Below are 69,096 nucleotides of genomic sequence, written 5' to 3'. Positions count from 1 at the left end.
CTTTTTTTTTTTTTTGCTTTTTGGGTCACACCCAGCAATGCACGGGGCTTCCTCCCAGCTCTGCACTCAGGAACCACTCCTGGCGGTGCTCAGGGGACCATATGGGATGCTGGGAATCGAACCCGGGCCGGCCGCGTGCAAGGCAAACGCCCTCCCCGCTGTGCTATTGCACCAGCCCCCGGGACCAATATGTTTATACCTCCAACCTTACACATAGATGCTGCTTGCCACCAGCCTTGGGACCCCCAGGGCACACCCCACCCCCAACTCACTGGGGTTCTTTAAGGAGGAGCTGCGTCTCTCTGCAGTGGGAATTTGAATTTGATGGGTGAGACCCCAGACTTCCGGGTGGGTGGCTGGCATTTTTAGTTTGCATAGGGGCTCGGGGGTAGCCCTGAGGCTTAGAGCGGTGTGCCAAGAAATAAACGAAAATAAAGGCCACTGTCTGTCGCTGCCTGTCCTGCTTTCTTCCTTCTCTTCCCGCTGGCCCAGGAGAACGCACCAGCTTCAAACTACTCCCACCTCTAATTGACCCCAACTGCCAAGGTCCACCTCTGTGCAGATTTCTGGGGGTTTGGGTGTGGTGGGTTGGGGTCAACATCCGGCCGTGCTCAGGGGGTCCCTCCTGGCAGTGCTTGGGGGACCCTCTGTAGTGCTCAGGATCAATCCGGGATCTGCCACATGCAAGGCGAGTGTCTTAAGCCCTGCGCTATCTGCCTGGCCCCCTGCCAGTTTCCTGTACACAATTATAGTCTGGATAAACACGGCCCCGGCCCGTGAATGCGTTCTCTCTTCCTGGGGATTTTCCTAATAACATTTTCTTTCCTCTTGCTGCCCTGATGGCCAAGAATACAGCGTGCGATCCCTGTACCAAGCAGAGCCTGCGTCCACTGACTATGTTTTGGTCAGACTTCCGGTCATTTCCTGTCCACCGCAGGCTGTGTGTAACATTTTTTGGTGGTGGAGGATTAAGAAAAAAAAAAAGATTTGGTTACCCTCAGATTTGGTTGGTTGGTTTTTTTTTTTATCTTGGGGGACCACGCCTGGCTGTACTCAGCGCTTACTTCTGGGCTCTGTCTGTGCTCAGGAGCACTCCTGGTGGTACTGGGAAATCTTATGGGATGCCGGGGATCGAACCCAAGTCAGCTGTGTGCAAGGCAAGCGCTTTGCCCACTGTCCTATGGCTCCAGCCCCAAGGTCAGATTTTTTTGGATTTAGGCTGGGGGGGGGGTCGGCGTCTGCCTTCACTTTGCCAGAGAGACAACTAGAGATAAACTGAGGCAACTCTCATTCCCTGGGCCTCTTCAATCCGGAGAAGAGTCAAGGATGATAAAGTGAGGGGCTGGAGCGATAGCACAGCGGGGAGGGCGTTTGCCTTGCACACGGCCGACCCGGGTTTGATTCCCAGCATCCCATAGGGTCCCCCAAGCACTGCCAGGAGCAATTCCTGAGTGCAAAGCCAGGAGTAACCCCTGTGCATCGCCAGGTGTGACCCAAAAAGCAAAAAAAAAAAAAAAAAAGGATGATAAAGCGAATCTGTCCTTTGAGCCAGGACTAGGGGGCAGGGAGTGGGGGCCATGAGGAAGCCAAGTTGAAGAGGCATGAAAAAAAAAAGGTCAAGGGGCCAGAGCGATAGCATGGCGGGTAGGGCGTTTGCGTTGCACGCGGCCGACCCGGGTTCGATCCCCGGCATCCCATATGGTCCCCCAAGCACTGCCAGGAGCAATTCCTGAGTGCAAAGCCAGGAGTAACCCCTGAGCATCGCTGGGTATGACCCAAAAAGCAAAAAAAAAAAAAAAAAAAAAGGTCAAGTTGAAGTGACCGAAGAAGTCAATATCGACCCTTGATGTTCCCTGGTTCACACCCAAATATGCAGGGTGCTTGGGTTCTCCAAAGAAGGGTGTGGACCGTGGGCCCGGGCCCACCCCTGGGTCACCCCTGGGCCAGCCCTGGGCTAGGCCATCTCTCCTGACTTCTCCCGGTGAATCCAGCGCAAACTCGGTGTGAATCTTTATTGTTTGGGGCATAATGATGAGAACGTTGAATCTGCAGGAGTTCACTGGGGAGGGAGCCGGGGCTCCCCGGATGGGTTTCCCATCTGTGTGGGTGGGCCCCCCGCAGGGAGGGGGTGGGCTGAGCTGGGCACACAAAGGGAGCCCTGCTGGGAGAGGGAGGAAGGAAGTTTTGGCAGGAGCTGCTGCACGGAAGGAAGGAAGCTCGGAGACAGACCAGCACCCAGGGACAGCCCGCCAGGGGTGACACAGGCCCGCGAAGACGCAGAGGCAGAAATGAGGGGCAGCAGGCAGGGGGGAGGGGACAGATTTAATGGGGACAGATCTGTGTGTGTGTGTGTGTGTGTGTAAGAGAGAGAGAGAGAGAGAGAGAGGAGACAGACCCAGCAATGCTCAGGGGTTACTGTGTGTGTGTGTGTGTGTGTGTGTGTGTGTGTGTGTGTGTGTGTGTAAGAGAGAGAGAGAGAGAGAGAGAGAGAGAGAGAGAGAGAGAGAGAGAGGAGACAGACCCGGCAATGCTCAGGGGTTACTGTGTGTGTGTGTGTGTGTGTAAAAGAGAGAGAGAGAGAGAGAGAGAGAGAGAGAGAGGAGACAGACCCGGCAATGCTCAGGGGTTACTCCGGACTCTGCACTCAGGGGTCACTCCTGGCAGAGCTGGGGGACCGTGTGGGGTACAGGGATCAAACCCAGGTCAGTCATGTGCAAGGCAAACAAATACCCTGCCCACTGTGCTATCTCTCCGCTCCCCCCTCCTTTTTTTTAAATTTTTTTTTTTGGGTCGCACCCAGCGATGCTCAGGGGTTCCTCCTGGCTCTGCACTCAGGAATCACTCCTGGCGGTGCTCGGGGGACTATATAGGATGCTGGGAATTGAACCTGGGTCAGCTGCGTGCAAGGCAAACGCCCTACCCGCTGTACTATCACTTCAGCCTGACCCCCCTCCTTTTATTCCTTTTTGGATCACACCCGGTGATGCACAGGGGTTACTCCTGGCTACACACTCAGGAATCACTCCTGGCGGTGCTTGGGGGACCCTATGGGACGCCGGGAATTGAACTCAGAACGTCCGCATGCAAGGCAAACGCCCTACCCGCTGTACTATCAATCCAGCCCTGGCTCCTTTAAAAAAAAAATTATATATATATATATATATATATATATATATATATATATATATATATTAGACACTGTGGTGTATAATACTGATAAGGGCGGGGTTTCATGTAAGGAAATAAACCATAAAACAGTTCAGCACCTCCCCAGCATCAGACTTTCTGTTCTTTTATTTTCGCCTGCAGCCGTCCTGTCTGATGAGACTCAGCCGGGAGTGGCGGTCTGCAGGGCTGGAGCCAGGGGCGCGTCCTGAGCGACCTCCCTCTCTCTCTCCTTCCAACGCGGGCCCCGGTCTCCGGGGCAGGCACAGACTCGAGGGGACAGCAGCAACACATCCTTCTCCCCTGCGCGCATGTCCAGGTGATTTTTGTCTATTTATTTTACCCGGCGATGCTCAGGGGTCACTCCTGGCTCTGCACTCAGGAATCACCCCTGGCCGTGCTCAGGGGACCCTATGGGATGCTGGGAATCGAACCTGGGTCGGCCGAGTGCAAGGCAAACGCCCTGCCCGCTGTGCTATCGCTCCAGCCCCCATGATTTTTGTCTATTTGTTTTGGTCTCAAGCCACGCCCAGCAGTGCTCCAAGCTTGCTCCCGGCTCTGTGCTCAGGAATCACTCCTGGCGGTGCTCAGAGGGGCCATGTGTGGTGCCCGGGATTGAACCCGGGTCGGCGACACGCCAGGCCAGCACCTTAACTCCTGTGCTCTCTCAGGGCCCCAGACGGACGCTTGGCTAGGGTCTGTCCCACGGCCAAGCCCGGGGTCCACTGTGGGGGCGAGGGGCCCATTCCTGCCTGGGCACCCACACAGACCCAGCTCGGCTGCCGCTGGCTGGCCCGAAGCCCGGGGTGCAGCAGCAGGAGGCTGGTGGTCCCCCGTCCATGCCAGGCTATGCCAAGACCCCCGCCAGGCTGCCTGCCCTGCTGACTCGAACCCGGCCTGAACTCAGCGCCTGCGTGTGCCAGGGCTGGGCAGCGGCCGGCGTGAGGCTGGGGGAGAACAGACCCTCCTGGGACCCCCCTGGGACGCTGAAGCCTCTGGTGGGGGTGCTGGGGGCGGGCGGGAGGAGGCTGCTCCCGGCAGGGCGAGGGCGTGGGAGGGGCGGGTGGACATGAGCCCGTGGACGTCCATGGGGTGACCACAAGTGTGAAGGCGCCTGGGCTGGGAGCAGGGGGTGCAGGGAGCTCGGATCTCGGGGGTCCTGCGTGGCCGGGGGCCAGGGTGCAGGGACATAGTCCCAGCCCCCCCTGGAGGGCGGCGAGCTAAAGCAGAGGGCGCTGGGGACCCCCGGGCAGCCTCCCCAGCCCCCACACCGGCTCTCACCGCACCCGCATGGCCGGGGCTCTGTGGCCGGGGCTCTGTGCCCGGGCCCAGGTCAGGGGCTGGGGGTGCCCTGCCAGGGGCCGGTAAGGGGATCCTGCTCCGGGTGGCTGGACAGACACCAGAGGCAACCCTGCAGGGGACCCGATGTAGAGGCCACTGGCCAGGAGGTGGCTGGGGCCGAGGGCGGAGGGAGGCAGGGGCTGGCAGGGAGGGGCTGGGGCACCCGGTGGGAAGGCTGGGGAGGCATCAGGAGCCCAAGGCCGGGGTGGGGCCACCCCGGAGCTGGAGGGGGCGGGGGACCTTCCTGATCTGAAGGCCCAGGGAGATGTGAGTGCAGCTGTGTGTGTGTCCGCCCACTTCCATGGTGGGGTGCAGTGGGATTGGAGGGTTTATGCCGTGCACAGCTGTCTGTGGGCGCACTTCATGTGTGCACATGTGTGTGAGAATATGTGCGAGTGTGAATGCATGTATCCGTATGCACATGCTTGTATGAGTGTGTATGTGTGTTAGTGTGTGTGTGAATCTGTCTGTGTGCGAATGTGTATGGTTGAGTGTACGAGTGAGTGGATGTGTGTATGCGGGTAGGTTGTGAGTTATGTATGTGTGTGAGAACACATGTGTGTGTGTGTCTGTGTTTGGGTGTTTCTTTGTATGTGTGAGTGTGTGTGTGTGTGCGAGTGGGTATGGTGGGAGTGTGTGTGTGTGTGCATGGTGTTTGCATGTGTTTGTGTATATATGATGTTTGTGAGCGTGTGTGTGTGGTATGTGTGTACTTGCATGTGTGGTGTGTCTATATGCCGTGTGTGTATCATGTGAGTTTGTGTGTATTTGTGTGAATGCTGTGAGTTTGTGTGAATGCTGTGAGTTTGTGTGTGTATGTTTGTGTGCATGGTGTGTGGTGTGTATGTATGTGTGCTGTGAGTGTGTTTATATGGCATGTGCATGTTTGTATAGTATGAGTGAGTGTATGTTTGGTGTGTATGTTTGTGTGTATGATGTGTGTTTGTGTGTTTATGGGGTGTGTGTGTATGCTATGAGTGTGTTTGTATGGCATGTGCATGTTTGTGTGTATAGTATGAGTGAGTGTATGTCTGGTGTGTATGTTTGTGTGTATGATGTGTGTTTGTGTGTTTATGGGGTGTGTGTGTGTGTATGCTATGAGTGTGTTTGTATGGCATGTGCATGTTTGTGTGTATGGTATGAGTGAGTGTATGTGTGGTGTGTATGTTTGTGTGTATGATGTGTGTTTGTGTGTTTATGGGGTGTGTGTGTATGCTATGAGTGTGTTTGTATGGCATGTGCATGTTTGTGTGTATGGTATGAGTGAGTGTATGTGTGGTGTGTATGTTTGTGTGTATGATGTGTGTTTGTGTGTTTATGGGGTGTGTGTGTATGCTGTGAGTGTGTTTGTATGGCATGTGCATGTTTGTGTGTATGGTATGAGTGAGTGTATGTGTGGTGTGTATGTTTGTGTGTATGACGTGTGTTTGTGTGTTTATGGGGTGTGTGTGTATGCTATGAGTGTGTTTGTATGGCATGTGCATGTTTGTGTGTATAGTATGAGTGTATGTGTAGTGTGTATGTTTGTGTGTATGATGTGTGTTTGTGTGTTTATGGGGTGTGTGTGTATGCTGTGAGTGTGTTTGTATGGCATGTGCATGTTTGTGTGTATGGTATGAGTGAGTGTATGTGTGGTGTGTATGTTTGTGTGTATGATGTGTTTGTGTGTTTATGGGGTGTGTGTGTATGCTATGAGTGTGTTTGTATGGCATGTGCATGTTTGTGTGTATAGTATGAGTGTATGTGTGGTGTGTATGTTTGTGTGTATGATGTGTGTTTGTGTGTTTATGGGGTGTGTGCATGCTGTGAGTGTGTTTGCATGTGCATGTTTGTGTGTGTGGTGTGAGTGTGAGTGTGTGTGTGGCGGAGACAGGGAGAGTCTTGGCTCTGCGGAAAGAGGGGGTGGCGTGGGCCGAGGCCGTCTCCCCGGGGTGCAGAGGGGCGCCCCTCGAGCGGGGGGCGGTTTCCCGGGCGACTGCGCCAAGCGGCTTCCCGTGACAGATGCAGGAATGTTTCTGCTAATCAAGGCGGAAGCCGGGGCATGGGGACCGCTGAGGCCCCCCACCTCCGCCGCCACCTGTCCCCCGGGAAGCGGCGGGACCCTGCCCCCGCCCCCGGGCCGAAGCTTCCAGACCCTGCGCCCACAGCGCCTGCCGCTCGCTGGTGGAGCCACGGGTGGGCGAGGTGGGGGCTGGGCCTCAGCCTCAGGGAGCCGCGCTGGACACCTTCCCGGCCGCGTCCACCGCCCCAGAGCCCTCCTGGGAGCCCTGTCCTGCCGAGGGCAGCCGGGGCGCCTGCTTCCTCTGGGTGTGTCTGTGTCTGTGTGTCTGTGGGTGTCTGTGTGTCTGTCTGTGGGTGCCTGTGTGTCTGTGTGTCTGTGGGTGTCTGTGTGTGTCTATGTGTCTGTGGGTGCCTGTGTGTCTGTGGGTGTCTGTGTGTCTGTGTGTCTGTGGATATCTGTGTATTTGTGTGTCTGTGTGTCTGGGTGTCTGTGGGTGTCTGTGTGTCTGTGGGTATCTGTGTGTCTGTGTGTCTGTGGGTATCTGTGTCAGTGTGTCTGTGGGTATCTGTGTATCTGTGTGTCTGTGTTTCTGTGGGTGTCTATGTGTCTCTGTGTGTGTGTCTGTGGGTGCCTGTGTGAATGTGGGGTGTTTGTGTGAATGTGGAGTGTCTGTGTGTCTGTGTCTGTATGTCTGTGGGTGTCTGTGTGTGTGTTTGTCTGTGTCTGTGTGTCTGTGTGTGTGTCTCTGTGTGTCTGTGTATCTGTGTGTCTGTGTGTTTGTGGGTGTCTGTGTGTCTATGTGTCTGTGGGTATCTGTGTGTCTGTGTGTCTGTGGGTATCTATGTATCTGTGTGTCTGTGTGTTTGTGGGTGTCTGTGAGTGTGTGTCTGTGTGTGCCTTGTGAATGTTGGGTGTTTGTGTGAATGTGTGAATGTGGGGTGTCTGTGTGTCTGTGGGTGTCTGTGTGTCTGTGGGTGTCTGTGTGTCTGTGGTGTGTGTGTCTCTGTGTCTGTGGGTGTCTGTGTATCTGTGTGTCTGTGTGTCTGTGTGTCTGTGGGTGTCTGTGTGTCTGAGAGTGTCTGTGTGTCTGAGAGTGTCTGTGTGTCTGTGTGTCTGTGTGTCTGTGTCTGTGGGTGTCTGTGTGACTGTGGGGTGCTCCTGACTGCCCCCCGTTTCTCCTTTGGGTTCCGCACCCTTGGTCTGGGGCTCCCCGAGGCCAGCGGGGTCAGAGTTGTTTTCTTGTGTCTGACCGAGGCTGCCTCCCTCTTCCCTGGGTCCCCTTAAAGGTCAGGGATGTCCCGTGTGAGTCACCCAATGACTCATGGGCCGTCGAGTGGCCGGCAGAGTGCGTGCACAGGCCAGCGTGTACATGTGGGCACTGGTCAGTGTGTGTTCATGTGTGAGGGAGACAGTGCTGGTCAGTGTGAGTGCTGTGTGTGCCCATGTGCGCCTGTGTGTGCCTGTGTGTGCCCATGTGTCTCCATGTGAGCCTGTGTGTGCCCGTGTGTGCCCATGTGTGTCTGTGTGTGCCCATGTGTGCCTGTGTGTGTCCATGTGTGCCTGTGTATGCCTGTGTGTGCTCGTGTGTGCCCATGTGTCTCCATGTGAGCCCGTGTGTGCCCATGTGTGCCCGTGTGTGCCCATTTGTGTCCGTGTGTGTCCATGTGTGCCTGTGTGTGCCCATGTGTGTCTGTGTGTGTCCATGTGTGCCATGTGTGTCTGTGTGTGTCCATGTGTGCCTGTGTGTGCCCGTGTGTGCCCATGTGTGCTCGTGTGTGCCCATGTGTGCCTGTGTATGCCTGTGTGTGCCTATGTGTGCTCGTGTGTGCCTGTGTGTGCTCGTGTGTGCCCATGTGTCTCCATGTGAGCCTGTGTGTGCCCATGTGTGCCCGTGTGTGCCCATGTGTGTCTGTGTGTGTCCGTGTGTGCCTGTGTGTGCCCACTGGGGAGGGTGCTGAGCTGTGTGGGGTTGAGGTGACCCTCCTTGGCTGTCACCCTGACAGTGACTGAAACTGCCCCCACGAGGGCCTGGCACTGCCCCAGCCCGACTGTCCTGTCCCGCTCTGGTGCCCACACAGACGCCTGACACGTTTGCCCCCCCACCGCCCGCACCCCGCCTCCTCCCGCATTCGCCCACCGATGCCTCTACAGACACCCACATGGGCCAGGGAGCCGCCTGGGGGCCCCGCAATCCTCACACTGCCTCACCCCGGCAGCCTCGGGAGGAGACTGTCCCTCTACCCGACACGGAAGCCACATTCGCGGCCGTGCGCGTGGCTCCAGGCCCTCGGTGTCGCCCGGGCACCGGCAGCGGCCTTGGCGTCGGGCCCACCTGGTGGCACCAGCCCGGCCCTCAGGATGGCGCTGGCTGGAGGCCTCCGTTCGGTGAGAGCTGGTCTGAGATCCTCCCTCGCCGTGTCCACACGGGGCTGAGGCTGGCCAGGGGCACAGCGGCAGAGCACGGACACGTGTGGGGGCCGGGGTTCAATTCCCAACACCACGAGGCAGAAGGTGAGGGAGAAAAACATACAGAGGACACGAGCACTGCTCAGCTGGTGTCCCCTGAGCTCCACACCCAAGCGGAAGCGTGTGACACGCCCCTCTCCCCCACACACGTACGCGCGTGCGCACACACACGTGTACATACACACATGGGCACACACGTGGGTACACATGCACACACGCGTACATGCACACACACATGTGCGCACGCACACACACACACACCAGCCACCTCTATTGCAGAAACTCCCACAGAATGCAGAGGAATCCCACATCCTTCCCTCACTGTGCCCGCCCGAGTCTTCCTGGGTTCAACCATCCCAGCCCGGAGCCCCAGGGAGCGGCTCAAAGGGCTGGCATGAGGCCTGGGGCGTGGGTCTCTGCGCTTCACACTGGGCACTGCCCGGGGGCCAGGACCGCCATTCAAGAAGTGAAAAAAGGGGTCCGGAGCGATAGCACAGCAGGTAGGGCATTTGCCTTGCACGAGGCCAACCTGGGTTCGATCCCTGGCATCTCAAATGGTCCCCCAAGCACCGAAAGGAGTAATTCCTGAGTGCAGAGCCAGGAGTAACCCCTAAGCATCACTGGGTGTGACCCAAAAAGAAAAAAAAAAGAAGTAAAAAAAAGGAGGCGCTAAACAATAGGACAGCAAGGAGAGCATTTGCCTTGTACACAGCCAACCCGGGTTTGACCCCCACCATCCCCGAGGGTCCCCCAAGCACCACCAGGAGTGATTCCTGAGTGCAGAGCCAGGAGATCCCTGAGCATCGCCGGGTGTGACCTCAATCCATCCACCCCCCAATGAAAGGCAAACAGAGATCTGTGTCTTTGTCCACAAGGGGTCACCCCTCTGCCTCTCCTTGGCCATGCCCCTGCCCACCGCTGCCACCTACGGCCCCCAGCCCCTGCCCCCTTAGTGCCCAGCAAGCCCTTATCTGGTTCCCAGCGTTGCTGCGTTGCTGGGACATGTCAAGAAGGCTCTAGAGTGTGTCGAGGAGGGCTGGAGACATAGCACAGCGGAGAGGGCATTTGCCTTGCACGCGGCCGACCCGGGTTCGAGTCCCGGCATCCCATAGGGTCCCCAGAGCCAGGAGTAATTCCTGAGTGCAGAGACGGGAGGAAACTTGACCCGATAAGCAAAAAAAGAAAGAAAGAAAGAAAGAAAGAAAGAAAGAAAGGAAGGAAGGAAGGAAGGAAGGAAGGAAGGAAGGAAGGAAGGAAGGAAGGAAGGAAGGAAGGAAGGAAGGAAGGAAGAAAGAAAAGAAAGTGTCCCGGAGGGGCTGGAGCGATAGCACAGCGGGTAGGGCTTTGCCTTGCACACGGCCGACCCCGGTTCTAATCCCAGCATCCCATATGGTCCCCTGAGCACCGCCAGGGGTAATTCCTGAGTCAGGAGCCGGGAGTAACCCCTGTGCATCGCTGGGTGTGACCCAAAAACCAAAAAAGAAAAAAAAGAAAGTGTCCCAGAGTTCCCGAGACCCTCTCCCACTCAGCCCGGTGCAGGCGTCAGCCCTGAGCTACTCGGGTGTGGCCGGAAAGAACAAAAAGGAGAAAAGGAGAAAGAAAGGAAATGCTGAGGAGAAGGAGATGCTGGCTTTACGCTTTCTCCTTGCTTTCACTGGGGCAGGAAGGCACTTCGTTCCCTGCCCCTGCCCCTGCAGTGGGGGGGGGGGGGGTGACGGTCATTTCCCTGCATATTCGCTGCTGTCCCCGTTTCCTTGCTGATTTCCGCTGTTCCGAGCACTGTGTGGGGCTCGCTCCCGCGGCTTTGTCGGCATTTCCCTGATGGTTAATGAGCCGGAGCGTCGTTTCTCCTGCTTACCTGCCATCTGGGGACCCTCGTTAGTCAGATTGTCTCTGCAGGGCTGGAGAGAGCTCGGCGGGCTGGCGGCATGGTTTGCGTGCCGGGGACTCTGGTGGAAACCCCAGCATGACTGGAGGGGACCCCGGAGCAAAAAGCCAGAGTAGCCCCTCAGCATGTCTGGGGGTGACCAAAATGAAGTGGACCGGACAATCCCTGCAGATGTTTTGCCCACTTTTTTTTTTTTTTTTTTTTTTGCATCACACCCGGTGATGCTCAGGGGTTCTGCCTGGCTCTGAACTCAGGAATTACCCCTGGCAGTGCTCGGGGGACCCTATGGGATGCTGGGAATCGAACCCGGATCGGCTGCATGCAAGGCAAACGCCCTCCCCGCTGTGCTATCACTCCGGCCCCTGAAGTAACTGCCAAACCTTGGTTGTTCCCCGTCCTTCCCTTCCCCTCTCTTGCTACTGTGACGCTCGGAGGCGGCACCCACTGATCTGTGGTGCTGGCAGTCACCTGCTTACAGGTGTGGGGGGGTGCACACGTGGTGGGGAGGGGCCGCACGGGGCAGCACCTCTGGGCTTGCACTCGGCACACAGCGGGAGGCGCTGGGGCTCAGACTCTCCTGCAGGGCCATTACTTCTGCCTCTGGGCCATCCCTGGACCCATGGGTTGAGTTTCTGTTTGTTTGTTCTGTCCCCGGATGCTCAATTGCCCCAACAACATTTGTTCCCAAGTCTGTCTTCACTGCGCGGAGTTGCTTTGGCGAGCGCGTCCAAAACCAGGCCGGCGCATCTGCGAGGTGGGTTCTGGGCCCCTACCCGGCCCCCGGGGTCTGTGCGTCTCCGGCTCTGTCCCTCCAACACGGCCCAGGGTGCCGTGATGACATCACAAGTCTCGGGGTGTCTCTCAGGGGCAGAGGCCTCTGCTTCTCACGTGTGATGCCGGGGTTTGAATTCTGGCACAGACCCCTGCCCGGAGCCTTCTCTGTCCTATGCAGATGAATTAGGTTTGTAGCAAATCAAGTGGACCAAATCTTCTTATTTTGTTCTTTCTTCCTTTTGCTGACCCAGGATTTCTTTTTTTTCTTTTTTCTTTTTTTAATGTTCGGTTTTTGGGTCACACCTGGCAATGCTCAGGGGTTCCTCCTGACTCTGCACTTAGGAATTACACTTAGCAGTGCTCAAGGGACCATACGGGATGCTGGGGATCGTACCCAGGTCAGCTGCATGAAAGGCTATTACTCCAACCCCCTGATGTTCTTCTTTTTTAAAATATGCTTTCAGGGGGGCTGCAGCGATAGCACAGTGGGTAGGGCATTTGCCTTGCACTCGGCCAACCCGGGTTCGGTTCCCAGCATCCCATAGGGTCCCCCGAGCACTGCCAGGGGGGTAATTCTTGAGTGCAGAGCCAGGAGGAACCCCTGTGCACCGCTGGGTATGACCCAAAAGGCAAAAAGCAAAAAAAAATGCTTTCACTAAGAGCAGAGCAATAGTAAAAAAATTAAGGCACAAGGCTGGAGCGATAGCACAGAGGTTAAGGTGTTTGCCTTGCACGTGGCAGATCTGAGTTTGATCTCTGGCATCCCATATGGTCCCCTGAGCCCCATCAGGAGTGATTCCTGAATGCAGAGCCAGGAGTAAGCCCTGAACAACCCCGGGTGTGACCCAAAAAGAAAAAAAATAATAAAATAAAACAATAAAAAATGAAGGTGCTTGCTTTGTCTTGAGTCTGAAACTAGGAATAACTCTGAGTACTGCCAATGTGACCCCAGGCCCTCTCCCCTCAAACTGTCATGATGAGTTTAGCTCTCTTGCTATTCCACACAGATTGAAGGATAATCTTGTCTACATCTACGAGGAAATCTCACTAGAGTTGTTGTTAAGAATTTCTTTAAATGGGTCCCTCTGGGAGAATTGCCACTCTCGGACAGAGCTGTCTATCCGTCGTCTCTCCTTGATTCCTCATGTCAGTCCCCTTCCATTTTGTTGGACAGACACCTCCTGACCCCCCTCCACCCCCATCGATGTGGTGGTTGTACAGGAGCTTGGGGGTGGCGCTCACAATGGTCACAGTGTTTGCTGGGGTCACACACCTGGCTGTGGGCTCACTCACTTTGTTAGTTGGGGTTCTCACGGGGTCACCTCCTTCAGCTGCAGTGACTGTGCTTCGTGGGCGGCTGTGTGGCTATAAAGCACTTGTAGTGCTGGGAACCAGGACAGTGAAAATTCAGGCTACTGAGTGGGTATATGAGCTGCACAGGGTTCGAACTCACAGCCTCATGCTTGCAAGAGGTGCTTTAGCTACCAGGCTGTCTCCTGGTCTCCTAAGCATTTGCTGATTTTTTTCTTTGGATTTTTCTTTCCTTTTTGGGTCACACCCAGCAATGCACAGGGGTTATTCCTGGCTCTGCACTCAGGAATTACTCCTGGCAGTATTCAGGGGACCCTATGGGATGCTGGGAATCGAACCCGGGTTGGCCGCGTGCAAGGTAAATGCCCTCCCCGCTGTGCTATAGCTCCAGCCCCTGGATTTTTTTTTTTTTTGATGGGGGGTTGTTACACAGAGCAGAGCAGTGTTCAGAATTTATTCCTTTTTTTTTTCTTTTTTAGGTCACACCCGGTGATGCTTAGGGGTTAGTCCTGGCTCTGCACTCAGGAATTACTCCTGGTGATGCTCAGAAGACCATATGGGATGCTGGGGATTGAAACCAGATCGGCCGCACGCAAGGCAAATGCCCTCCCCGCTGTCCTATCACCTGGCCCCTCAGGGTTTACTCCTGCCTGCACTCAGGGATCACTCCCCTAGGGGCTCAGGGGATCATATAGGGTGCGGGGGATTGAACAGGCACCTGTGACGCAAATGCTCTATCCTTTGGACTATTACTCCGGTCCCCAAAGCATTTTTCTTTTGATAATTGTAAACGGCATTTAAAATTTTTGGTGACCACAAGCTCATCTCTGTTTTGTATCCTATCACCCTGATAAAACCACTTGCTGCTCTAGGAGGGTTTTGTTTGTTCATTATTTACATAGAATTCTTGGTTTTCTGTGTAGACAACCATGTCATCTGTAAATAGAAACAATTTTTCTTTCTTTCCAGTTTGTATGTTTCATTTCTTTTTCCTGCCTTATTGCTTAGGTCTAGGGCGTTTGCCTGCATGCAGCTGACTCAGGTTTAATTCCTCCATCCCTCTCAAAGAGCCCGGTAAGCTACCAAGAGTATCCCGCCCACACAGCAGAGCCTGGCAAGCTACCTGTGGCATATCTGGTATGCCCAAAACAGTAACAAGTCTCACAATGGAGACATTACTGGTGCCTGCTCAAACACATCGATGAACAACGGGACGACGGTGCTACAGTGCTATTGCTTAGGTTAGAATTATTTTGGCTAGGGAGGGGGGCACGTCCTGGCTGTGCTCAGGGCTGACTCCTGACTCTGAGCTCAGAGATCACTCCTGGTGGGAGGCAGAGGACCCTCTAGGGTGCTGGGGATCGGGCCCGGGACAGCAGCATTCGAGGCAAACACCCTCTCCACCATACAGCTGCTCAGGACTTGGGTTGAAATTTTCAACTCTTTGTTGCATAAGATTCTCGAGGGGACAGTCTTTTTATTTATTATTTTAATGAATCACTATAAAATACAGTTACAGACTTACAAACTTTCATGATTGCATTTCAGTCAAACAACGTTCAAGTACCCATCCCTCCACCAGTGCCCATTCTCAGCACATTCCCTCTTACTCCCTCTCTCCTTTTGGGTGTGATGGTTTGCAATACAGGTATCAAGCAGCCATCATGTTTGGTCCATAGTCTACTTTTAGCACGCATCTCCCATCCCGTGCGAGCCCTCCAATCATCACTGACTTAGTGCTCCTTTCTCCATCCCAGCTATCATTTTCCCCAGTGCATGAGATCGGCTTCCAAGCCGTGGGGCAGTTCTCCTGACCCTTATTTCTACTGCGAGTGGACAGTCTTGCTTCGTTCCCGGTCTCAGTAAGTTAATCTCTGTCTTTTGGAAGTTCTCTGGTTCTGTCGAGGATCCTATGAGCTGTAACATCTTTGGTGATACTCCATCATCTACTAGAATTTCCCCTCCCGGTTCTACTGGTTTCTGAGAATTATCATTAATTGGATTTTGTCAGTGTTTTTTTTTTCTCCCCATCAATTGACATAATCATGCGTTTTTCTTGTTTAGCCTATTAGTACAGTGGATTACATTGATTGCTTTTCAGATATTGAGGCTTGAATCCCTGGACTAAACCTTCTTAGTCATGATATATAATCCTGGTCATCTGTTGCCTAATTATTCTCTGGCGTTTTATTCAGGATTTTTACACCTATGTTCATAAAGAGAATTCACTTATGCTTTTTTTTTCTTTCTGTCTTTCTTTGCACTGCTTTTGTCTGGTTTTAATATCAAGATAATAATAGCTTTATAAAATGCACTGGGAAGTGTTTCCTCCCTTTCTGTTTCCTGGAAGAGAATATGTAGAGTTGATATTCATTCTCTTTTAAACATTTGGCAGAATAATCTGGTAAAACCATCTGGGCCTGGAGACTTCTTCTGGGGGAGTTTTAAAAATTAAACAAATTCAGTTCCCTCCAGGGATGTGGCTTAGTGGTCAAGTGCAGGCCTCAAGAGTAGGACAATCTGGGCTCAACCCTTGGCACCACACACATGAACCCCAGACCGGAGAGAATAGCACAGAGTGCAGGGTGCTTGCTTTTCACACGGCAGTCCTGGGTTCAATCTCCATAGGGTCTCCTGAGCCCCACCGGGAGTGATCTCTGAGCATAGAACCACAAGCAGAACCATAAGTAAACTCTGGGCATCAATGAGTGTGGCTGAAAATAAAAACCAAAACCAAATTCATTTCCCGGGCTGGAGTGATATCACAGCAGGGAGGGTGTTTGCCTTGCATGTGGCCAACCCGGGTTCGATTCTCAGCATCCCATATGTTTCCCCCAGCACCGCCAGAAGTAATTCCTGAGTGCAGAGCCAGGAGTAACCCTTGTGCATTGCTGGGTGTGACCCAAAACGAAAAAAATAAATTCATTTCCTTGACTGTGATAGGACTATTTAAATTACCTAGTCAATTTTGTTTTTTTTGTGTTTTTTTTTTTTTTTTTTTTTTTTTTTTGCTTTTTGGGTCACACCCAGCAATGCACAGGGGTCACTCCTGGCTCATGCACTCAGGAATCACCCCTGGCGGTGCTCAGGGGACCATATGGGATGCTGGGAATAGAACCCGGGTCGGCCGAGTGCAAGGCAAACGCCCTACCCGCTGTGCTATCGCTCCAGCCCCCCTAGTCAATTTTGAGTGAGAGGTAGTGGCTTGTGTTTTTACAGTTGTCATCTAACTTGCTCATTTGTTTTGTTTGTTTGTTGGGGGGGCCACACCTGTCTGCACTCAGGGCTTACTCCTGGCTCTGTGCTCAGGAATCTCTCTGGACTGTACCAAAAAGCAAAAATAAAAGAAAATCAAAAGTAGCACACATTTGTTTGGTTTTAACATACTTACTTCTCTTCTCAAAGAGCTCCAGAATGAAATACAACCTTCACACACTTCCCTCTTATTGTGGTGGGAAGGCGCTCGGTGGTGGGATTGGTGTTTGAATATCATATGTAATGAACTATTGTGAACTACTTTTATGAAAATAAAATATATATGTATATATATATTTAAAAAACCAAGCGCCTTACCTGTTGTACCATCTCTCTGGCCACTATGGTCCCTTGAGTACTACCCAGAGTGACCCCCAAACTCAGACCCTGGGATAGCCTCCCCGCACTGGGGGCTGTGGCCCCAACCGCTGTCTCCCCAAAGAAGCATGTGCAGGTTTGCTTATACAATCTCAGCTTGTCCCGAATCAGCACTTGCCTCCCTCTTCCCAAGGGCTTCCCCTCCCTGGGCTCCACACCCCCATAGGCCTGCCTCTGTCCCCTCCCTGGGCTCCGCACCCCCCTGCCTCTGTCCCCTCCCTGGACTGGATTACTGTTGCATCCACATCGGTCCTACCCTATCAGCACCAATTCTTTTCTTTCCCTTTTACCCAAACAAGGCTGTGTGGGTCTGCTCCCGGCTCTTCTTGGCATGGGTGGATAAACCCATGTCACCCTCCCACCTTGGGGGCACCCCCGGGCCCCTGGGAGGCTGCCACTTGTTCTCAGCCAGGAGCACTGGAGGGGGCTCGGAGGATCGGGACGCTGAGCCTCAACCCGTGCAGGGGCTGCTCTCCGAAGACTCTTCCGAGCCTCTGGCTTGAGGAAGGCCCCTCTCGGTGCCCCTGCGGGCCTGGGAAGTCCTGGGGAGGAGAAGGCTGATTAGAACAGTGCCGGGAATCCTTCGCTCTGGCAGGAGTTACTTGGCCCAAGTGAACACCAGGCTGTTGGCGTCAAGCTTGGGCTTGTCAATAATGAGGCAGAAAGACCCCAGGGTCCCCCGCCTTTCCCTTGGACGAGCAGAAGGGAGTCCCTGCCGGCTCCAACAGAGGGGACAGGAGGATGGGGGTGCGGAGAGACACCCCAAAGAGTCCAAAAGTTGAATGAATGGGAGGCTGAGGGGAGGGCCTTGAGCCAGACGTCTGTAAACTCAGTTAATAGTTATCAGCCGGGGTGCGGGGGGGTGGGGAGGGAAGAAGAAAGAATTGGCCGGATGGGCTGGAGTGATAGCACAGCGGGTAGGGCGTTTGCCTTGCACGAGGCCGACCCGGGTTCAAGTCCCAGCATCCCATATGGTTCCCCCAGCACCGCCAGGAGTAATTCCTGAGTGCATGAACCAGGAGCAACCACTGTGCATCGCCGGGTGTGACCCAAAAAGAAAAAAAACAAAACAAAAAAAAAACGAATTGGCCGGTGCCTCTGCCTCCTTACTGTGGGTCTGTACCGCAGGGTCCCCAACCCTTAATCCTCCCAGCCCCCACAGTGTTCTCCACCTGATTGTCTGAACTTCCCTCCCTTCGACTGGTTGCAAATAATCAATCTATTTAATTTCTGCAACTACTAAAAATGTCTGAATTGCGATAGCACAGCGGGTAGGGCGTTTGCCTTGCACGCAGCCGACCCGGGTTCGATTCCTCCATCCCTCTCGAACAGTCAGGCAAGCTACCGAGAGTATCCCGCCCGCATGGCAGAGCCTGGCAAGCTACCCGTGGCATATTCAATATGCCAAAAACAGGAACAAGAAGTCTCACCATGGAGACGTTACTGGTGCTCGCTTGAATAAATCGATGAGCAACGGGATGACAGTGCAACAGTTCGATATACTTTGTGAGTATGCACAGAAAGATGGAAACGGGGACGGATCTGGTGGAACCGAGTTTCTGGAAACTTCCCCCAGCTGTGGTTGCCGGGCAGAGCGGGAGGAGTGCGAGATGCAGGCGGGGGGGAGGGGACAGCGGGACTCACAGGGGCAGAATTGAAAGCAACATGTGTCCTGTCAACTCAGGACACAAACAAGACGTGCATGGGGACAGGGACGGGGTGACGAGCCGAGCCCCGGGTCCCCGTAAGGCTTAGGGGCTGACGCACTCTGCCCACCCAGCTGCCCTCGGCCAAAGGCGGCTTTGTCCAGCCGGGCCCCACCCAGGCCGGCTGGTGCAGATGCCCCGGGGTCGCCGTCAGGACACCGCGGAGCGCCTGGTACACAATCTGCTCTCCCTGGCAACTGGGAACAACTGTCCCCAACCCCGTAGCGGGGTCTGTCCCAGGAGACCCTGTGCCCAGATGGGCCGGCAGGGGAGGGACACGGGCTGGCCTTTCGGGTGGACAATGACCCCCTGTCTGCAGCATCCCCCCAAACACTGCACTGGAGTGGGCCCAGCCCCTCCCTGAATACAGGGACCCCCACCCTAGTAGGCCTGGCCAGCTCCTTGGCCCAAATGAGGAGCCCCCTCCTACCCTGCATCTGGAACAGGGGGGGCCGGTTCTGCCTCGCAGAGCTTTTACGACGATGTGACATGCTGACATGCGTCGCTTTGCGCCCACACCCCATCCTGGCTCCCTGGAATGCGGCCCAGGGCTGAGTCCAATAGCGGGTAGCAGAGGCAGGATTCGAACCATAGGGTTCCTGAGCCCCACAGAGCCAGGGTAGCCCCCGAGCATTGGGCATGGCCAACGCCCTGGAGAGCAATAAATAAATAAATAAATAAATAAATAAATATATATATATATATATATATATATATATATATTGCTTTTTGGGTCACACCAGGCGATGCACAGGGGTGACTCCTGGCTCATGCACTCAGGAATTACTCCTGGTGGTGCTCGGGGACCATATGGGATGCTGTGAATCGAACCCAGGTCGGCCGCGTGCAAGGCAAACGCCCTCCCTGCTGTGCTATCACTCCAGCCCCAGGAGAACAATAAGTAAACCCATCGATAAGGCCGCCTTGAGCTCTCCCTGCCTCTCTGGCCAGCGGGACAGGCCACAGGTCCTGCCCAGCGTCCATGCTGACAGCTGCCATGAGTGCAAATGTGACCCAATAGGCCAGTGCCACGCTCGCCCCAGAACCACAAGCCCGGGCCCCCCCCAGAGTATCTCAGTGCGAGTGTGGGGTCCACCTTCCTTCCCCTTTGGGCTGCGTGGCTAAGATGAGAAGTGTGTGAGGATCCAGCCGTGCCCAGGCCCCCCAGGAGAAGCCCCCTAACTCCCCCCACCCCAACACACACACACACACACACACACACACACACACACACACACACGGTCCGTCTCTGGTTGTTCTCTGGGCTGCGTGTGGAATGTAAATCACTCTCACTGGGACATGCACAGGGCCAAGTTCAAACACTTTATTTTTATTTATTTATTTTGCTTTTTTTGGGGTCATACCTGGCAATGCACAGGGGTCACTCCTGGCTCTGTACTCAGGAATCACTCCTGGCCGTGCTCGGGGGACCCTATGGGATGCTGGGAATCGAACCCGGGTTGGCCGCGTGCAAGGCAAACACTCTCCCCACTGTGCTATCGCTCTGGGCCTAAGTTCAAACACTTTGATGATACCCCAGCCCCAGCCTAGTGTCCCCCAGGCAGGGAGGAAAGCGGCAGGAGGGTCCCCGCTCCCTCCACAAAGGGCTGGGGCTGGTTAAAGCGCTGGGTCCCATGGGGCTGGAGTGATAGCACAGCGGGTAGGGCGTTTGCCTTGCACGCGGCCGACCCGGGTTCGATTCCCAGCATCCCATATGGTCCCCTGAGCACAGCCAGGGGTGATTTCTGAGTACAGAGCCAGGAATAACCCCTGTGCATCGCCAGGTGTGACCCAAAAAATAAAAAAAAAAAGCGCTGGGTCCCTTTAAGTCCAAGGAGAGGGTGGGGCAGCTGGGCACCCCCTCTCACTGCCTGGCCCTGCTGCCCCCCACCCCGGCACATACATGCACATGGACACATGCACTCAGATGTGTACATGTACACACACACCACACATAGACACTCACAGAGACACACATATACTCACACACATGCACGCACACACATGCAACACGCACACATGCACGCACATGTGCACGCACACATACCACAGACACACAGACACATAGACACACACACTCAACACATGCATGTACACACACCACATACACAGAGACACACATTCACACATACACTCATAGAGACACACACATATACACATACACTCACACATGCACGCACACGTGCATGCACACACACCACACAGAGACACATAGACACTCACACACAGAGACTCACACATATACACATACACTCACACATGCACGCACACATGCATGCACACACACACCACACATGCACACAGAGACACATTCACACATACACTCATACACAGACACACACATATACACATACACTCACACATGCATGCACACGTGAGCACACGCACATGCTGTCACACACTCAGCACATAGATACACACACACACACACCCCAGCACTCTGTCGAGGCTTTTGGGGTTCCCAGGGCAAGGCCCCTCCCAGCGCTGAAGGTCCTGTCACTGGTGAGGAGGGCGCCGTGGCCCCGAGACGGCTGGTGACGGGACGAGCTCACACCTGGTTCTGCGCTGGGGGGGAGATCACTCCTGCTGGGGCGTGGGGACTCCTGGGGGGCAGGGGTGGAGCCTGGCTCAGCCGCGCCAGGCCAAGGCCCTGCTGGATGCCCAGTCTCTCGGTCGCCCTCTCTCGCCTCTGCTCTCGCGGGCAGCGTCAGGCGCCCCGGGGCCAGTGTGGATGGACGCTGCCATCCGGGCCCTAAGGATGCCGCGAGATGTGTACCCGCGGCGCAGGGTGGGGGGCTCAGGGGAGCCACGGGCCAGACTCGGACCTTGCGCATGTCCCCCCACCCCGGGCGCCCGGGCTGCCCCGCGCCTGCGCACTAAACGCCCCCGTCCCCGACCAGCCGCCCTCACAGGGACGCCTCGGCCAGCTCTGCCCTGCCCTAGAGCTAAGGTCGGGGCAGGTCCAAAGGGCAGGTCCTCTCCCCGTCCGCCGCTCCCCCGCGCCCCAGTCTGGCATCCTCCTGACTCTCCTCCCTGCCCCTGGTGACCCCCCCACCCCGCCCCCCTCCTCGAGACAGTTTCCCACTGGTGAGGGGGGCGGGGGTCTGCATCTGGGGTGTTTCTGTCCCGGACACTCACTCTGGTCATTAGCTAGACCCGGCGTGCACCCGGCAGGCGTCCAGACTGGGACCCCCAGGCAGGCAGATTGGGGTTGGGGGTGGGCAGGACAGGCAAAGGAGCGGCTCTGGGGCTGTCCGCCTTCCCAGGGGGTCCCTAAGGGGCAGGCTGGGGGCTGGGCCCTGCTTGGTTCTGAGCGGTGAACACCCCCCTCCAGACCAGGGCAGAAGGAGATGATGGTCACAGAACCGGAACCTCAGACTCCTGGCCAGAGTGGGGGGCACTGGGGATCCCCGCCTCGTGACTGCCCTCAAATCCCCAAGTTTGGTGGGCGGTGGGCGGGGGGCGGGTCCCTGAGGCAGAAGCAGCACAGCTGTGTTCCAGGCGTCCAGGGGGACAGGGCTGCAGCGTGGGGTCCCAGTTAGGCTGCCCGTGACCTTCACCCCATCATTTCCCTCCCGGGACCCCCAGGCAGGAGACGGCTCCCCCTCCCCCGCCCACCCCGCCCTGGCACCGCAGTTTCCAAGAGAGCCCGAGGCGCCAACAGGGGCTGGATAAACCGGACCCCACCGCGGCCTCTAGCTCCCGGGAAGTCGAGTGGGGGTTTCTGGCACTTGGCGCAGGGAAGAGACTGCCACCAGCGGTGCCGTGACCCTGGGTACTGCCGAGCTGCCCAGAGAGGACTTGAAGGAGAAACTGAGACCCGGACAGGCAAATGCACTGTCCCTGGCACGGGGGGCACCCCGGAGCACGCTAAGCAGACCCCCTCCCCCACGGGCCGCCCCCCCAGACCCTCCCAGCCGCCCTCTCCGGGGTGGGCTGCTGCTCCGCTGGCGTCCCAGGACCACCTGAAGGGCCCTCTGCTCCCTGGCACGGGGACAGTGTGGCACAGGGCCAGTGCCCCCTGCGGCAGCAACAGAGGCAGCTGGACAGGGCGGCCGCGCCAAGAATGCCAGGAATGCGAGCCTCGTCGTTCCCGCTCCTCTTCCTCCCGCTCGGAAACAGGATCTGCCCCTGCGGGAACCCTGACCCGGGCCCTCTCCAGGGGAGAGGCGCCGGGGTCTGAGGGGTGCCCCCCCCACCCCGCCGGCCCCGGGCACATCCTGGCTGAGCACTGTCAGGCCTGCAGAGAAGAGAGCCTGAGAGGCTCAGAGCGGCCGACGAGGAACTCTCCAGGGTTCCCGCCGGCAGGGCAGGGCGTGGACACAGGCCAGACCCACTGTGACTGCAAGGGGGTGGGGGGCAGCTTCGGGTCCCTCCCGCCTCTGGCACCTGCTGAGGGTCGGGGTGCCAGGGAGACCCCGCCTGCTGGCCGCCGGCCTGAGTGCAGTGACCGATTCTCACGGACTCCTTAGCTGTTTCCCACCAGCTCCCAGCCCCGGGGAAGCCCAGAATCCGATGGCGGGCTGGACGAGGTGCAAGATGGATTCCCAGAGCCACAAGCTCCCCCGAGCACTGAGATGGGAGTACCCCTTGAGCACGGGGTGGGGAGTGGTGAGAAAGGAGGGCGCCCGCTGGACTGTGGGGGCTGGGCACGGAGGCTATTCCCCAGACGAGGTCAGAGCTGGGGGGCAGATGGGCAACACCCAGACTACCCCTCTAATTCTAGAAGCTTCTTCTCCGCCTCCCAGCTCAGGCCTGGGGCTTCACCCTGCGTGTCCCCGTACCCACAGCATCGAGAGGGTCCAGACCCCAGTCGACGGAGACAGAGGCCGGCGAGTGAGTGGGAAAGGAGGGCCACCTCGCTGTCCCCGCGTGTCTGGGGCTCCGGGTGAACACGACCCGGGTCCCCTCCTGCCCTCCCACTTCCCCGCCAACTCTGTCCGGCGCTGCAGCTCGGCCCTGGGCGGCCACTGGGGTCCCCCGGGGGTCCCAGGCAGGTAAACAGGAGCCCAGCTGCGCCTTGTTTAGCTCCCCAAGAATGCGGGGCGCATTCCTGCCCGCGGTGACTCAGCCCTCAGCAATGCGCTCCCCGCCGCGGCTGCCCGCCCGGCCGTGACGTCACTCGCGCCCCCTCCCCACCCCCACGGAGCCCACCGGCCTCGTCGCCATGGCAACGCGCACAACAGGAAGCCGGGCCCCAGCGGCTGCCGGAGCCTGGCCTGGGAGACTCAGGAAGCCTTGTCAGCCCCGTAAAAAACAAAACAGGACAAAAAGATTTAAGGAGAACAATTAGCCCAAAGAAAAAGGAAAAAAAAAAAAAACAGGGCCCCAAAACAAACAAAGCCCACGGCCTGGCGCGGCTGGAGGGGCGCCAAGAACCCCGTGTTTCCCTCCAACACAATGTCGGTTAAATAATACTTCCTTCTGGGAAGGACTGGGGGGCAGGGGGTCCTGCACAGGCCACCTCTGCCGGGCACCCCTGCTTCAGGGCACCCCCTTCTCGGGGCGCGAAGGCTCCTCTGGCCAGGTGGGCCCGTGCTCCCCGCAGCCCCCCAGTTCTGGTTGTTCCCCAGGTCCTGCAGGGCGCCCTCTGGCTCAGGGGAAGCGTGTGGGGCGCAGGTGGAAACCCCCCCTCGCACCCCTTTGCACCCCGCTTGGCCTAGGACTGGTGCTCTGCCTCAGTTTGCTCTCTGCCTTGTGTGGGGGGGGCGGGCCCCACTCGTGGTCAGGAAGGGGTGAAAGAATGATGGAGGCGGGTTTGTGCCAGGGGTGAGCCTGGCCTGAGCACGTGCTGATGGTCCTCGAGGCCGCCCTGGCCCTCTGCCCCCCCCCCCCCCCCCCCCCCCCCGGGCTGGCGGGGAAGTCGGTTGGGGCCAGGGAATCCCGCCCAGGCCGGGCCAGAAGTGCAGGGAGCGGAGGGGGCGGGGGGGGGGGGCGGCAGAAGTGCAGGGGGCGGAGGGGGCGGAGGGGGCGAGGATGCCCGGGACCATGGCACTGTGAAGAGGCGGGGAAGGGGGCCCGGAGCAACCCAAACACCCACCACCAAGTCGTGAGCAGTCACTGGGCTGGGGCCCCTGTGGAGTGTGATGGTTCGGGGCGTGCTCTGGACAGACTAGGATTGGGGGGACCCCACCCCCGCAGGGGAGGCAGGGGCACTGGCCGTCATGGGACTCCCATGAGGAGCCTCCCCCGCTCAGCAAGCCTAGGGAGGGAGAAGGGTGGGAGCAGTGGAGGAGGAGGGACTAAGAGGTAAACTGAGTCAAGGTCAGCCTTGATTGTGGATTTGACACTTGTGGGGTCAACAGTGGGTGTGGGGTGGCTGGAGAGAAAGGACGGGGGTGGTGGGGGGCACGGCCTTGCAGGGGGCTAATCTGGGTTCAAACCCTGGTACCTCCTATGATCCCCCTGCCGGGAGTCATCCCTGAGCACTGCCGGGTGCTCCCCCCACGCCTCTCCCTCCAAATAAAACCAAGCTTAGTTCCGCCCCCGCCTCCTCCCCGGATGGACACTTGCTGAGGTTCAGGGTGGGGGTGGGCCCACAAGGGGGGCTGGGTGGGAACTGCTGAGGGGGGGGTGTTTGGGGAGGGGTGCACCAGCTTTCCTGGCTTCTGAAGGGGTGCCAGTGCAGTGGACCCCGACAGTCCCCCCCATCCAGAGGGCACCCCAGGAGATAAACCCCCTCCGTCGGGGTCCCCCAGAGCCTGGACTCACCCTCCATGTCCTCACGCCCGCGGCTCCTGCCCTGGCCCCCCTCCCTCCCCAGCTTTGGCTCCCAGGGACCCCCTGTGCTCCCGGGGTCCTGGCGTGTCTTCCTGTCCTGTCCTTGTCATCTCTTCCTGCTGGCCTGCACACCTGCCCCCTGCAGAAGCTGGGGGGGGGGGCGGGCAGGACGCCCTCAGTGCAACCTCAGTTCAGACCGCTCTGTGCCTCAGTGCCCTCAGCTGTCAAACTAAGGGCCATGCTGACTCCTGGGGGGGGGGTCACCGTCTCACTGGACGTGGCTGCCCGGCCCAGGGGCGGTGGGGAGCACGGCGCCCCAGCCTGGGTGCCCAGCCTGCTTTCTCCTGATACAGGTGGCACCCAGCCCGCTTCTCCGGCGGCTGGGCCGTGGGCAGGCCAGTTCCCCTGAGTGCCGCTGCCCGGACGCCCGCGTGTGACCCTGACCCTGGCCCTGGCCTCCAGGAGCGGTGTAGGAGCTGAGCGGCAGGACGCTGGGAACCAGGCGCCACCTGGTGGCCAGAGCAAGCCCCGCGGTACTTTGGGGCTCAAGACTGTCCAGGTGCTGGGAGTGGGTACCCCGCAACTGGCCTTATAGCGTGGGAGGGGAGCCGAGACAGGGCCAAGAGGGAGATCTTAGTGTGCACTTCATCCACCAGGCAATGAACTCAATCCTGGTGCTCTACCCGGAGGTGGTGTGGGATCCCACAGGCTAGAGGACCACAACTGAATAGGACCACAACTGCCACCCATCCCTACTTGCTATTTTCTTTTTTGGGGGGGAGGATGGGGCCACAGCAGTGGCAGTCAGGACTTACTCCTGGCTCTGCACGCAGGGATCACTCCTGGCGGGCTTGGGGGACCGTACATGCTGCGAGGGATTAAAGCTGGGTTGGTAAGGCGCTGACCCCTCATTCGTGGGGGTGACTGGACTATACCCAGGGGTGCCCAGGGGCTTGGGAGGGCTCCCCAGCAGGGCTGGAGTAGAAGCCGGGTTAGCAGTGTGCAAGGCAGGCACCTTTTAACCCCTGCACTATTGCTCTGGCCCTAATGAGAGCTCTGAAATCAACGTTTCCTCTTTTTAAATCCTCAATGTTGAGGGGCTGGAGCAATAGCACAGCAGGGAGGGCGTTTGCCTTGCACGCAGCCGACCCGGGTTCGATTCCCAGCATCCCATAGGGTCCCCCGAGCACCATCAGGAGTGATTCCTGAGTGCATGAGCCAGGAGTAACCCCTGTGCATCGCCGGGTGTGATCCAAAAAGCAAAAAAATAAATAACAAAAATAACAAAACCAAATAAATCCTCAATGTTGAGGGTTTTTTTTTCTTTTTTTCTTTTTGGGTCACACCTGGCGATGCACAGGGGTTACTCCTGGCTCTGCACTCAGGAATTACCCCTGGCCGTGCTCAGGGGACCATATGGGATGCTGGGGTTTGAACCCGGGTCGGCCGCGTGCAAGGCAAAACGCCCTACCCGCTGTGCTATCTCTCCAGCCCCCACTGTTGAGGGTTTTTTTTTTTTTTTTTTTTGCTTTTTGGGTCACACCCAGCAATGCACAGGGGTCACTCCTGATTCATACACTCAGGAATCACCCCTGGTGGTGCTCAGGGGACCATATGGGATGCTGGGATTTGAACTTGGGTCGGCCGCGTGCAAGGCAAATGCCCTACCCACTGTGCTATCACTCCAGCCCCCTGTTGAGGTGTTTTTTAATGTGTATCTGTATCCATCTTACAAACCAACCAACCAACCTCACCCACTCATTGCTGAGAATCGAACTCCTATTCTCGTGGATTAAGCAGGCCCGTTCCCACTGAACCTTCTTTTTAATGATTTATTTATTGGCTTTTGGGCCCACACCCGGCGATGCTCAGGGGTTACTCCTGCACTCAGGAATTACTCCTGGCGGTGCTCAGGGGACCACATGAGGTGCTGGGGCTCGAACCCAGGCTGGCCAGGTGCAAGGCAGACGCCCTCCCCGCTGAACTATTGCTCCGGCCCCATCCCACTGAACCTCCTACCGCCAATATACCACCAAACATATATCACCAATTTAGCTTTGGTTTTGCATTGTCACACGAAGCCTACATCCGTGAGTGTCTAGAGCATAAGAACACGCACAGAGAAATAGAGAAGCTCACAACTATGGGAACCGCTTTCCAGTTGGGGGGGGGGCAGCAGAGAGCTGAGTCTCCCCCCTCCCCGGAGCGGCATGTCATGTAGGCACCCCTGTAGAGAATGCTCTAGAAAGATGCTAGGAGGGAGGACCGCTGGAGCAATAGCACAGTGGGGAGGGCGTTTGCCTTGCATGCGGCCAACTCGGGTTCCATCCCCGGCATCCTATATGGTTCCGCTGGGTGTGACTCAAAGAGAGGAAGGAAGGAAGGAAGGAAGGAAGGAAGGAAGGAAGGAAGGAAGGAAGGAAGGAAGGAAGGAAGGAAGGAAGGAAGGAAGGAAGGAAGGAAGGAAGGAAGGAAGGAAGGAAGGAAGGAAGGAAGGAAGGAAGGAAGGAAGGAAGGAAGGAAGGAAGGAAGGAGTGCTTTGGCTAGAGACGCTCTATCAGAGCTCCTGGAGTGTAGGTTGATCACTTCAGGGCTGGGGGAGGGATAATCTCGTCTGTGAAGAGCTGGGCTTGGTGGCTCTTTCGTGGCTGTGTCCAGTTTCCTGGCAGGGGTGGGGGGACACCCCATGATGATCGGGCTTCCTCCTGGAGGTGCTCAGGGAACCGTATAGGATGCCAACCCAGGCGGGCCCAGTGCAAGGCAAGCGCCTTCCCCGCTGGGCTAATGCTTGGCCCCCAGTTTCCGGTCTCTGATTTCGAGCCGAAGCTGTGACTCAGAGGATTTGGGTAGGTTTCCGGGACACCTGGGCCAGAGTGGCTCTGAGCTGTGTGCCTGCAGATGACTTGAGGGTTCACAGGTGAGGCGCGGTGGGAAGTGATCTCCGTGGCGATGAACAGACGGACAAAGGGTCAACCCGCTCACATCCTCCCAGCAACGCTCGGGCCCACGTGCTCGCCAGGACTTGCAAAGGCCAGTCTGTTTGTTAATCAGGGTGTCCGTGTATGTATGTATGTGTATGTGCATGTGTGAGTTTGAGTATGTATATCTGTGTGGTTTGTGTATGTAGGTGGATATGTGTATCTCTGTGTGAGTATGTGTATGTATGTGAGTGTACGTCTGTGTATATGTGTCTGTGTGTATATCTGAGTGTGTGTTGTGTATATGTATATTGTTGACTGTGTGTGTGAGTATATGTATGTATGCGAGTGTATGCCTATGTGTGTCTGTGTGTATGTCTACAAATGTGTCGCGTATATGTATATTGCTTGTGAGTGTGTATATTTTTGTGTGAGAATATGTATGCATGTGAGTATATGTCTGTGAGTATATGTATGTATGTAAGTGTATGTCTATGTGTGTCTGTGTGTATGTCTACAGATATGTGTCGTGTATATGTATACTGCTCGTGAGTGTGTATATTTGTGTGTGAGTATATGTATGCATGTGAGTGTATGTCTGTGAATATATGTATGTATGTGAGTATGTCTGCATATGTCTGTGTGTATGTCTGTGTGTGTTGTACGTGTATCTGTATTGTGTGTATGCATGTATGTGTGGATATGTATGTATGTGTATGAGTATATGTCTGTGTAGTGTGCATATCTCTATTGTGAGTGTGTGTAACTGTGTGTGAATAGGTGTATGGATGCGTGTATGTCTGTGAGTGTGTGTTGTATGTGCATCTGTATTGTGTGTGTATCTGTGTGTGAGTATATGTATGTATGTGTATGAGTATAGGTCTGTGTCTGTAGTGTATATATGTCTATTGTGAGTGTGTGTATCTGTGTGTGAGTAGGTGTATGCATGCGTGTATGTCTGTGAGTGTGTGTGTGTATGTGTGACTTACCCTCTGGGCCACACCTGGGGTGTCCAGGCTACACCAGCAGGAGCTCTGCGGTTACTCTCAGAAGTGCTCCAGGACCCCTCAGCACCCGGCTTAAACCTCGGCCTTCAAAGCCTGTGCTCGGCCTATGGAGTTTGTATTTTTTTTGGGGGGGGGGCACCAACTGTGCTCAGGGTTTACACCCGGCTTTGCACTCAGGCCTCACTCCTGGGCTCCTGGCAGGGCCCCCGGGAACGTCTGGGGCCCGGGGGTGGAACCAGGCTGACTGCGAGCACGGCAGGCGCCTCCTACTGTCCGTCTGTCGGCGCTCTCCCCATCTCTCACGCCTGCTCCGCTCAGTATCTGCCACACTCTTGGTCTTGTCTTTTCTTTTGTTTTTCCTTAGAGGAAAGAGTGTGAAGAGTGTTGTATTTCACCCAGGGGCCATCAAGCCCTTCTATAAGAGATCACTAACATGTTGCTAAAGGTTGAGCCTTGTGTGCTTATATGTGTGTGTGTGTGTGTGTGTACCTGTAAAAAAATATTTCCGTCTAAGATTGGTTGCCTCCTATTTTAAGCCCCGTCACATGTGGTGCAGCACTCTTGGGGTATGGGTCGTGGCCGCACAGTCTGGGAATGGGTTTGTTTGTGGGTGAGGCTGGGCCCAGGCATGTGGAGAGAGGCCACGAGCGGCGCTTGAGGTGGCGCTTGAGTTCTGGAGGTTTCCGCTGCCGGGGCTGCTGGGTCCCTCGGGGTGGGGAGGGCCTCACTCGCCCCCCCCCACCCGGGGTGCCCCGAATGAGACAACCTGCACAGGGCCCCGCAGCATGGATATGGCGTGTGTCGTATTATGCTCTCTAACGGGAGGGAAGGGCATGTGCCACTCTTTGTCTTTTCAGTGAGAAAATATTCCCTACCTCCTGATCATAAAGATATCTTAAAATATCATCTCTTAAGTTTATCTTTTACACTGAACAAAATTATTTTGATGTAGATCAAAAAACTGAAAATCCCAGAACCGCTTAATGAAAAATGACAGCAAACTCAATCTCTATCTTTTTTTTTTCCTTTCTGGGTCACACCCAGCAATACTCAGGGGTTACTCCTGGCTCTGCACTCAGGAATTACTCCTGGCGGTGCTCAGGAGACCATATGGGACGTTGGGAATTGAACCTGGGTTGGCCGCGTGCCAGGCAAACTTACTACCCGCTAAACTATCGCTCCAGCCCCTCAATCTCTATCTTTATCCCTGCCCCTTCCCATAAATTACATATAAATATGACTGCTCATGGAACAATTTCATGCATTTGTATAATAATTTTACATGCATCTGAAGATTGCACATTTGATTAGATTTAGTTCTCTCTCTCTTTTTTTAATTGGCTTTTTGGGCCACACCCAGCAATGCTCAGGGAATACTCCTGTCGCTGCACTCAGGAATAACTCCTGGCGGTGCTGGGGACCATATAAGGTGCTGGGGATTGAACCCAGGTCGGCTGCATGCAAAGCAAACTCCTTACTGGCTGTACTATCTCTCTGGCCCCAGATTTAGTTCTCATTATCTTACTTCACTGTCACTGTCACTGTCATCCCGTTGCTCATCAATTTGCTCGAGTGGGCACCAGTAATGTCTCCATTATGAGACTTGTTACTGTTTTTGGCATATTGAATACTCCACGGGTAGCTTGCCAGGCTCTGCCGTGCGGCCAGGATACTCTTGGTAGCTTGCCAGGTTCTCCGAGAGGAAGGAGGAATTGAACCCGGGTTGGACATGTGCAAGGCAAACACCCTGCCACTGTGCTATTGCTCCAGTCCATAATCAAACTTATTGTAAATAATACTTTTTTTGGAGGAGGGGGGGTCTTGACCTTACCCATCTGTGCTTAGGGCTTACTCCTGGCTCTACGCTCAGGGATCACTCCTGGCGGTGCTTGAGGGACCATACGTAGCGCCAGGGATAGAATCTGGGTCAGCGGCTTGCAAGATAAGCACCTCGCCCGCTGTCCTATCACTGGTCCCACAGTGAGACATTGTATGGAGTTTGAAGGCTACTGTGTCCTTAAAACCCATTGTGTGCTTAATGTTACTGTGATCTCCATCCCGAGTTATTACAGTTTCAAATTCCCAATCTTTGCAGGAGGCTGGAGGCTATCAGGGAGCACTGCAGGGTGAGGAGTCAGGAACGCAGGGTTGGCTGGAAGCAGTGAGACCCTTGGGCCTCCCCAGGGGAGCCCTTTCACCATTTCATCCCGTTTTAGGATGCTTGCTGTAGGTTTTCAAAGGTATCTTTCCCAGGGCTCAGATATTCCCTTGCATCTCTGATGAACTACAAGCTTGAAGACGAACAGACGTTCAACTTTGCTTGCATCCGTGAGATGCCCACATCTCTTCTCCTTGAACTTGCTTTTGGTGGGGGCCGTCCCTGCTGGTGCTCAGGGCAAGGGCCCTGCGTGCAGCCTCCGCGTGCCCAACCCCTGAGTCTCAACCCTCCCTCCCCCTTCTGAGTGGTGACCACCACGAAGCCGTTTTCAAATGTCAAACCACTGAAGCGTTATCTGTACAAGACCCCATTTTGCCACGTCTTACAATTCTTTTAATAGACTGCTAGATTCAGTTTGCTAATTTTTTTATTTTGGGCTTTTTTTGGCTCAAGGGTTACTCCTCACTCTGCACTCAGGAATTACTCCTGGCGTTGTTTGGGGGATCATACGGGATACTGGGGATCGAACCCAAGTCGACCATGTGCAAGGCAAACGCCCTCCCCACTGTGCTATCATTCCGGCCCCAGTCAGCTTGCTAATATGTTTGTTTAGGATTTTTGTGCCTATACTAATGAGTGATGTTGGCCCATAATTTTCTTCTCCTGACCTTGTTATAAAAAGAATTAGAGGAGGGGATGGGGCCAGCGTGATAGCATATTGGGTAGGGCGCTTGCCTTGCATGCTGCTGACTTGGGTTTGATCCCCGGCACCCTGCGCCCTGTCAGGAATGATCCCTGAGCATAAGCCACGAGTAAGCTCTGAGCACCACTGAATGTTCCCCCAAAAAATAATCAGGAGGGGGCGGAGAGATAGTACAGTGGATAAGGTGCTTGCCTTGCATGCAACTGATGCAAATTAAATCCCTGGCACCACATAGAGTCCCCCAAGCGCTGCCAGGGGTGATCCATGAGGACAGAGCCAGAGTGAGTCCTGAGTACCACTGGGTATGATGCACACCCCCCTCAAAAAAAAAAGAACTGCAAAAAAGAATAACAAGAATTGAAAAACAATTTCCTTTCTTCCTCTTATGTGGGATAAGACTGGAATTACACCTTCTTTATTTTATTTGGTTTTGGGGTAACACCTAGGGGTGCCTGGGGACTCTTCTGCTCAGTGTTCACTCCCAGGGCTCTCCAGTCCTTGCAAGCAGCTCCCCTGCACCCGAGCCCCCATATTTTAATAGGTCAGTGAAGCTGCCCACAGACTCTGAGTGGGAAGATGGCTGGGGTTGGATTCAGACGCTTTAATGGCAAGGGGATTGTGCTTTCTTTTTTTAATTAATTTTTTTTCTTTTTGGGTCACACCCGGCGATGCACAGGGGTCACTCCTTGATCATGCACTCAAGAATTGCTTCTGGTGGTGCTCAGGGGACCATACAGGATGCTGGGATTCGAACTTGGGTCGGCTGCGTGCAAGGCAAACGCCCTACCCGAGTGCTATTGCTCCAGTCCCGGGATTGTGCTTTCTTGCTCTTGATCAACTTCGGTGATTCTCTGTTTTTTGGTTTTTGGTTTTTGGTTTTTGGGTCACACGTGGCGATGCACAGGGGTTACTCCTGGCTCATGAACTCAGGGATTACTCCTGGCGGTCCTCGGGGACCATATGGGATGCTGGGGATCGAACCCGGGTCAGCCGTGTGCAAGGCAAACGGCCTACCTGCTGTGCTATTGCTCCAGCCCCTCAGTGATTCTCTGTTCCAAGTCTTTTCATGGAAATAGTTTGTCTCCCATGATCCTATTCCATTCTTTTCTACTGTGACCTTTCCTCTATTCTTCCTTCCGTTTCCTTTGGTTTAGTTTACTGTTCTTTGTTTTATGTTCCTGAGTGAACGCTGAATTATTCTTCGACCATTTTACCCTACTACAAACATTCCACTATCATTAGCCTCCATGTAAGTCAAGCTTTAGCTGAATCCTGAAGTGTTATTTCCCTGGTCATTCAAAACATCGCATCATTTGAAAATGATATAGTAGACAGCTAAAAAATTTAAAAGTTTAATTATGATTTTTTTCCCCTTAAAAAAATTTTTTCCCCATCACCTATTTAGAGACTCACTTCTTAACTTCCAAACACACTGAGCTTTTGAAGTTGTCTTTTTGTGATTGTTCTGTGATTTCTAACCCCCTGCCCCCGGCTGTTCCAGTCTATATGACTTCAGGCTTTTGAAATTTCTTGAGATTTCCTGTTTTGGTCAAGATTCCATGGCTCCAAAAGGTGAGTCGTCTGCAGCTGCGGGCGCGGAGATCTGTAAACATCCATTAGTCACGTTTCTTAATCATATCCTTTTAAAATAGATTTCTGCTTGTTTTAATTTTATTTATATACTTTATTATCTTTTTTCTTTTTCTTTTCTTTTCTTTTCTTTTTGAGTCACCCGGAAGTGCTCAGGGTTTGTTCCTAGCTCTGTGCTCCTGGGTCATTCCTGGCAGCACTGGGGGTTCATACGTGATGCCAAGTATTAGAGCCTGGTCAGTTAGTGCCCCGTAAGTGCTTAACCGGCTATATCATCTCCCTGGCCCCCAGGGAAGTGTGGTGTTTTTTTTTTTTTCTTTTTGGGTCACACCCGGCGATGCTCAGGGGTTACTCCTGGCTCTACACTCCGGAATTACTCCTGGTGGTGCTCGGGGGACCCTATGGGATGCTGGGAATCGAACCCGGGTTGGCCAAGTGCAAGGCAAACGCCCTACCCACTGTACTATTGCTCCAGCCCCAGGGAAGTGTGTTTTTAAACCTCCTGTTATAGGGTAGACATTTATACTACAGGAAAAAAAATTACTTAAAATTAAACAAAAACAATTCCCAGTCTAATTATATACTTTTTTTTTTCATTTTCTCTGTGGTTTTCCCCATGCATGTTATATCCAAAGATATGTGTATAATTCAAACACCAATTTGAAACTGTTGAATTTTCCTAGTGATCTGCATGATTTTCATTTTGAAAGAAACTTTTTTTGGGGAGATGAGGGGGGAGGAATAACATCTGGCACCTGGCAGTACTCAGGAGGGACCTGGCAGTACTCAGGACTTACTCCCGGCTGTGCTCAGAGATCACTCCTGGTGGGCTCAGGGGACCATAATGGAGTGAGTGCCAGGGATCAAATCCAGGTCAGCCATGTCCAAGACAAGTGCCCTACCTGTTATCTGGTCTCATAAAATAAACTTCTTTTTGATTTTGTTTTGTCTTGGGGCCACATGTGCTGTGCTCAGGGCTTACTCCTGGCTCCCTACTCAGGGATCAATCCTGGCAGGCTGGGAGGAGGTGTGTGTGGGGAGGCTGTAGGGTGCTATGATGGCTGCGATGGTGGTTTATCACTAAACAATGCCTTCTTTTTCAGGGTTCTGCAGCTGGTGGTGCAGGGATTAAATCAAGGTTTGCCACGGGCAAGGCAAGCACCTAATCCACTCTACTATTTTCCTGCCCCCACCTTTGTTCTAATATTAAAATAACTGCATCCGCCTGCTTTGTTAGCCTTTGCAGTTCACTTTTCCTGGGGTTATTTTCAACTGTCTAGTACCTTAGCAGGTTTCAAAGTGTCGGTTGCCAATGTCTCTTGTTAATTTCTCATGGTTGGATTTTATCCTCTGATCCTCTTTGTACGTCAAAACTACATTTAGTGTGGCTGTATTTGGAATGATAATGCATTTGAATTTATATTAATAATCCATTTTCTCCATCTACTTGCATTTATTTTTTCTTTGTTTGCTTTCAGATTGATTGAGTTCACTTTCTCATTCTATTTCCCCCCCTCTCATAACTTGAATAAATATTATACTCTGCTGTTCCATTCTCTTACTGTTTACCCTCCTAATGTCAACTTCCATTCTTAGCTCACCAAAGTTCAAGTGCATTGGGTACCTACCTGCACTTTCCTACGGAATAGAAGGATCTCAGAACACTTTTACTCCACTCACCCCTTAGATTTCATAGTTGTTGTTTTAATTCTATTTTTATCCAGAAGACATTGTTATTGTTTTATAATTATCAATGTTCTTCATTGTTCTTTCTTCCCTGACGCATCAGACGCTGTCTATGATATCTTCCTCTGTCCTCAGGTTCCTCTGCTGGAATTTCCTTTAGGGAGGAAAAATCTGGTTTTCTATTTGTAAATGCTATTATTTCCCCCTCGTCCTGGAAAGATACTTTCACGGATGTTACATGATTCTTGAATGAAAATTTCACTGGGGAGATAACTGGAAGTTAATGATCATTTTCTCTCTCGACGTTGATTGTGTATATTCTGATAAAAATAAAAACAGATGTATAGATTATTTTTTCTTCTTTTTTGTAGACCAGACTAGAGGTGTCTGGACTTCTACCCCAAAGGGACTAGGCAGCTATGCACGGCTTGCAAGTACGAAGGTGACTCAATGCCTTTTAGAATTTTTTTTTCTCCTTTTGTCCACATCCGGTGTCCTCAGGGCTTACTCTTGGCTCTGTGCTAATCAATCCATAGGTGGTGCTGGGGATCGAACCACGGTCAGCAGCGTGTAAGACGAGTGCCCTACCCGCTGTCCATCCCTCAGCCCAGGAGTGCCTTTTAGAAAGCGCTTTTGAGCACAGTGCGTGGACGCTGGCACTAACAGTTTCAAGGGAGACAGAACCTGGGCGGAGGCGGGGAGGGGGAGTGGTGGGGCGGGCGGGATCGTGGTCAGCGGCCAGGCTAAAACCGGAGGGGATGAGGGACCGCGTGTTGAACTCCGGACCCAGCCATTCTGCAAACAGCTGCACACCCGCTGTGCCTTCCAGAACCATCCGTTTTGCGTATGCTTGAAGGGACGCGGGCACAAACACGCACGGAGAGTGGGGCGCGCCAGCCGGGGGTCCCCGAGGTAGCGACCCCGCCAGACCCAAGGACTGAACAGAACTGCCGGCCCCTTAGCTGGAGGAGGCGCCTGCTCGGCATTGCTCGGGGTGTGCGGGGGACCCAAAGGGACAGACGCGTCGGGCCAGGGGCGCCCGGACAGGTAGGGGAGCATCCCCAGGGTCCGCGCGCCCCCCAGCGGACGCCTTCCAGGGCGCTGCGGGGTCCTCCTCGGCCCAAGCTGGGCCGCGCCGTTTCCGGCCGCTCCGAGTCGCACCCGGGGTTTTCGGAAACGCGTCGGGATGGGAAAAGATCCCCGCGCCCGCGCGCCAAATAAGTCCCGCGGGCGGGGGCGCGCGCAGGGGCGGGGCCTCGCGGGGCGGGGCCTCGCGGGGGCGTGGCTTCCGCAGGCGCCGGCCGAGCCCCCGCCCCGCCCCGCCCCGCGCGCGCGCGCGCGCTCGCCGGCCCGCGCCGAGGAAAACGTTGCGCAGGTTCAAATATGGAACGTCGGCGGCGTGAGGGAGCGCGAGGGGGTGTGCGCGCGTGCGCGTGCGCGTGCGCGCCCGGCCGAGGGTGACGGGGACCCCGCCGGCCCGAGCATCGCGCGCCGCAGCCGCGACCCCGCAGCTCCGCCCCCGGCCCGGCCCGGCCCGGCCCGGCCCCGGGCCCGCTCGCCCGCCGCCCCGCATGGAGCTGTCAGCCATCGGCGAGCAGGTGTTCGCCGTGGAGAGCATCCGGAAGAAGCGCGTGCGGAAGGTGAGGCTGCCCGGGGGCGGGTCCCGGGACCCCTGGGGGGGGGCCCTTCGGGTCCCCCGCACCTCCCAGTCCCCCCGGGGGGAGAGCGGCAAAGTCGAGCGGGGTCGGGGCCGGGGGAGTCCCGGCCATCCCGCGCTGCCTGGGCCCTTCTCCCTGGCCGGTGCCTCAGTTTCCCCTGCCACCTGGTAGGGCGAGTGGAAGAAAAGTTGTCGCCCCGGGATGCTTGAGGGGTACGAGCGCCCGTCAGGCCTGGAGGTTCGGGGCGGGCTGCGGGAGCCCCGATCGCCGTCCTTCCTCCGCCTTCCCTCACTCGGAGCCCGGGGAGGCCGGGGCCAGGCGGAGGAGGAGCGGGCTCCTTGCGGCGTGCCCGCGCGTCCGAGCTGGGTCTCGAACTCGAGTCGGGACGCTTGGTACCAAGTCCTTTAAAGTTGGAGGCGGAGCTTTGCAACGCCGGCCGCCCGCCGCGGAAGCATTCCCGCTGGATTTTTTTTGACCTTTCCGTTCCCTGCTGCACCCCCACCTCCGTGTTTCTCTCTCTCCCCCTCTCTCTCTCCCCCACTCACAGCGCACACCCCCCTGCCCCCCCACCGCAGCGCCCTGCCCCGCCCCGGCCGGCGCCGCGAAGCCGCCTACTGCGCCCGGGCATCCTCGACACTCCTCCCCCCTGCGCTGGGCAAACAGGCGTCCTGCAGTGCACGGAGGCGTCGGTCCTGCCCGCCCGGCCCGCGCGCCCCGCGCACCCCGGCGGCCGTGCACGCGTCCCGGGCGCACGTTCGCAGCAGTGGGCTCGCCCCGGTCCGGAGCCTGGGGGCGGGGTGGGGAAAGTCCTTCGGGGAAAGTTCCTCCAGAACCTCCTTAACCCGGATCTCCGCTCCGCAGCCCCTTCCCAGGTCCTTGGAGCGGGGCTGGGGGACCCCTCCGAGGTCCCCTCCTCCCTTTCCCCCGGGAGGAGCCCGGCCAGGGAAGTGACCTGCTCAAGGTCACACAGCCAGCTGGCAGTGGAGGTAGCGCAGGAGCTCGTGCTTGGCCGGTGGCCAGCTCATCTTTGAGACGAAACTCAGCCCTGGCCGCCGATGCCCAAGGGAACGGCAGCCCGGGCCGGAGCTCACCCCTCCACGCAGCCTCCTCCGCCGCTGCCCCTTGCCCCCAGGTGGGCTCCGGGGGTTATTTTCCTCCTTCATGCCCGAGCTTCCCCCTGCGGTGGAGCTGGCTGGGATTAGCCGCTTCCCAAAACGGAGGGTCGTTGGGTAAGTTGCTCGCCTCGGGCGCCGCGTTCCTCATCCGTCCACCCCGGCGCTGCCGTGCTCAGCCCACGCGGGCCTTCCTTGCCTCTGGAGCTGGCTTTCCAGCAGAGCAGACACCAGTGAGGAAATACACGTGGGTTCCTTCCAAGGAGGGGGCCCCCGCGCTCTGCAGGGAGAACAGACTTGGCCTTCGGTTGCCATGTGGAGTTGATTCACCCCTGAGACCAGGGTGGCCTGGAACTTGTGACGGTGGCCGGGAGGGAAGAATCTGGCTGACTGCTAACAGAGACACTGTGCTGTCCTCCTCGGCAGCCCTCCCTGGGGTCCTGCCAGCATCTTTCAAGTTGGGACTCCTCGAGTCCCTGGCTGTCCTCTCTGGGCCAAGGCAGGACCTCTCAGCGGGGAGGGGAGAGCAGGTGCGGGGTTTGCTGAGGCCAGGGGGACACCCCAGGAGGAGCTTGGGGGGCGGGGACGCTTTTTCTGATCTTAAGAGCAAAGAGTCTTCTTTGCTCTGGAACTTGGGCACTGGCTGTCTGGCCATCCACACGTCCACGTGGCCTCAGTTTCCCCACTGGGGCATAAGTGCCGAGCTCCCAAAGAGTGGGGGGCCAGATGCATTTCTGCATTCCGGGTGGGTGGGGGCTCTGCAGTGGTCAGGCAGCAGCCCAGGTGTGAGGGTCCCTGGCGTGGGGGGAGACCTGGCCTCGAGGTCCCGGGCCGCACTGGGGGACATCCCGGCTGGGAGGGTCGGCTGTCTCATGCGCCTCTTCTCTCTCCCCAGGGTAAAGTCGAGTACCTGGTGAAGTGGAAAGGATGGCCCCCCAAGTAAGGCTCGTGTTCGTGTGTCTGTCTGTCTGTCTGTCTGTCCTCTGTCTTGCCGCTCTCCTCGTCCAAGGCCAGGGACCACCACAAAATCCGCCTCGTGGTGCCCTTCTCCACTGCCAGCCGAGGGGTCTGGAGCCCCTGAGGTCAAGGTCGGCCCAGCTGCTCGCCGTAGCAGCCCCCCACTTCTCTTCGAGGCTCCCGTGCTCCCCGGACGGCCGGGACTCCCCCCGCCAGCTGCAGCGAGGATTGGGGTGTGTGGCGCCAGGCACGACAGGTTTAGCCAGTGGAGCCCGAATCTGGGGTGCCGGGGTACTCGGACAGCCTGGGGCCACCTTACCTGTCCACACAGCCCGCAGAGGCCCGCGCAGGAGCGGAGGAGACCGTTGCCAACATGGCAAGTGGAGGCAGAACGGGGACGTCCCATTTCTCTGGGAGCTCCTCGGTGCCACCTGCAGCGGCCCGTTTGGGGGGCGGGCGGCTGGGCCTGGGACCTCTCCTAGGTGCTCCACCTTTTCTCCCGACACCCAATCAGGAAGCTCGCCACCAGCCAATCAGCTCCCAGCAGGGGCTGCGGGGAGGGCGGGAGAGCTTGGGGCTTCCCCATTGGCCGGCGGGGGCCCCGCCCCCTCGCCCTGCTGTCCTGGCACCAGGTGCAGGGACCCGAGGCCCAGACGCCCTGTTTCTCTCCAAGGGGCGTCTGCTGGGCTCTTGCCGGGGGGCTGGCCTGGTGCTGGGTCCCGGAGCACGCGGGGAGCGGGGTCGGGCGAGTGAGAACCCAGGTGCACGCGCATGCGCGCTCAGCCTCCGCATCTCGCCTTGCCAAACTGGTTCCGTAGTCCTGGCCAGCTCTCCCCTCCTCGTGTGGGGTGCAGGGACTGGGCACCCCGCGGGCCTCCCGGTGATTGGACCTGGTCGCTGGCCAGCCTGGTGATACACGTGTTTACCCCTGCTGACCTCCGGACGCCCCAAGGCCGGAAGCGGAACCTGGGCACCGGACTGGCCGCCTGGGGGAAGGGCAGCAAAGGGAACCGCGCAGGGGGCTGCGAGGGGACTGACGCCCCCGGGTGCGACCCCTCTTTGGCTCCTGAAGGTGTCCATGGGAGTGGGCCCCGCTGGGGCTGCGTGGCGTGGATCTGTGGGCCCAGGAACTGCTCTGCTCCCTGTTTCTGCTGCCCTTGCCCTAGGCCTGCCCCCAGGGGCCAGGGAGGTCTCCTTTACCCGCTAACGCCTCTGCGTCCCCTCACTTGGATCTTGAGGCCCCGGCTTGCCTGCCTAGTTGGTAACTGTGAACTCACATGGGGGGCTCTGCCTGGCCCCCCTGAGAATGAGGGACATTGTCCCCACGCTGTTGTGTGGCCACGGGGTGGGGCCAGGGAGGACCTTAGTCCCCTCTTGTTTCAAGTGGGGCCCTGGAGGCCTGGAACGGGAAGGGCCGTGGGAGACTATGGCTGCCTCCTTCATGCCGCCCACCGTGCCCCTGTGAGAGGCAGGTCAGCGCCACCTCACATGGGGGTGTGGGTGGAGGAAGGAGGAGGAAGGGCGGGGACTCTTCTAGCCCATGGGGCTGCATTTCCCCATCTGTAAGGGGGTGAGAGGGGGCAGCCTGGGGTGCCCTTCAGCCCAGGAAGCTCTGCTAGTGGGAACAGTGGCCCTGGCTGGGCTTCCGGTCAGCGCACACTTTCTCCGACACCCCCCCTTGTCTTCTGGAAGGTTCTTGAAATGGCTTGAGGTGGAGGGAGGGGTTGCGAACCATCAGCTACAAATGTATTTTTTGTTTGGGGACACATCTGGCGCTGCTCAGGGTTATTTCTGGCTCCGCACTCAGGAACCACTCCTGGCCATGCTAGGAAACCAGGTGGGATGCCAGGGACCGAACCAAGGTTGCCATCAGCTACACATGCGATGCTCTGGGCTGCAGCGGTCCTCAGGTAGCCCCTAATCACAGCTGCTGCCCAGGACTGCCCTTGGGAACCTCTTTCCTTCCCTTCCTGCTTATGAAGTCCATCTGTGTTTGGGGGGGGGGTGGCACTGTGGAGCCTCAGTGACCACAGCCCATCTTCCCACAAGCAGTTCTTTGCTTTCTGGCAGCCATTTATCTTCCCGGACTGGGAAGGGCAGCAGTGAGAAGCCCTTGCCCAGAGATCCAGAGCTAGGGGACCTGAACTGCTGCCAGCCAGGGCCAGGACATGGGAGGTCAGTAACAGACCGTTATTAGGTAAAGGTCCCATCGAAAGAGCTTTTATGCCAGGATCATGCCCTCCCAATGCCAGGATCATGCCCTCCCATTACAGGATCATGCCCTCCCATGCCAGGATCATGCCCTCCCATGCCAGGATCATGCCCTCCCATGCCAGGATCATGCCGGCTGTGCTGGGGAGGAAGCCATTCTTCCACCCTTCATCTGGGGGCTGAAAAATAATTAAACTGGCACCGGAGAGATTAGCAAGAGAAAGGGAAATTTTAATTACTTGTGCGTGGGGGAGGGGAGCAGAGACTAGGAATTTAAACCCTCTAGTCATTCCTGTGAGGTTCTGCCATCTAGAAAGGGACAATACACGTAGGAGGGAAACCCCACAAAGAACTTTGCAATTAAAAGAAAAAGGAATTTTGCAGGATTCATCTACATATGCATGAAAGTACTTTGCAAGCCCCAGGTGGGGAGGGGAGGGGTGGCCGGGTAGGCTGTAAAGCTGTCTTCCACCTCCTGGGCCCAGCACACTTCCTGTTTGGGGGAGGGCAGAGAATCCTGCAAAAACATTCTGGGAGCTTTTCTCCTAATCAGCACGCCGCCGAGCGCGTCTTGTGGCTGTCTTTGTTCCCAGCTGTGGGACGCGCCGGGGCTTCGCTGAACCGACGTTCTGTAGTTCTTTAGTCCTGTCAGCTGTGTAAGCCTGAGCAGAGCCCGCGGCCTCCCTGCGCCGCCGTTTCCCCGAGCCTCAGCCTCACTAGTATTGCTGTTGGTCACCCAAGGATCAGAGAAGGGTCCAAAGCTGAAGCCCGGGACAGACTTCCGGCTTGGGTAGTGGCCGCAGAGCCCGGGGACTGGGCCCTCGCAACTTCTTCCCCTTCCCTGATAAGGGTGTAGAAATGAGAAGCATTGACCACGCAGATCTCTCGCTTTCCCGGTCCTAACAGCTCAGCGTCACCCTTTCCAGCCAGGAAGACGGTGGGGACGGTTAGATGACCCCACCTCTCGGAGGGGCTAGCGGGCCCCGGCGGTGGGGTCACCGGGAGGCTGCACTTGCAGCAGAGGCATGTTTTTGCGTTTCTAAGTAGGAGTGCGGTGCGCGCAGGCACGCGCGGGCGCGGTGCGGGGTCAGCGGGCAGCCAACGCGGGAGCCCGGCTGTTTACCAGGGCGCGGGGGCGGGGCGGCCGGTCACGTGGCCGTGTTTACCTCGCGCCGGCCCCGCCCCCGCCCCCTATTGGTTGGCCGGGGACGCTGCGCCTGCGCCTCCGCCTCCTGCGTGCGCGTGCACGCGCGCCGGCCGCGGGGCGGGGCGGGGCCGCCGGCGCCGCAGACCCCGCCCCCCGGAAGTCCCGGGTTTTCCCAGTCCGTGGGGGTCAGGGGGCGCCGCGCCCGTGCCCTGCCAGGGCCCTACTGTGGCCGCTGGCTTCCAGCTCTGCGCGGAGGCGCCGGTGGCCTCCACTTTAGGGGGACGGGAGGGACAGGGAGACTGAGTCTCTTATGCAATGCCCCCCACCTCTCCCCTGCGAGCAATGATGGAGTGGGGGCGTTGACCCCTCCCTTTTATAGCTCAATCCCTGTGATCCAAGGCCAGTGCCACTCCTGGCGCCAGGATGGCCTGCACCGTGGTGGCCAGTAAGGGATTAGAAAGTAGATGTTGACCCAGATCTCCCCCAAGCCCCATTTCAGTCATTCACTTTCCCTTGCTGGTTCAAGATGATTGCCCCCAGGACCTCAGTTTCCTCATCTGTGGAACGGGATGTTCTGAAGGATGTTTGCGTTCACCACCGTGGTTAGAAGACAGGTTCGGACAGGGATTTTCAGGAACCCCCTGGCCCCTCCCATACCTGCTTACCCAGCTGGGCTGTGTGCAGCCTGGGACAGAATCCTAGATCATCACTTTGCTTGTGTTTGTACCTTGCCTTGAAAACACACACACATACTTAGGGATTTGTGTGTCTGTAGGACATCATGTGTCTGTAGATATTTACTTATGCATCTGTAGGATATTATGTATTTGTAATTAGGTGTATAGACAAATATTAACACTTTAAAGTCAAAGGATTGGGGGCTGGAGCAATAGCACAGCAGGGAGGGCGTTTGCCTTGCACGCAGCCAACCCGGGTTCGATTCCCAGCATCCCATAGGGTCCCCTGAGTACCACTCAGGAGTGATTCCTGAGTGAGTGCAGAGCCAGGAGTAACCCCTGTGCATCACCGGGTGTGACCCAAAAAAGAAACAAACAAACAAACAAAAAAAGCAGAAAGAATGCTCCCTGGCTGCGGTGTGCCCGGACCCGCAAGCACCCGGGGTCACACGGGCCTGGAGCCGGCATTGGAGTGCGGGGGTCAGACCCTGCCAGGCCTCACTGGGGACACCAGAGGAGGGAGGAGACGCTGGCGTGTGCCCGCCCTGCCCTGGCCCAGGCACCTCATGCTCAGAGGTGGCCACGGGTGGGGGGGGGCGTGACCCCTGTTCAGTGTGGAAATTCTGGAGGCCCCCCTAGAATGCCTGGGGTCCTCTACCAGTCCGCAGGAGGGGCTTAGGGGGCAGTGCAGGTGCTCAGACACCCCCGTCTCTCCCCAGGTACAGCACGTGGGAGCCGGAAGAGCACATCCTGGACCCCCGCCTGGTCCTGGCCTACGAGGAGAAGTAAGGGCCCCGGCCACGGGCATGGGGGCTGGGCATGGCGGTGGGCAGCGAGGCCAGTGCTGGTGAGATCGGCCACCCCCGGTCCCCGGGCACCCCAGGGTGCCCCATGGGTGCGGCCCGTTCCCGGGAGAAGGTGCCCCTTGAGGCCCAGGGCGCCCTCTGGGGGCTCTGAGGGAAGCTGTGGGGATGGGCAGCAGATAGGGTGGGACTTGGGGCCCCAGTTTCCTTTCTGGCCCTGCCGTGGGACTTGGTGCCATGTCCGGCATGGTGGCGGCGGCCTGGCGGGAGCCTGTCCTCTCCTGGGGCCTCAGGTGGCAGAGTCCGCTGGGTCCCTGGGACCCATGGACGTGGTGCCTCAGTCTCCTCGTCGGGGCAGTTGGGGCCTGAGGGAGGGGTCCTGAGAGCCAGGGGGTCAGCCCAGGCTGCAGAGGGCCGGCTGGATGCCTCTTTTCCGCCTAAGTGTCACCGGTGTCCCCTTTTCTCCTGCCGTCTGCTCTGCACCCAGGGAAGAGAAAGACCGAGCGTCGGGGTATCGGAAGAGAGGCCCGAAACCCAAGCGGATCCTGCTGCAGGTAACAGGCCGGCTTCGGGGGTACCCCCCACAGCCCCCCCACAGCCCAGCTCCCCTCCCTGCCCGCCTCGAACGGGGCTCCCCCAGCACACTGCAGGGGGCCCCGGGTTCTGAAAGCTCAGAATCTTCTGAACTAGGGAGGTGAAGAGACACGCAGAACTCCCCCCACAGGAGTCTGTACCACCGAAGCCCCCTGGAGACCATAAGGCCAGGACTGGGGGAGCGTGGGGGGGCTGGGCGCCCGGGACCCCAGAATCCAAGGAGTGAGTTGGGACTCTGGAGCCAGCCCCAGGGCCCCTACCTATAGGTCTTGCTTCCTGCTGCCGTCCAGGGTGGACTCGGGGCTCAGTGACCCCTCCCCCAGTCGCTCCGTTCCTGGGGGCGCTTGGCTGCCGGGGCTGTCGGCACTAAGAAGGGGGTGACGGGCCCTGAGGTTTGCAGCTGCTCTCCAGCCGTGCTGAGTGTCACTCTTGTCCCCGGGATGTGCCGGCTGAGGGGGCCCGTCCCCAGGGTCACTGTGGCACAGCCGGTGTCTGAAGACACCACGCTGAGTCGGGGGGTGCCCAGGGCCGGAGCCCCAAGAGCTTTGCCAGATCCTGGGCAGGACCCTTCCTGTGGGTGTGGGCGCAGGGTCCCAGGTGGGTCAGGGGCCCCGCCCCGGGCTCCACTCCAGAAGACGGGTGCTACTTATCTGTCGCAGGCTGGGACTCAGCCTTTGGAGGGCCAAGGGTGCCCGCTAGGTGCCCCAGGTCGTGGCCAGAGTGGAGTCCAGAACTGACGGCCCCGGGGCTAGTAGCCAGGAAAGCCCAGTGGCTCCCAGACCTGACCATCCGCGTCAGCCGCCCGCACTCGTGATTCCGGCACCGCAATATTGGGGCCCCCAGGACACCCCCGGGACTCAAAGCAGGGAGCGGGGAGGCATTAGCTCTGGGGGCCGGGCTGCCCCACACCCCTAAGCCTCAGGGCTGGTTCCTGGATCTGATCACCCCAGAGGCAACAAAACCCTCCCCCAAGGGACAGGCCAGCCTTGGACCACACGCATGGGGGGGGCGCTCAGGGTCCCCTCTGGCTCGGCTTGGTGGGGCGCCTTAGAACACTCAGGGGACCAGAGGCCAGGGCTGGAGCCGCCCCTGCAGGCCAAGCCTCACCCCAGTGTGACCAGCGCTTCCGGCCTGTTCAGCCGAGTGAGCGGGACCTGGGCAGGGCGGTCCAGGCTTGGTCGGTGCCCCTAAGCTGGGGGGGTCGGACTGTGGCCTGCAGGGCGGCGTGGGGGGCCAGTGACCCCAGGGCACAGCCTTGGCTCACAGTGGGTGCCGGGGGACCTTCCGACGCGGAGACTTAGTAGCCAGGTCCGTTTTCTCTTTTTTTTTTTTTTGTTTCTGGTTTTTTGATCACATCCTGCAGTGCCCAGAGCGCCCTTCTGCCTCTTCACTGGGGCGGGTGGGAGGGAATCGGGGGCCGGAACCCCGGTGGGCTGCGTGCCCGACCCCTCTTCCCCGGGCCCAGGCCGGTCAGTTTCCAGTGCGTGTCCGCCGCGGCCAGGCGCGGGGTGGGCGGCGGCGGCGGCGGGGTGGCCGGGCGGCGTTGGCGGCGTTGGCGGGCGGGCGGCCAGCGGCCAGCGGCAGGCGGCCGGGCTGACCCCGCGCCCCGGCTTGCCCCCGCAGCGGCTGTACAGTATGGACCTGCGCAGCTCCCGCCAGGCCGCGGGCTCGGAGAAGCTCTGCTTCTCGCTCGCGCGCCCGCCCGGCAGCGGGAGCCCCGAGGGGGTGGTCCAGGCGGGGGCGGCGCCCGAGCTGGTGGACAAGGGCCCCTTGGTGCCCGCCCTGCCCTTCCCGCTCCGCCACAAGCCGCGCAAGGCCCGCAAGCACCTGCGGCTGTCACGCAAGAAGTTCGCGCCGCGCGCGCCCGCGCCGGAGGGTCGCAGCCATCCACCGCAGCTCTTCCTGCAGGAGCCCCCGGCGCCGGACGGGCTGCAGGCGGCCAGCGAGTGGGAGCCTGCAGCGCAGCCCCCCGCGGACGAGGGTAAGGCGGGCCCGGGCCGGGGCGGGCCCCGGGGTGGGGTTGGGTGGGGGGGGTGCATGCGCCCCGCGCCCGCGCCCACCGCCCCCTCTGTCTCTCGCCCTCCCCTCCCCCCACCATCCGGGCCGCAGCCGACGCAGACCTGGCCGAGGGGCCCCCGCCCTGGACACCCGCGCTCCCCCCGAGTGAGGTGACCGTCACCGACATCACCGCCAACTCCGTCACCGTCACCTTCCGCGAGGCCCAGGCCGCCGAGGGCTTCTTCCGGGACCGCGGAGGCGGCGGGAAATGCTGAGCCCCGTTTTTTTTTTGTTTGTTTGTTTTTTGGTTTTCTTATTTTTTTTTTTAACCTTTCCTGAACTGTCTGCTTTGGGGCTGGGAGGGGGGGACTTCGGACACGGGAGGGGATGGGGGCGGTGGAATTACCTTATTTAAGACCCTGGGGACGAGCGGAGAGGGGGAGCCCCCGTCCCCTCGTGCACCCCGTCCGCCCCTTCGTGAGTGACGTTTACAGAGTGGCCTGGGCTGGGCATCTGCCACTCGGGGTGTCAGAGGGGCAGCGCGGGGTCAGGGTCGCCACCGCTGGGCCTGGGCTCGCAGAGCCTGGGGAGACCCACCCCCTCTCCCCACAGCCCGGCCCTTCTAGTTGCTTCTCCCTTCGCCTCCGTTTCTGGGCTGCCTTGCCCACTCCTGCTGGGCAGTCTGGCGCTGCCCCGAAAGGACAGCCGTGACCCAGGCAGGAGTGGGCTGGGGTCAGCCGGGCGCCCGCACCCACCACGCCCGACTCCGCCCGAGCCTCCCACGCGCCCTGATGAGCGTCAGCGCAAGGGCGCGCCTCGGGCACCCCGCTCGCCTACTCCGTCCTGGGCTGGGGCTCCGTGCACACGTGTGTGCCTGTGAGCCTTCTGGCCTGCCAAGGCGCCCTGGCAGGTGTGTCCGGGTGTGCCCTGCAGGTGCGCTCCCAGATGTGCCCCAAGGTGTGCCCCGCAGGTGTGCCTGGCATCACTCCTTCCTTCCTCCCCAGGGTCTCTGTTCTCAGGTGACTTCAGCCCCCCCTCCCGCCCTCTAGGGCCCCCAGAGTGGCTGTGGACCGGAGGGGCCGCGCTCAGGGCTCACGCGACTCCTGTCCCCGCCCCTGGTTCCCGGGAACCGCAGCCTGCCGGGCAGGACCCTCTCTCTGGTTTGCACACCTGCCCGTGGACTCCCCCCGCTGTCGCTGGAGGGAGAAGGCCTGGGGGGGGACACCGGGCCGCAGATCACATGGGGTGGCGCTGTGTGGGAGCGGGTGAGCTCTGCCTCTCCCACTGCAGCGGCCTGAGGAAGAGTGGACGACCCCCCCCCCCGCACCCCCTCACGTCCCAAACCAAAGACAGCCTGCACCCTGTTTCTGCTCGGGTGTACCGCTGGCTAGATCCCCCCTCCCTGCCCCCCTCCCCTCTTCCCTAGCTGTCCAGGTCAATTCAGCGCTTCCATTAGGGATGGACACCCCAGCCAGGGGTGTACCTGGGGGGAGGGGCCCACCTGTCCGCATGGGGCCCCAGGGAAGGGTGGGGGCCCTCCAGGATTCGGGCTGCTCACAGAGGCCTGGGGCTTTGGGCCCTGCCCTGTTCCTGGGACCCTGCTGTGGGGGTTGCAGGTCGCTGGGGGGCACGGCTCATTCCCGGTGGGTGCAGCAGCCCCTCAGGCCCCCACAGCCCCGGGCCCTGGAGCTGCTCCGAGTAAAGGGCTGTGAGGGTCTTTCCTGCCCAGGGTGGGGGCCGGGGACCCTGGGCCAGCATCCCCGGGGTGGGGGTGCCACAGATCCCCCACCCCACAGCACCCCAAAAGGCCAGTACCCTTGGGGGGGCTTTAGAGTGGCCAGCCCCCCTCCCTCCCCCAGCCCCCACCCGATTTGAATGTAGAGGGACCGGTTGGTACTTGGGTCGGTACTTGCTGGGAAGGGGTGAGAAGGTTCTCGGGCCCAGCGCCCTGGCCCCTGGCCCCTGGCCGAGCTGGGGACCGCGGCCCCTGCTGCCAACTTCCTCTTCCCGCCGGGAGGGGGCGCTGCGCCGGGTCGGCGCCGCGGGCCGGTGGGCGCGTCCTTTGCACAGAAGAGCGTCAGCTTCGTCCAGACGAAATGAATGTAGGGGGCGGGCGGGCGGGCGGGCCGGCGAGCGGGCTGGTGCGGAGCGCGGGTTTATTTTTGTACTGATATTGGTAAGAGACTGTATAGCATCTATTTATTTAGATGATTTATCGGCAAATGGGCAACATTATTAAAAAAAATACCATTAAAGATAATTTTAAACAAGCTCGTGGGAGCGCAGCCGTTCCTTCCTGGGGCTGGAGCGATAGCACAGCGGGTAGGGCGTTTGCCTTGCACGCGGCCGACCCGGGTTCGAATCCCAGCATCCCATAGGGTCCCCTGAGCATCGCCGGGTGTGACCCAAAAAGCAAAAAAAAAAAAAAAAAAAGACTACAACAGGGCTGGGGCCGGAGCAATAGCATGGCAGGGAGAGCGTCTGCCTTGCACGCAGCCATCCTGAGTTCAATCCCCGGCATTCCATAGGGTCCCCTAGACACCACCAGGAGGAGTTCCTGGGTGCAGAGCCAGGAGTAACCCCTGAGCATCGCTGGATGTGGCCCTTCCCCCCAAAAAAAATAAAGATAATTTTAAACAAGCTCATGGGCGCGCAGCCCTTCCTTCCTGCGGCCGGGGCAGCCGTGCCCCCGCGTGCAAGGCGCTGGCCTGGAGCCGGGCCAGGGAACACGTGGTTTTCTGCACCCCCCCCCCCCCCCCGAGTTCAGCGACTGTGGTTCGGGCGGCGGGAACTGGGAGCCATCCAGGTTGTGGGGCTCACAGACCTGGGTCCTGGGACGGGGACCCCAAAAGGCAGAGCTGCTGGGAGGGCCCACGCGGTGCCACACGGGCAGCAGCGCTGGACCGAGCCGACCCCTGGCCCCTGGATGAAGGGGGCGGAGCAGGGCTTCCGCTCACGCATTGGGGGAGGAGCACTGGGGGGCGGATGCCTTGTACGTGGCTGACTGGGGGGCGGTCAGCCCTTGGAACTGCATGTGGCCTCCCAGCCTGGCCAGGAGTGACCCCTGAATGCCTCCTGGGGAGCCCCTTACAGAGGGGTGGCGCCCACTTGGGGACTCCTGGCCAGGGTCACTGAGCCCCCCAAACTGGCTACAGCAAACCTCACGGGATGCACACCCCCCCCAATCAAGGGTCCAAGTGGGGCTGTGCTTTGCCACCCCGGATGCTCAGTCTCTGGGTTTCTGGGCCCATCCCTGGTGGGGATCTCAGCACCCAGTTCCGGGAAGCCCCCAGCCCCCTCTGACTGGTCCCCCGCCCCTCCCATGGCTCCTGGATGTTGTCTCAGGGCTGGGCTTGAGGGAGGCAATCAGGTGGCTGAGAAGGGCCCATCATGCCTCCCAAGCCAATGCCCCTTCCTGGATTTCCAGAACATTCTAGAAAGCCTCAGGAGCTTCTCTGCAGAGGAGCATCCTACCCCCATCACTCTCCGAGCTGTCCCTCCCACTCCCTCCTGGGCCTGTTCCTCCACATCAGATTCTCACCCAGCCGCTCTGAGGATCCCTCTTCTGGAACATTCTCTGAGGAGCTCCACAACTGCACACGCACACACCCCTGATTCTGACTGCTCCCAGGCCTTTTCGCCGCCCACCCTGGTCACCCCTCTGCGCACTGCCCTAGGCTCACCTGTGCATGGTGGACGGATGGGGTGCTGAGAGAAGCGAGGGGCCATGCAACTGAAGGGCCCACACTTCCGTCTGGAGTCACTGTCTGGGGGCTTGGGGGTGCAGGAGGGTGCGGGCAGGCTGGTGCTCTCGTGCCCTGGTTCCATGCACACCTGGGTTGGATCCCCGGCATCCCAGATGGTCCCCTGAGCACTGCCAGGGATAATCCTGGAGTGCAGAGCCAGGAGTCACCCCTGAGCATCAGGAGTCACCAGGGGTGGCTCAAAAAGCAAAAAACAAAACAAAACAAAAAGCCAAACCTGGGATGGCCGCACTGACTGCAAAGCCAACAGCGTTCACACAAAAGGAGGCAATTAATGGGGCTGGAGCGATAGCACAGCAGGTGGGGCGTTTGCCTTGCACGCGGCCAAACCAGGTTCGATTCCCAGCATCCCATAGGGTCTCCCGAGCACCGCCAGGAGTAATTCCTGAGTTCAGAGCCAGGAGTAACCCCTGAGCATCGCTGGGTGTGACCCAAAATGAAAAAAAAAAAAAAAAGGAGGCAATTAAGCCAGGGAAGACCTTGCCTGCTGCTCTGTGGACCCTGGTCACTGCCCTGGGGATAACAGGTGCTGGAGGTAGGCGGCCCCAGGCGGGCACCCCGGGTGGAGAGAAGGGGCTGGGACACGCGTCCTGAGCATGGCCCCTTTCTGACTTCATCATCAAGGAACCTCTCTGGACAGAGCCATCTCGGGGTCAGGGGCTCTTGCGGTGGGGAATGGGTCCCTGCGCTGACCAGGAGGGGGCCTTGGCATCCCACCCACCTGTGGTCTTTGCACCCGATTGATTTCACAGTTTTGTCAGACCTGCAACCCCCTTCTCCCCTCCGGGAGTCAGCTCAGGAAGAGAGCTAGCCTCATCCCTGCAGGGGGTCCAGAGGGGGGCCCTCCTGCAGCCCCAGGCTGGCTCCAGCAGAGGGCGCTGCAGCCTGGCGTCGCTCTGGGCTGGCACTCCCCCCGCCTTCCCCGGAGGGTGGGTCTCATCTGCAGTCCCTTCTCAGGACGTCTGTCCCAGGGAGCCGCAGGAGTGACAAATGGGGGGTCTCAGGCACAGCTGAGCCTGGGACAGAGGTCCAGCCAGTACCCCGGGGAGGGACAAAGGGAAACCTCCCCTGACCCCCCCTCCCCCCCGACAGTCTCGCTCGGCCCCACGCCGAGGCCCCCTGCCCTTCCCAGGGGCATGTCTGTGCCTCTGCCTGTTTCCAGGCCCTGACGCCAGCCCCCTCCAGGGAAATGCAGGGGTCTCGGCAGGGGCTCCGGGCTGAGGCGGGATCCACAGTGGAGGAGGAAGCCCCCTCCTGACCACTGAGGCTGGCCCCAAGCAAGCACAGCACCCCGTGTCCCGGACCCCCATCCGCCCAGGCCCCCCGTGTCCCCAGATCCACCTGGGGGCCACTCTCCCCGGACACCCCGTCGTCTCCCCAGGCAGGCTGGTCCCTGCTCCTCGCAGGGGACCTTCCCCCTTAACGCCCCTCGGCCCAGTGCCTCCGTCCCCAAGTTCCCAACCCTAGCCCCCAGGTCGGCTCTGGGGGGAATGCCTCACTCCCGGCCTGGCACGAGATGGGGTGACACAGCCATAGTGGGGAGCAGGGCAGGAACCCGTTCTGGTCTCCACCTGGCTCCAGATGGGGGCCCTGGTCTGGGGATGCTGGAACCTTCTCTGGGTCATATTTTCTCACTGTGCAGACAAGAGGGGTTCAGTGTGTGTGTGTGTGTGTGTGTGTGATATGTATGTGTGTGTGCCCGTGCTGTGTGTGTGCTATGTGTTCGTGATGTATGTGTGCCACATATGTGTGTGTGCCGTGTATTGTGTGTGCTACATGTGTGGTGTGTGTGGGTGCCCCATGTGTGTGTGCTACATGTGTATGTGTATGCCGTGTGTATGTGTATGTGTGTGCCCTGTGTGTATATGTATGTGTGCACCCCATGTGTGTGTATGTGTGTGTGTGTCCTGTGTATGTGTATGTGTGTGCCCCGTGTGTGCGTGTGTGTGAACATGAGAACCGCGCAGCTTTCTGGGGTGCCCCTGGGGTCTGGCTGAGGTGGTCTGCGTGCAGGTCGGGAACAGAGGGGACTTGGCCGGTGGGGTCAGCGGGTCCGGCCCCGGCTCCCGAGAAGCCCCAGGAGGTTCCTGTCACAGGAGTCAGCTGGGGGGGTGCCGCTGGGGGCAGCCCTGGGGCTTGGGTCCCTTTGGGTCTGCGCGGGGCAGGGCGGGACTTAACTGTCCGGTCCGGGCGCGGGTCACAGGCTGCGTCACCCCAGAGACTCTCGCCTGGGCTGGGGCGGGGCGGGGTGTGCAGAGGGCGCCCAAACGCCTGTGCCCCGGGAGGACGGGGCGCCCGCCCGCTCCTCTGCAGCCAATCGCGGGGCGCCCTCTGCTCCCCGCTTTTTCTCGGGGCCGGTCTGCTGGGCCGGGCTGGGTGCAGGGGGCGGGGCCCGTGGGAAGAGGCGGCGGGAAAGGGGGTGCGGCCTTGGCCCGCGCGGGAAGTTCAATCTCTGTTCAAGGCTTTCCTGAACCGGGCCGCACCCCGCTCGCTCCAGCAGGTACTGCTGCCTGCCCCGGGCCCCCGCACCCCGCACCCCGCGCCCCGCACCCCGCACCTCCCGGGCGCCGCTGCTTCTCTCCCTCTCCTTGCAGGACCCGCTTCCCTCCGGGGACTTGGTTCCTTCTGGAGACACCCTCCCTTTAGCCGCTGAGTGCCCCTTCCTGCCCACCCCACCCAACCCCCCCCTGCCCGCGGATCCCCTGCCCCTCAATCGGGCGGGGTGTGGGCGGGGACCCCCCCTCTCCCGCTGCATCTGGGGACCTGCCCCTGCTCCATCTGCCTGGAATTTGACGGAAGGGGGTGCAGGACCGAGGGAGGAAGAGATGGGGAGACGGGCCCCCGTTCACGGAGGACTCTGGCTGGTCCTGACGTGGCTGTCACCCCCCACTCGTGCCCAGCTTCCCTTCTGCTGTGGGCACCGGGCCACTGCAGGGCAGAATGAGGCGGTGAGAGGTGGGGTGTGCCGGGGGGGGGGGCTGGCCGTGGCTCCCCTCAATAACATGCTGCCCGTAATGACTCCAACTTCCCAGCCATGCTGAAAAGCCCCCCCCCAAATAAATAGGTCAGTCAACGCATCAATAAGATTGGGGGTGGAAGGGAGCCGTGCCCAGGAGCTCCCCAAACAGCCAGGCCCTCACCAATTCCGAGACTCCAGCTCTGCCCTCTGCCCCACGGGGCCTCTGTTAAACAGGGTCAGGGGCACCCACAGAATGGGGGCACTGAGGAGGGCGTCACCCCAGCCCGGCTCCCCCAGGGAGTGCTCTGGGCACTCAGTTTTCTCTTCTCTCGCCCGCAGATACCCCATGGAGCAGCTGGAGAGGAATGACTTTCTCTTCCGCTTCCGGAACTTCCCACTGGCCCCTGGCTGGGACTTTGGGGTGCTGTGCGGCCTGGTGGAGCGGCTACAGCTGGGCACCGTGGTCTCCTCTGACACTCGGGTCTTTGAAAGCCAGGTGCAGCCAGCAGGCAGCAGCTGGGGGCGCTGATGGGCACCCCCAGGAATGCGAAACCCCCCGGAGAAGGGGGCCGAGCTGGCCCCCGCTTTCCCCAAGCCTGCCCCTCTGACGCCTCCACATTCCTTGGCCTTTAGTGACTGTGGGGAAAGAGCCTGTTTAGAAAGACGGGGGCAGGGGAGGGGCTGGAGCAATAGCACAGCGGGGAGGGCGTTTGCCTTGCATGCGGCCAACCCGGGTTTGATTCCCAGCATCCCATATGGTCCCCTGAGCACCGCCAGGGGTAATTCCTGAGTGCAGAGTCAGGAGTAACCCCTGTGCATCGCCAGGTGTGACCCAAAAAGCAGAAAAAAAAAAAGAAAGATGGGGCCAGGGGAGGGGCTGGAGCAATAGCACAGCGGGGAGGGTGTTTGCCTTGCACGGGGCCGACCCAGGTTCGATTCCCAGCATCCCACAGGGTCCCTGAGCACAAAGCCAGGAGTAATCCCTGTGCATTGCCAGGTGTGACCCCAAAACAAAACAAAACAAAACAAAAACAGAAAGATGGGGGGTTGGGGGGTCTAACGGTGCCAGGGAGATAGATGGTCCAAGCTCTTGCCTCCCATGCGGGTGACCTGGGTTCAATCCCCAGCACTACACAGGGACCCCTGAGCCCACCAGGAGTGATGACCCCAGAGTGCAGAGCTAGGAGTAAGCCCTGAGCATCTCTGGGTGTGACCCCCCCCCCCATACCACATACATACTCCACAAAAAGTAGAAGGCCCAGGAGGTAGTGCAGTGGTTAGAGCATATACCTCACACACGCCGGGTCCGGCCTGAGTCCCCACCACCACACGGTGGCACAGCGTCTCGGACCCTGGCCTGGTTGGGCAATGCAGCTGAGCCCTCCCCACCCCACAAGCACCCCCTGGAAAAGGAAAAGGGATATAGGAGCCCGGCCACGTGTGCGGGAGGCTGAGGGCTGGAACCCCGGCACCACCCACTTGCCAAATGAGCACCCAGGGGTGCGGCTGCCTTTGGGACCCCAGAGCCACCCCCAGAGTGAGGGCCCGCCCAGGGCCCTGCTGCGTTCGTTCCCTTCTTCCCCCTGCCCGGCCTGCCCACTCGCTGTCCCGACCCCCGTGCGCCCGACTCTGCCCCTCTCTCCCTCCCAGGTCAACTGGCATGCGGAACTCAGCTTCCTTAACTGGCTCTGGTCCCTGAAGCCCCCCAATGGTGACTTCCTGGTCACCTGCTTTGTCTCCTGGAGCCCCTGTTCCGGCTGCGCAGAGAGGGTGGGCGAGTTCCTGAGGGCCCACCCCAACGTGAGGCTGCGTGTTCTGGCCGCCCGCCTCCTGGCCCCCTGGGACCCGGCCAACCGCGAGGGCCTCCGCCAGCTGCACCAGCAGGGGGTCCTGGTGGACGTCATGTCCCTGCAAGGTGAGAGCGGGCTTGGGGGAGGGGGGCCACGCAGCCTGAGCCCCGCACCCCGCTCAGCACCGCCGTCTCCTCTCCTGCTCGCTCGCAGACTTTCGCTGGTCGTGGGAACTCTTTGTGCGGCCAGCGGGAGCGGCCTTTGAACCCTGGTGGGGTCTCGTCAGGAATCACGGGCTCCTGTTCGTGAGGCTGCAGGACATTCTGGGGTGAGGCCTCCTCCCTGGCCCTCTGCCCTGTACCCTGGCCTCCCCCGGACCCCACTTGCTCCCGTCAGGAGCCAGAAAGGAGGAGAAATGGGGGAGACTGCAGGGCTGTGATGGGGACACCCCAGCACCCGCGACCCCCTCCCAGGGGGAGGTGAGGAACAGAGACGAACAGACACTACTGCGACACCCCCACACCCGCGCCGCCAGACCCACGACACCAGGCTCCGGGGACCCGTCCCACACTTGTCACTGTACAACACGGGAGCACAGATCCACCCACTCCTAACCCCTGGGTGCCGGCACCCTTGGGTGACATCTGTCACTGGTCACTTGATGATCTGTGCCACCTGTCGCTTGCCACCCTTCCCACAGTCAGTTTCGATGTGCCCAGGGAGGGCCCAAGCCACCGGAAACAGATGGAGAAAGTGTGCCCGTACTACGGGTGTGGCGCCAAGCCCAGAAAGGGCTGATTCCAATGACCCTGGGTGGCACGTTGGCCCGCCTCCAGGGGTGAGCTGACGTGTATTCCTCAGCCCAAGGGCTGGGCAGCATATAAGGCCCGGGGGCCCGGCCGAGTGCCCCAGACACAGGCTGAGCCCCCCCCCCAGCATGGCGGCGGATCCCAGTGACAGGTACCCCTCTGCACCCCTCGGCTGTACCCCCATTCCTGCCAGACGGGGCTCCTGCTGCCTCCCCCTCTCTCCTGCGGTTCCTGCTGGTGTTGCCTGACCCCTCGCGAATGCCAGTGTCCTGTGAGCTGCACCCCAGATCCGGGCAGGACCCCCGACACCCTCCATGAGGGCCCCCTGACCACCCTCTCTTGCTCTGGGTCGTGTCCGCTCGGGGGTGGCGTGTCCAGAGCTGGGGAGGGAGACGAGGAGCCCTATGCCTTCGGCTCGCTCCGGGGGGGGGGTGGGGGAGGAGGGCCTGGGCCAGGTGGACCCTGAGGAGAGAGAGAGGCCTTCAGGGGGTCCTTACCCCTGGGGGGGCCCACATAACGGGGTGGCTGTGTGGCAGGCAGAGGTGAGTCGTGCCCCGCCCGCGAAGCTGGGTCCAGAGGCTGAGCCTGGCTCCCCGGAGGCTGCCTGCTGCGGCCCAGGACTCCCAGAATGACGCGGAGACTGGCGGGCCCGCAGCCCGGGGGCAGTTCCTGGGTGTCCAGAGCCTGGCGGTGCGGGTCCGCCCCCGAGGACGAGGCCCGCGGTTTCTCCCGGCCCGCAGGACCCGGATGGAAATAGACACCTTCATGCAGCACTTCGACAACAGCCGCAGCAACTACATCGGGGCGACGCTGCTGTGCTATGACGTGCAGGGCGCGGGGAACCAGAGGAGGGGCTTCCTGCTGAACCGGGTAGGACCCCCACCCACAGGACCACCGGTCCCTCCCTTCCCCCTAAATGGAAGAGAGCAAGACGCAGGAGACCCAGCTGGGTCCGAACCCCTGCCTAGAAGGTCCCACGCTGGACCCACCCCCCTCGCCTCCTGCATACGGTCTCCATGCGGTGGCCCAGGGTGACCCCCGTGGCCCCATGACCCTGAGCACTCAGCACGGAGCCCCTCCTGGACACCAACTCAGCATCCTCCTCATATCGGGAGAGACAGAATGAAACCAGGGTCTAGGGGACAGTTTGGTGGTTCCCTCCCTGGCCCCGGCTGGCTGGGGTGGCCTGGAGACCCCAGCAGCACCCTGGGGCCTGATACAGAGCCCCGGGGCCAGTGCTGAGAGACCTGGGAGGGCCCTGGGCCCCCCAATGTCACTTGATCCCCCCACCTTGTATCCAGTGTGTGGGGGGGTGGAGGGGGGATTGTCCCTTAGAATCCAGGTTCTCAGTGCCAGCCCAGGGACACGCAGCCCTCTGTTCCTGTGGGAGCTCCTGGCACCCAATTCCCCCACCTCCCGCCGCCGTCTCCCTCCCCGTGCTGAGGCCGCCCCTCCTCGCCCCTCCACTGTCGGCCCTGCCGCCCCTCGCGCCCTGCTCACGGTCTGCGCCTGCGCCAGGGCCTCAACACGGACTGCCCCGCCCACGCAGAGGTGCTGCTCCTGCGCAGGATGGTTGAGGATTGGAGCCTGACCCCCGAGCTGCCCTGCAGCGTCACCTGCTACATCTCTTGGAGCCCCTGTGGCGAGTGCGCCTGGGAGCTGGTGCAGTTCCTGCGCCAGCACCGCCGCGTGGAGCTGAGCATCCGGGCCGCCCGCATCTATTCCAAGCCCGCCCGCATCTATTCCCGGTTCGAGTACCAGGAGGGGCTGCGCGCCCTGCGGGACGCTGGGGCCCGCGTCTCCATCATGACCAGGGCAGGTACACGTGGGGGACACGGGGACGGCGCCCGGTCCTTTGTCTGCAGAGGGAATAGGAGTCCCCTGCGGCCACTGAGTCCACTAGAAGAAACGGGGCCCCTACTGCCCCGCGGGAGGGTCCCAGGGGAGCCCAGCGAGAGGGGCTCAGTCTGGGGGGGATGCAGAGAGAGGCTTCCGGATTCAGGCATCAGCACCTGTGACCCCTGCCCTCGCCCACCCCCCGCTGGCCCGCAGACTTCGAGCATTGCTGGGCCACCTTCGTGCATAGTGAGGGGCAGCCCTTTGACCCGCCCCCCTACCTGGAGGACACCAGCGCAGATCTCGCCAAGGAGCTGGAGGACATTTTGCAGGTGGGGTCCCCCTGCCTCCCCTCCGCTCCACACCCTCTGGCCCCTCCCCTTTCTCCCCCAATCAGAGCCCGCTACCTCCTGGGGTACCCGCTCCCCTCCTCCCTCCTCTGGAGTCCCGGAGGCCTGTCCCTCTCCTCACGGGCTCCCCCTCCTTCCCCTGCTGCCGGCTGGCTCCCCTCCTCTAGACTCAGGAAGGCTCAGCGCGACCCTCGGGTCCCTGAAGACGTCAGAGACTTGAAGGGGCAGCCGAGTCGCAACTTCTTCCGGACCTGCAGGCCTCTGGTGGCCACCCTCCCCGGCATCTGCATGCGAGTGTCCTGGCACCGGGCCCAGGAACTGGAATAAAGCTTCTCTCTTGTCGGAACCCGTTCTGTTGCCTCATTCGGGCCCAGCCGGAGGAGATTCTGCCCCGGCAGAAGGATGCTCATGTTAAAATTATTCTGACCCAGGGGCTGGAGCGATAGCACGGCAGATAGGGCGTTTGCCTTGCACTCAGTCGACCCGGGTTTGATTCCCAGCATCCCATATGGTCCCCTGAGCACCGCCAGGAGTGATTCCTGAGTGCATGAGCCAGGAGTAACCCCTGTGCATCGCCAGGTGTGACCCAAAAAGCAAAAAAAAAAAAAAAAAAAATTATTCTGACCCAACAGAGAAAATCAAAACGTTGGTCCCCTCTGGCTGCCCTAGTCGAAAGGCTCTTGAACCAGGGGCCTGGCAGGGCCATTTAGGTGACAGGACAATACTGCCCCCCCACACACACACACACCACCCGTCCTCCAGCAAGAGAAAGGAGAACACAGGGGAGGCAGAAGGGCCGGAGAGGCAGAAGGTTCTGGAAAGGGAAGGGCCCCATCCGCACATGTGGCGAATCCAGTTGCTTGCCCTGGAGAGGTGCCCAGGATTGGGGTCCCCTGTGCCCAGCTGGCGGGGGCGTCCTAGAGTCTCTTGGTCCCCCCATATACCTCTCCCGACCCCACACTCTGAGTGACAGTGTGGGCTGGGCGGTTTCGCCGGAGACGTTGTTGGAGGGAAACGGGTGAGGGGCAGCAGGGGAAGGTAGGGCGGGGGTCACAGGACTGATCCGTGGGGACTGGCACCCCAGTGGGGAGGAGCTGATGCCCCCAGCACCCCAGGACGGGGGGCAGGGTCAGGGAGGCCCCAGGAGGATGCTGGGAGGAGGGGCTGGGAGGGAAGGTGGCAGCCAGGGAGAATATTCTGGACTTTTGGGGGTGTTTTTGCTTTCTGTTTTGGGCCACACCCTGCGATGCTCAGGGATTGCTACTGGGTCACTCCTGGTGGTGCTCAAGGACCCTATGGGATGCTGGGGATCAAATCTGGTCAGTCGTGTGCAAGGCAAATGCCCTCCCCACTGTACTCTTTCCAGCCCTTTTCTGGAAATTTGAATGTTCCTGTTGGGGGCTCCCCTCCAGTGCCCCCAGCCCTCGCCCTCAGGGCCCCTGCACTGGTTTACCTTTTCAGGGGGTAAGAAAGAAAGAGGCACTGAGTGAAAACACAGCGGGGAGGGCGTTTGCCTTGCACTCGGCCGGCCCGGGTTCGATCCCCAGCATCCCATAGGGTCCCCTGAGCACCGCCAGGAGTGATTCCTGAGTGCAGAGCCAGAAGGAACCCCTGAACATCGCCGTATGTAACCCAAAAAGGAGAGAATAAAAGAAGGAATAGAACTTGGCATTCTCAGGCCTCCGAGTTCTCCTCTGAGAAAAAATCAAGAAAAAAGCTGACACCCTCAAACCATGAAAGATGATCCCCAGAGATCAGAGCCAGCCAGCACTGTCAGCCATGTGGGGTTTTATTTGTATTTTTATATGTTTTCATTTGTTTTTGTCTGGAGGCACTACTCCTGGTTTGGGGGCTCAGGAACTGCTCCCGGTGTTAGGGTCCGGAGTCGACCACCCCTCAAGGACAGAGAACAGAGCTGATAATGCAAATCACATAGCGAGGTTTGTAAAATTGTTCCAGCTAGCTGGGGTCCAAGTATCTGCCCGAAGTAGCGGGTTTCAACGAGGAGCCCTAGATTCAGCAAGTTCTTATACTTTCTTTTTTTTAATTTTTTTTTATTTTTTTGGGGGGAGGGTCACACCCAGCGATGCTCAGGGGTACTCCTGGCTTTGCACTCAGGAATTACTCCTGGCAGTGCTTGGGGGACCATATGGGATGCCGGGGATCGAACCTGGGTCGGCCGCGTGCAAGGCAAATGCCCTACCCGCTGTGCTATTGCTCCGGCCCCAAAAGTTCTTATACTTTCTACGAGCACTAGATTCAGCCAGTTCTTAGACTTTCATTTAGCAAGTAGGTATTACTCAGCAATTTTCTTTTTTTCTCCCCCTTTTTATTGATTCACCGTGAGGTACAGTAACAGACCTTTCACGTTTGAGCTTCAATCATATAATCATCGAACACCCATCCCTTCACCAGTGCACATTTTCCACCACCGAAATCTCCAATATTCCCCCCAGCCCACCCCGTTCCACACCTCCCCCTGCCTGTGTGGCAGACAATTTGCACAATTCTCTCTTCTCTCTTTCTATGCTTTGATGACCTTCGATATTTGAGCCCAGTCCCACCACTACTCATACCTGCCGAAAAGGCGATGCTAGACAATACGGGGTTTTTTTGTTTGTTTGTTTGCTCTTTGGGTCACACCCAGCGATGCTCAGGGGTTCCTCCTGCCTCTGCACTCAGGAATCACTCCTGGTGGTGCTCAGGGGATCCTATGGGATGCTGGAGATTGAACCCAGGCCCAGCTGCGTGCAAACGCCTTCCCCCGCTGTGCTACTGCTCCAGCCCTAGAGGATGTGTTTTGTATTGCTTGTAATGGATACAATATAATGTTGCCAGGAGGCCACATGCTCTGGGAATTCTAAATTTTAACAATTAGGGTCTGGCTCCATCTCTGCAGCAAGTTGCTCGGGCCAGAGATTGGTTCGTGTGTCTCTGGATCACGGCAGTGTGGGAGCTTAAGTAGATGGTGGCCAGATGTGGGTGTCATCTCAGAGTCCCATCAGGGCGGGGGTGGAGGGGGGGAGGAGAAAAACCGACTCCACCTCTGTCCTGTGAGGCCTGGCGTCTGCCCCCACTGCCACCCGTCCCTGGAGCTTTTCGATGAGTTCTAGAAGATGTCGGCCGCCAGGATTCCTAGAGGGCAGGCGGAGGGACAGCACCTGCCCCCTTCTGGAGTGGTCCAGCGAAAGTGGCCTATTGAGAAGTCCAGGAACATCTCTGTAGCAAGTTGCTCGGGTCCGAGATTCGTTTGTATGTCAGCAGTTTTCTATTACCTGTCACTGTCACTGTCATCTCGTTGCTCATCAGTTTGCTCGAGCGGGCACCAGTAACGTCTCCATTGTGAGACTTGTTATTGTTTTGGGCATATCGAATACGCCACGGGGAGCTTGCCAGGCTCTGCTGTGCGGCGAGATACTCTCAGCAGCTTGCCGGGATCTCTGAGAGGGGCAGAGGAATCGAACCTGGGTTGGGAATTGAACTCGGGTTGGCCCGCGTGCAAGGCAAACGCCCTACCGCTGTGCTATCGCTCCAGCCCTATAGAGTACCTAATTTTTGGCCTGTATCTTCTAGTCCATATCCTGACAGTTACATTCCGGGGACCTAGTCTCATTCCGGGGTCCTAATCTTTGACGACCTTCTGGTTTTTCTGCTTTTCTTATTCCTGGAAGAGGCCTAAGTCACTCAGAGGCCGCAAAACCTGCCATGGCAGTTCTCCGGCTAAGCGGCTCCTCACACCAGGAGGGGGTGGGGGCCACGTGGTGTGGGTCGGCTCGGGTTTCCCCACGGCCAAGGGTGCCCTCAGCCCCTTGAGCCCTGGCTCTCACCCCTCTGCTTTGGTTTGCTTTGTTGGGGGCCAGGAGGGCAGGTCTAGGTGCTGCTCAGGGGTCCCGGGGCCCTCCCAGGACTCAGGCCAGGGCTCAGCACAGGCCCTGAGGGTACCACGCAGCACAGACCCTGCACTTCTGGGGTCCCCGGACCCACACTCTGTGGCGGAGCTGATTCTTAAGGCACCAGGTGGTGCCTGGGACAGCTGCCAGCCAAGTGTGACCCTGAACCCCAGCACCATCTCCCGCCACACCCTTGCCCTGTGTGAGTTTCGTGAGCAAAGTCTGCACCCACTTGACAAGTTGGTTGAAAGTGAGAGTGGTTTGCAAGAGATAAGTAAGCAAGGCCAGAAAGGGAGAGTGACCAGCGACTGCAGTCAGGACTGTGCTTCCTGACACACACACACTCACACGCACACACGCACACACACACATGCACACACATACACAATCAACACACACACATACACATACACAATCAACACACTCACACACATACACATACACACACAGGTACACTCACACACGCACACACATACTCACACACAGGCACATAGTCACAAACACATGCACACACATACACACACGCACACACACTCACACTCACACACATGCTCACACATATACTCACACACACAAGCGCGCACACACACATGCACACACATACACACTCAACACACACTCACACACATGGACACACACTCACACACATACACATGCTCACACACACTCACACAGGTGCACACACATGCACACACATACACACTCAACACACACATGTACGCGCACACACACAGGCACACAGACACATGTACACACATACACACTCAGTGCCTGGGCGCAGAGGGTTGAGGGAGGCTTGTGCTTCTGAGGGGCTGGCACATTGGAAGCAAGTCTGTGCCAGCCCAGGGCCAATGCATGTTGCTCCAGCCTTCTGGATCTTTCTCCCAATGCCCACTGTGCCACTGGCTTTGGGGTGACCTTGGGGTGCTGCTCCCCCTGCCCCCCCCTGGGTTTGGCCTCTTTGGTGGGGCTCCACCCAAGAAAGCTAGAGCTCAATACAAGGACGGACGGTGCCAATCACCGCCCTGCTCACAGCCGTTCTGCACAGCCTCAGGTGAGCTGCGTCCATGAATGAATCTGTTGAAAAGCTCAGGAATGAGGGGGCTGGAGCAATAGCACAGCGGGGAGGGTGTTTGCCTTGTACACGGCCAACCTGGGTTCGATTCCCAGCATCCCATGTGGTCCCCCAAGCACCGCCAGGAGTAATTCCCGAGTGCATGAGCCAGGAGTAACTCCTGTGCATTGCCAGGTGTAACCCCCCCCCCAAAAAAAGAGAAAAGCTCAGGAATTAGGGTTTTGTGACTGGAATCTCCAGGCTCTCATGGAGTCAGGGTTGGGTGACCTCCCCCCATCTCCCTGTTCATCCAGGAGCCTGAGAGTCCTGCCCATTAACTGCCTCTGGCGCTATATATGCTCATTAACCGGCCACGATCCAGAGACTCATAAATAAATCTCAAAAGAGATCAACAAGCTGCAGAGATGCCTCCGGATCCCCCAATCACCACCCAGTTACAAATTTAATTCCAGCTGTATCACCTCATTTAAAACCTTACAATTTCTGGAGAAGCCGTGTGACATCTCATACTCGAAACCACTCCAGAGCTGCACCCCTCAACCCTCCCTGCGTACTAGCCGCTGTACTATCTCGGTACCCCACTTGGTAAAGGGACCCCCACTCCGTGCACCCGTTTTACGGAAAGTGGGGGGAGGGGCGGGCCCTGCGTAGCTGGGTTGTGTTTCCATCAGCTTCCCCGGATTAACCACCTCCCCTCACGCTCCTGGATGTGGTCCCCACGGCGCACCTCGCGCCACTCCCGCCGATGTGCGGTCCAGGTGGGATTCAAACCTTCCCTGCGGGGCCGCCGAAACGCGGCCAGCAGGTGAGCCCCGGCTCCGCCCAACTCCGGGCAGACGCCTTCACGGATGGGTCTGCGCGTGCGCGCCAGTAAGGGGCGGGGCCAACTTCCGGGTACCCTGGCGCGGCATCCGCTCTCTGGATCTGGCTTTGACGCCGCTGGGAACTCAAAGGGGGCCCAGGGCTCCAGACTGCAGGGGTGCCAACAGGAGGGCACGGCACAGGATTCACCCTCCGCGGCGAGGCAGCGTCCTCTTCCGGGGCTCCTCGGTGGCCGATCTGGAATCTGGGCGCCCTCCCCCCAAAGTCTTTCCTCCCCCTGACCTCTGTGTTTCCCCTCTGCTCTCGCTGGGAGGAGGGACCCTCCCTAAAGAAGGCGCCAGAAACCCAGCGGTGGAGTCCAGAAGGTGACTCAGGGCCGGCCCAGTTCCATGCCCAAATCCAGACTGCTTTTCAGAGGTGCTGTGGGGACCCCGCCCCCGCCCCCACCCCACCCCCACGCTTATCGTTTTCATGCCATCACAGCCAGGCAATATTGGGGGCATTCCATTGTCCCACCTTTGCATGGAGTAAGCTGCTGCATTTTAATCATCATCTAATCAGCTGGTATGATTACAGTGTCAGTGCAAGACAACTTTGATCTGCCAGGATCTTTTCCATCAGTACACAAAACAGTCAGCCGATCACCTGTAACAGCCATAGACGTTCCAAAGCAAATACACGTGATGAGGAAGCCCGTTTCTCCCTCCCTCCTTCCTTCTCCCTCCTTCCTTCTCCCTCCTCCCTTCTCTCTCCTTCCTCCATCCCTCCTTTCCTCTTCATTCTCCTCCCTTTTTCTCTCACCGACCTTCTGTATTTCCTTTCTTCTTTTCTTTCTTTTGTTATTTTTTTTTTCCTTGCTGTTTTTGGGCCACACCTGGAGGTGCTTAGGGCTTGCTCTGTGCTTAGGGGACCGTATGAGGTTCAAACGCAGGTCAGCCGCGCCCTACCCGCTCTAGTATTGCTCCGCCCTCTCCCTTTGCGGTGCTGGCCGTCAGCCCGGGGACTCAAGCCTGCAGAGCGAGCGCTTTACCGCTGAGCGCTCCCCAAAACAAACTCCACCCTTAACTCTGCACGGTCTCCTGGTCGCGGAGTTGCTCGGTGGTGGTGTCCCATTGCTCCAGTTATCCTTGTTATGAGGAAGTAGTCCCATTGGGCAGTCACACCCCTCATGAAAACGGAGACAAGTGGGTTGACAAATTCCTGGAAGAAAGCCAAGGATGATGACTGGGCAAGACAAAACGAGCCCAAATCTGAACATCAGAAATGAGAGTTGGGATCCCAGGGAGAAAAGTTCTACAGGAAAGTTTCCTGCGTCCCCCCCACCCCCCGCCCCACAGAAGGATCCTCTTCCCCATTCCCACCCTAAGAGGGATTGGTGTTGGGAAAGAGAAACGAGGAAGAACTCGTGTGACCGCGCAGTAAGTGGACCTGACGTTTAGAAGGTTCTGGAATAGCTAAGCACCAGGGTGACCATCTTGTCTTCTGGCGCTATTTTTGATTTAAACAAACCCCAGTGCACATCCTCTTAGAAAGATGTGCCGCGCCCTTCAAAGATGGGAGAAGGCGCCATGGAGGAGGCTGCGTGACTGGGGTCCGGGTCCCTGTGCAGCTGCCGGCTAATAACCCTCTCGGAATATCTCTGGTTCTCCGAGTCTCTGCATCTGCAACCCCGCAACAGCCCTACTAGAAATGAAGCCCAGGGAGATGTCAGACAAGAACAAGACAACAAATCTGCATGCAATTTAAAAAAGATTTTGAAAAAAAAAAAGCCTGGAATGGAGAGGACAGTCAAGTAACAAGCAAAAACAATTTGGCTTTGGGGCCAGAGTGATAGTACAGCAGGGAGGGCGTTTGCCCTGCAGGTGGCCAACCTGGGTTCAATCCCCAGCATCCTATAGGGTCCCCAAGCACTGCCAGGAGTAATTCCTGAGTGCAGAGCCAGGAATAACCCCTGATCGTCGCCGGGTGTGACCCAAAAAGCAAAAAAAAAAAAAAAAAAGGGAAAAGGCCAGAACAATAGTATAGCGACTACGGGGGCTGGATCCCTGGTATGGTCCCCGGAGCCCCACCAGGAGTGATGGCTGAGCCCAAAGCCTGAGGCCTTCAGCACCGCTGGGTGTGGCCCCTAAACAAAATAAACCTTTTTTTTTTTTAAAGAGTATATGAGAAATCACCTGGAAAATATGCAAATTGCTCTGTATGCCTGCCCCGGCCAGTTTCCCAGGGATGCTAAGAAAAAATTCAGGTCTTTTCTTCTTCCCGACACCCCGTTCGTCAAGAGACAAATCCTCCCTTTCCTGGGTTCCCCGCGTGTGCTGGGCTGGGTGGCGGCTCCCACGCGGGCTCGCGCCGCCGCCTCCCACTCCTGACAAAGATCCTTTCTGTGCATCATCCCCTTCTTCCAACGGTGGCATCCGCCGAGCTGGACTGAGCAGCGATTGGGTATTTTATAGATTAACAGGGAGTATGTAGCGTTCCTGCATCCCCGAAGGCTCCCTCATCGCCTCTGCCTGCCCCCCGCGCTCCCCACCCCCCTTCCCCACCTCCCCGGGGTTCCTGCAGTGGCGCTGTGGGGTAGGGGTGGGGCGAGCGGAGCGGGGCCTCCGCCGACTGCAGTTCCCAATGCCGCCAGAGGGGGGCGGTGGCGAGTCGGGGCGCGGACGTACGCATAGAGGCGGTTCCGCCCGGAGCTTGCATGGGGCTGTCTCTGTCGAGTCCCCTGCCTTAGGCCGGCTGCACCCCTTGGGACCTTCATCCTTCCACCTTTCCCACCTCCAAGGACGCATGTCCCGAGCTCGGTGAATGCTCAGTGGTGCCGCGTACTGGATAGTAAATAAATATCCAGCTCTGGATATTTATAATAAAGATCCAGCTCTGGACAGTAAATAAATCCTTGTATTTTAATAACCCCCAAAGTCCAACAGCATTATATATATGTATATTTTGAAAAATGCATTGAGGGCCCGGATGTGGCTCTAGTCTTGCATATGTGAGACCCTGACTTTGGTCCCTGACACAAACTACCCCCACACGCATACTCCCCATTCCAATGTATTTGGGATTCTTTTTTTTTCTTTTTTGGGGTCACACCCAGCGATGCTCAGAGGTTACTCCTGGCTCTGCACTCAGGAATTACTCCTGGCGGTACTGGAGGACCATATGAAATGCCGGGGATCGAACCTGGGTCGACCGCGTGAAAGGCAAATGCCCTACCTGCTGTACTATTGCTCCAGCCCCATATTTGGGATTCTTTTGTTGAGAATCTACATCATTGATAAGGTAATGGAACATATTATGGATTTTTTTTTGGGTGAGTTATTGTCAAACAGAAAAAGAGAAAGAATGGCAACTAGAAGTTAAATAGCTGGAACAGGGCTAGAAAGATTAGTGGGGAGGATGTTTGTCTTGTGGGCGGCTGACTGGGTTTGATCCCCAGCATCCCCTATGGTCCCCTGAGTAATTCCACCACACTGTCAGAAGTAATCCCTGAGTGCAAAGCCAGGAGTAAACCCTAAACACCTCTGGGTGTGGTCCCAAAACTAAATAAAAAGCAAAATGAAAAGTCAAACTCATCTGAAGCCATAAATAAATGCTTTTCCTGTTACTTTCCCAAGAATCAAGCTTTCTAGTTTCCCCAGAACAGACACAAAGTAACGCTGTCTAAATACAAGATGAATCATTCTCGTCCCTGACCAAAGCTACAGAAGCAATCATTTTAGGTCGCTGTTCTCTTCACAAGTACACAGGAAAGGCAGCCAGACAATTGCCCAGAAGGTTCTAAATCCTCTGTAAAGATAATGATGGGGCTTGTGCTTGCGGAAAGCGCCAGGCTGAATCTTGACAGGCTCCTTTATCAGATAACACCGCGGGGCTGCCCGAGCCACAGAGAGCTACACGGCAGAGAAATCATGATGAACAGGTGGAGGCTGCTGGCCGCGGGGGGTTTTCAAGCCAGCCCAAATTGCTCAGGGGCAGGGTGGAAAGCAAGTCCTCGGCATCAAACACCTGGGTTCAAAATGAAGGGAAAACGCTGTGTGGCTTGTCCTCTTGTGCGCTGCGTGGCAGTGTCTAATAGATTTTATTTTTCACGTAGAGATGATTTCCTTAGGGAATCACATGCAGGAAATGGGACCTTGGGAATGCTGCCAGAGTCAGAGCACCTACAAAGAGCTCCGCTCTGGGAATAAAGGTTTGCTCTGGTGCTTTACTTTTATTATGTATTTATTTGTGCATTGACCTTTGGGGTCATACCCAGCGATGCTCAGGGGTTCCTCCTGGCTCTGTACTCGGGAATCATCTGGTGGTGCTGGGGGACCATATGGGATGCCGGGGATTGAACCTGGGTCAGCTGCGTGCAAGGCAAATGTCCTCCCCCCTGTGCTATCACTACAGCCCCTGGGGCTTTATTATTATTATTATTATTATTATTATTATTATTACATCACACCCAGCAATGCACAGGGGTTACTCCTGGCTCATGCACTCAGGAATTACTCCTGGCAGTGCTCAGGGGACCCTATGGTATGCTGGGAATTGAACTCTGGTTGGCCACGTGCAAGGCAAACGCCCTCCCCGCTGTGCTATCGCTCCAGCCCCGTGGGGCTTTACTTTTTAAGCAGAAAATAACTAATGGTCAACAAGATACACAGAGAACCTGATTCAGAATGAACAAGTGTCACTCTTACTTATTGTGTAATTTTTTAATTGTTTTTGAGAGCCACCTGGTGATGCTCAGGGCTTACAACTGGCTCTGAGCTCAGGCATTATTCCTGCTTTTTTTTTTTTATCACACCAGGCGATGCACAGGGGTTACTCCTGGCTCTGCACTCAGGAATTACCCCTGGCGGTGCTCAGGGGACCCATATGGGAAGCTGGGAATCGAACCCAGGTCGGCCGCGTGCAAGGCAAACGCCCTACCCGCTGTGCTATCGCTCCAGGCCCTCAGGCATTATTCCTGGAGGTGTCAGGGGACCATATGGGATGCCAAGAACTGAACCCGGGTGGACCGTGTGCAAGAAAAGCGTCCTACCCGCTGGACTATCGCTCCAGCCCCCCACAAGGGTAACTGTTAAAATGAGATCTTCATTAAATCCTGACAGGGTTCCTTGAAGATCCTTTCAGCGTGTGTTGAGAATAAATCAGGTAGTGCGGGGGCCAGGATGCTTCCAGTTAGGGAGCACACTTCCCAGGGGACTAAACACTAAGTGGCAACAATGTAATTGTCTGTGATGTCAGTCACTGGCTCCAGCACGCGGCAGATGCCTTGGCTCCTCCCACCTGGTGTAAACTTCTTTTCAGACCAGCTTCCCGCGCGGTGGACAATGGTTAGAGCAACCTATAAGTACACTGGGCATCAATCAGACCAACAGAGAAGGGCTGCAAGCCCCGATTTCCTGGGATTCACTCCGATTGGACGGCTTTGAGTCACATGCCCACTTCTCAACCAATCCCAGTTTGGCTGTGGGTGGGCACTCATTGATTGTTCCACGTCTGCTCCTATGGCAAAAGGCCAGCAAAACAGCCCTTAGGCTTCTTAAAGTACAGGCCCGGGAAAGACTTAATAGGATTTTATTTTA

General features: G+C 58.1%; 2 protein-coding genes across 3 annotated transcripts; both read left to right on the top strand.

The window, feature by feature from the left end:
- The first annotated feature begins 36,420 nt into the window (after positions 1-36,420).
- Positions 36,421-48,840, top strand: CBX7 (chromobox 7). Of its 2 annotated transcripts, none has more exons than XM_004610517.2 (6): positions 36,421-36,708; positions 38,734-38,777; positions 43,550-43,615; positions 44,121-44,187; positions 46,136-46,208; positions 46,337-48,840. In XM_004610517.2, the coding sequence occupies exons 1-6, from the start codon at positions 36,640-36,642 to the stop codon at positions 46,498-46,500; spliced, it is 483 nt and encodes a 160-aa protein (XP_004610574.1). In that variant the 5' UTR covers positions 36,421-36,639; the 3' UTR covers positions 46,501-48,840. The 2 variants fall into 2 exon arrangements, with proteins under 2 accessions (XP_004610574.1, XP_054997141.1); XM_055141166.1 differs by having other exon boundaries at positions 36,422-36,708; positions 45,851-46,208; positions 46,337-48,839.
- A 4,089-nt stretch (positions 48,841-52,929) lies between these two features.
- Positions 52,930-58,072, top strand: LOC101546977 (DNA dC->dU-editing enzyme APOBEC-3G-like). The gene is made up of 8 exons (XM_055143623.1): positions 52,930-52,937; positions 53,288-53,444; positions 54,599-54,863; positions 54,952-55,066; positions 56,114-56,417; positions 57,066-57,366; positions 57,600-57,715; positions 57,901-58,072. The coding sequence occupies exons 1-8, from the start codon at positions 52,930-52,932 to the stop codon at positions 57,934-57,936; spliced, it is 1,302 nt and encodes a 433-aa protein (XP_054999598.1). The 3' UTR covers positions 57,937-58,072.
- Positions 58,073-69,096: the final 11,024 nt, after the last annotated feature.

Source organism: Sorex araneus, chromosome 6 (genome assembly GCF_027595985.1).
Source record: "Sorex araneus isolate mSorAra2 chromosome 6, mSorAra2.pri, whole genome shotgun sequence".
NCBI lineage: Eukaryota > Metazoa > Chordata > Mammalia > Eulipotyphla > Soricidae > Sorex > Sorex araneus.
This window is presented reverse-complemented; position numbering and strand designations above follow the sequence as displayed.

Coding starts and splice junctions, on each gene's coding strand:
- CBX7 (XM_055141166.1), top strand. CDS start 36,640: ATGGAGCTGTCAGCCATCGGCGAGCAGGTGTTCGCCGTGGAGAGCATC. Junction 36,709..38,733: donor GGAAGAAGCGCGTGCGGAAG/GTGAGGCTGCCC, acceptor CTCTCTCCCCAG/GGTAAAGTCGAGTACCTGGT. Junction 43,616..44,120: donor GTCCTGGCCTACGAGGAGAA/GTAAGGGCCCCG, acceptor CTCTGCACCCAG/GGAAGAGAAAGACCGAGCGT.
- LOC101546977 (XM_055143623.1), top strand. Junction 54,864..54,951: donor GGACGTCATGTCCCTGCAAG/GTGAGAGCGGGC, acceptor GCTCGCTCGCAG/ACTTTCGCTGGTCGTGGGAA. Junction 56,418..57,065: donor GGGGCTTCCTGCTGAACCGG/GTAGGACCCCCA, acceptor CGCCTGCGCCAG/GGCCTCAACACGGACTGCCC.